This window comes from Melanostigma gelatinosum (assembly GCF_949748355.1).
Source record: "Melanostigma gelatinosum genome assembly, chromosome: 16".
NCBI classification, from domain to species: Eukaryota; Metazoa; Chordata; class Actinopteri; order Perciformes; family Zoarcidae; genus Melanostigma; species Melanostigma gelatinosum.
In genome coordinates this window covers 13,216,249-13,286,619 of record NC_136649.1, presented here as the reverse complement: position 1 = coordinate 13,286,619, position 70,371 = coordinate 13,216,249, and the positions used below count along the sequence as shown (strand labels likewise).

General features: G+C 42.6%; 1 protein-coding gene across 2 annotated transcripts; it reads right to left on the bottom strand.

Annotated features, from left to right (window-relative positions):
• Positions 1-15,969: 15,969 nt before the first annotated feature.
• cdin1 (CDAN1 interacting nuclease 1) lies at positions 15,970-68,531 on the bottom strand. 2 transcript variants are annotated; one of them, XM_079287093.1, is made up of 12 exons: positions 68,469-68,531; positions 68,041-68,187; positions 58,721-58,766; positions 57,672-57,736; positions 56,787-56,847; positions 53,729-53,801; positions 46,302-46,381; positions 45,901-45,950; positions 44,378-44,445; positions 42,833-42,898; positions 42,475-42,580; positions 15,970-17,196 (listed from the first exon to the last, which is right to left on the bottom strand). In XM_079287093.1, exons 2-12 carry the CDS (start codon positions 68,145-68,147, stop codon positions 17,043-17,045), a joined length of 876 nt encoding a protein of 291 aa, XP_079143219.1. In that variant the 5' UTR covers positions 68,148-68,187; positions 68,469-68,531; the 3' UTR covers positions 15,970-17,042. The 2 variants fall into 2 exon arrangements, with proteins under 2 accessions (XP_079143219.1, XP_079143220.1); XM_079287094.1 differs by having other exon boundaries at positions 17,046-17,196; positions 42,475-42,609.
• Positions 68,532-70,371: the final 1,840 nt, after the last annotated feature.

Here is a 70,371-nt window from a genome sequence, read left to right as displayed (position 1 = left end):
TGCTCTTTCATAATGACAATAACTAATTATTGTTGGAATATATTTTGCCTTGCCAATTTATTTAGCCACACAAATATGTCCTGTAAATGATAAATAACTGTGAAATGCAAATTACAGAGCAGATTCCACACCAACACATCTAAGTTTTAGACCAACAGATGAACTGTCAGCAGTGATGTGGTGGTGAGTAAAGAAGCTCTAGGGTGGCCTCCATTCCCTACATGTACAGGGACAAGAATGGCAGGATAAACTCAATTCAATTACATTTTCCAAAGAGCATTTCTTTAAAACTTAATTTTCTTGGAGAAAAAAAAAATCCCATTTTGCTATTAAATGCTAATTAATAAAACGCACGTGAGATAATATTTGAGATGTTATTGCTTGTGTAAAAAGGTTAAGCTTCATCTGGAATTTGAAAATGAGTGTATTTAGTTTAGGTGGATTCACAGTTCTCTCTTTCCCTGGTGTTCAAACAGCAGAGCGAGGGTTTGTCCCCAGTGTAATTGCTCCGATAGTGAGAACGATGGCTGGCTCGGTGTGCTCTGCTCCTTTCTGCCGTTTTGCAGCGCCGCCTGTCGGCCTAATGTGGCTCCGCCGTCAAGGAGTGGGCTTTGATGGGCTATCTCTTCTCTCTTCTCTATCTCTTTGCCCGTGTTTGCCCGCGGCCATCCAAGTCATAGCCTAAAACCAGAAATGACAACATCACTTCGGCTCAAATCTTTTCTGCCCTTCACAGCGAAGTTTAAACTTCTGCTGTGTCGGAATCAAGGCCTCAAATATTTTTTCTGCAGTTTTCTTTTCTTTATTTTTATTTTTTGGTACTAACACTGCATATCTGCTGACTTTGTCTTGTGTGTGTATCAACAAATATAATACATGGCACAAACTATAATAATAATAATAATACAATTAATGCAAAGTATGTATTTTTTAAATTATGTATTGAGTGTACTTAAATGGGATTTCCATTTATACATTCAGCTGTTTATTGCTGTTATTGTCATGTGGCCTTCTGAAAGCTGATTTTTATTTTTCAACAATTTGTTTGAAAAAAAAATACAACGTTGGCATAAATATAACCTGCTCCTTTATTTAGCTTTTTATTATTATTAATTTGCAATTAATCTAAACCATCGTAAATAATTATTAATGTTTACCCAGAAGATATTGGCCTATTCGAGTGTTCATATAACTGTTGGATTTTGAACGTTCCTGTTAAAAAGAAGACATTTATTTAAATCACTTTCATACACTAAGTATTTTCACTACCATTTCCCGCATGGAAAGCCATTTTCAAATCTTAAAACCAATATCAGTATATTTTATGTTTATTTAAAATTCTCTGTTTAGCCAACTCACAGTCAGCCTACTGCATTAATTCCTTTAAGTTATATTTAGCATCTGGTTTGAATGTTGCTCGCGAGTCGTTTTATTGAAATTCCGGACACAATACCTGCACAGTTCATGTTTGTTAAACAATGTCTCTGCACACATGGATGCACACGGAGGGATGTTAAGGCCTTAACCAGATTAGAAAAAAAGTGTATATTGGTTTTATACCAGAGTTCAGTTAACGATGCATCTTCTTCCCTCAACCATTCAAAACCTAAACGTCCTTTTTTTGTTTTTCTGGCGCTCTATTATTCTTCAGATAAAACGGAAGGAAGAAGCCCTCCGTTTTGTGCGGAGATTATCAGATGAAAAAGAGAGAAAACGTGAGGATTACTGTGGATGGAGAGGATTTTAATATTAATAGTTTTTTTTCTTTTCTTTAGCCCCCCCCCCCCCCCCTCCACTCCTCCTCCTCCTCCCCCCTCCCCCTCTTCCCCGATGAGACAGAAGGTAGATTGCCTCTGCTGCTTTCCTTTTGCCGATTCGGTGTGACAGGGATGATGGATGATCCAGCCGAGCTAAACAACTCCTCCCCTTCATCTCCTCCCTGTCAAAGCCAGTCCGGGCTGCTGCTGCAGGAATAAAATAAGGAATATATTCCCTCTGCACTGCTGCACAATGCAGCCTGGTCCTCAGGAAGACGCCAGTGCAACAATATTAAAAGTCCACACACAGTACTCGCTAGAAACACTATGTGCGTGTGTGTGCGTTACAGACGCAACATGTTAATAATGCTTCTGTTATTGGCTCTGTGTTTTTCTCTGCAGAGCTTCATGGTAAAGTGTGTGATCTGGGAGACACGACCGCAACTGTGTATTTTTAGATACACAAGTGCATCTGCTGGCTTTAAAAAAAAGAAAAGAAAAAAGTTTTGTTTCTGCTTTGTTTTTCTTTTGAATTGCTGAATTGGATAGTGGTCATAAAAAAAGGACGTGCACGAGGGGCTGAGTGTCCTTCGCTTTGCAGCTGGCTCTTCCCGAAATGACTTGCTCAGGGGGATCGTTTTTAGGTTTTGTGTATGTAGGCACACACAGTCTCTCACTCTCTCTATACGTGTGTGCGTGTGTGAGCGCGCGCGCGCTGCCCTCCTTTTTAAAAAAACATTTCAGCAGTTTTCTCTCCTCTTGCCATAAGGTGTTTCTATGACTACGTTATGTAGGCCTGTGTGAGCGGGTCAGAGGCGGAGGTCCCTGGGAGAAAAGGGCCGCATTTGGCTGATCATTTATCAATGTCAACCGCATAATGATTCTCCCTGCAGTCCCCTATTGATGAGGATAATTACATTAGCTCAGAGTGACTGATCAATAAAGCCCAGGGAAATGGTTTATTATAGCACCACCGAAAGGGCTTTCTTTAAAAGGGGACTAGCTGCTTTTTGCTGCTTTTTTTCTTTTCTTTTCTTTTTTTAGAAAATAAAAGGAAGGGTTGATCTGCGCAATCCAAACTCCGGAGAGATAATCGAGTGAGAGGCTAAACTTCATCTGCAAGCAGATGTAATGACTGAATGTTTTTCTTTTTCAGGATTGTGGTGTGTTTCCTTATTTTTCATTCTCATCTGTTGTGCAATTTAAAAAAAAAACAGATCAGTTATTTTTTTCTTCATGGGACGGAATCCAAAAATGTATAACAGATAACGAGTGCAGCTTTGCATCCAGCTGGTAGTCAACACGAAGCCATATACATTCACGTCTTGAGTGATTTTTTTTTATCATGAATCAAAAGTCAAACTGGAAGTCACACAACACTAAAATGCGATACCAGCCACTCCGTTAAGGTGTGATTTCAGATACAAATATTATTTTTATGATGACAAAAAAGACGCTCAAATGGCAGCAACACCTGATGCAGAGTCCAAAAATCCAAGCCAGCCCTGAAGAGAAAGCTTACAATTCAGAGTAAACTAAATAGTCTTGTTTTGTTGGTCAACTAAAATATGCTACTACACTGGAAATAAAGAAAATAGTCCCAACAGACGGGCAGTAAATGCGTGTTTGACCTCCCTCTTTCCGTGTGTCTTCTTTGACTGTCAACAACTTACCCCCTGCAGGAATGTTACAAACTCTTTCGCCTTAATTCTGCGTGGTGCTCCGCGCCAGCTCCCACTTACCGCTGATGAACGTGTCTGCAGGAGACAGCTCCATTATCTATTTATCATTTCTGATAGTATTTTCTCAGACAATGGAGGAAGAAACGCGCCTACAGATACTGATGGCTCTCCACTGCCCTTTCACAAACGCGCACTTCCTTATTTATTCGATGGCCTTTTGATAAATACAAAATTAGGATTTTATCTTAAAAACTAAAGCCTTGACATATTGGAATATTATATAATTATGCGGGATAAGGACTCAAATTAACCCTATTTTATTTGTTTCATTTAAAAACTAAATAAATAAATATATATAGATCTATATTTATAGTGTTATTAAAAAAAGACAAGTTCTGAAAACAATTTTAAAATAGAGTAAACGTGCATTATTAATCTGCATGTCAGACTGAATGGATCAAATTAAAGTGTGTTTTTAGGGGAAATATTGAAGATAAATCTCTCAGATGGGTGATATCAGGACTTTTTGCGCATGGCCGCGACTGCTTGAATTCGAGGCGATTTTGTTCACACTTCAGCGGCGCTTGTCTTCTTAAAAATGAGTGACAATCCCCCCCCCCCCCCCCCCCCCCTCTACCCAACACACACTCACCCCGCGAAAATAAATCTTAATGATGTGAAAATTATAATTCGTCAAATAATGTAGCTATAGGCGTTTGGAAGGAGCAGGAATTGAAACATGCAGTTGGCCTGTTGCGAAGAAGCGTAAAAGGAGGGCATGTGAGTGCAGAATAAATAAAGCGCAATAAAAAGGGAAATAGCCGGAGTTCAGTCAAGCCTTGAGGTACTCAAACCCTTATTTCAATCAGTTAAGATTTAATTAGGCAAGCCTCGGGCCCGGCCGTCTCCTTTTTTTCCTCATTAAGTTGCCTTCGCCAGCGCTGTGTTACAATGCCCATAAGGTTGTCAACATTTGACCGGTTTTTCCAGTGAAATAATCACGCTTTATGGCTTGAGTAGCCATAAGATGGCATTGTTCCATTAGGAGGCGGAAGTCCTAACGGTGAACGGTAAAGTCGTTTTTTTTTTTTTATTCTTAATTTCATCGGTTCATTTTGAGAGCATTAGAAATATCTTGCGGGTAGCCGAGGGCAGCAAAGTGAGACATTTCACAAGAACTGTAAATAACAGACGAGAGCTGAGAGAGAACGAGAGGGAGACGGAAAGAGGGAGGAAGAGTTCATTCTGAAACATCAAAATCCCCCCGGGCTATTGCTCAATGTGCACATTTCTATATAGGCACAGTGCACGTTTCAAATCAATGCATTAATAACTCCAATATAAAAGATGCTCGTTGTTTTTTGAGGAGACAGAGCTGGAGACCCCCTCCCCACCACACCCTTGGGCACACTGTTATTACATGATGGCGACCCCTTCTGGAGGCCAAAGTAAATGTGTTTATAGAAGAAGAAGAAGAAGAAGAAGAAGAAGAAGAAGAAGAAGAAGAAGAAGAAGAAGAAGAAGAAGAAGAGACGGCCTGTTGTGACACCAGCTCCTAAAAACGCTTTCATCCACATTTCTGCTTTAAACTTAGAGAAGACGGATCATCCTGCACTCCAAAACTCACGCAGAAAGGCTTCCCGCCAGTTTGATCCTATTTCATCCTCTAAGATGATAAGACCCTGAACCTGCTGCAGTAAATGTGACCTCCAAAGACTCTCATCTCATATTTACTCACAGGTATAAAGCTCCTTATGCATGTATTAGGTGGCCACGTTGATGGTAAAATCAATAAAGATGGATTGTAGGCTCAATATTATGCTTCGCACCTGGGGACTTGTTGCCCGGCTCCCCCTTCCTGAGAGAGAGAGAGAGAGAGAGAGAGAGAGAGAGAGAGAGAGAGAGAGAGAGAGAGAGAGAGTGTGTGTGTGTGTGTGTGTGGCAGAGAGAGAAATATGAAATTCATAGCATGCGACCTCAACATCTCTGCAAGAGCTGCATGTGCACGGCCGAAACTATCTGTGTGTTTAAAAAGGAGAGAGAGAGAGAGAAAGAGAGAGAGAGAGAGAGAGAGAGAGAGAGAGCAGGGCAGCAAGGCTGAAGTCATCCAGCCAGGGGCCTGAAGGACCCGGCTAACACTGACATCATTAATCACGGTCCACTTGAAGATTATGACTGAAAGTATAGAATCGGTAACCATTATCGTCTCGGATGGCAGTTAAAACCTCTTCTTATTTTTCAAAACAATGAAATGGCACAGACGTGTATAGGGAGGAATAGAAGGGGGAGGGAGGGCGAGGGGAAGGAGACTGGTGTCACTGGGATGGAGTTACAGAGCAGCGTTGCCTCTGGAGGAAATATCAAGGAGACACAGAGGTGGTCCACTTCATTACGTAGCCTAGACTGCTTTAATAATGATTAGATAGCAATGATGGACTCATAATTCTATGAATCCAACAACAACCATCGAATAAAATGCTTCAAATAATCATCTGAAAAACACAATAATAATAATAATGTTTATGTATTATTATATTGTTTTTACCAATACTTTATCATCTATGTTTTTTTAATAACATTATGAAATAAAATAAAAAACGAAATTAAAATTAACGCGTTTTTATTGTCATTAAAGTACAAAGTAAAGACTAGACATCTTGGAATCGATTTGTCAAAAATGCAAAAAAAATATTTTTGTTTATTTATTTATTCGTACACATTTCGACAAAATTGTATTTCCGGGTGACAAGTTGTGAAGAAGGACTTCGGGGGATTGTCATCACTTTAAATCATCGATTGATCCTTCAGAAAAATGTAGTCGTTAAAAAAATGCAACCCTATTTTATTTCTTTACGTATTCATTTTGGAGAATGATCTCGTGACATTTTGTTGACATCGACACATCAAAGGGACAAACAATCAATTTCTGAACCGTTAAAGATGTGTAACGACTGAAAACTAAGCAACTGGATTTTTCTTTGGATTACAAAACAGATTGTGTAAAAGACAGTAAACGCATCCACATCACAGTTTTCAAAAAATCAGCGTGATGCAGCATCTAATTTGTATCTATTTTTTCTCAGTCTGTCCGTTTTAGTGAATATGAATTTACGGTGTTGTATGCATAGAAACTCAACAACTGCTGCTGTGAGGATTCGTAAGAAATCCATTTTATATATCTTACAATTTCTCTGTGTGTGATGTGTGTGTTTGTCATTTTATATGTGAGCATGTCCTCCAGTGCAGAGAGGCAGGAGAAGCTAGCATGGTCCCTGTTAGCAGTCGGAAGCTGCAGTGATGAAAAGCTTTAGCTGGTGTCAAGAACTTTTTTCACAGCTGGTGGGAATAAATAGTAGCCAACTGAAGAGGAGCAGGAGGAGCAGGGCAGGGGAGGGGGGGGGGGGTGCAGGGCTGTGACATAAGGCTATTTGGGTGTGTGGAGTGTGTGTAGCCTAGACTTTCATATCTCCTCTACACAATAAAAGCCCTGTGTGCCTGTGTCTCACAAGTCCAACTTTGTTTCTCAACAAGGAGTGTAAACTGTTGTCAATATTCAGATAGCCTTCATCTGCCAATAATGACAGGCAGCCGGCTCCCTATCTTATCTGCGGGCCAGGTAGCGCCGTACCTGGGGGGAATACCTGCTGCGATAAAGAGTGTCTGGGCCAATAGAAAGGCTCTTGTCTGTCTGTGAGGAGTTAATGGAGAACGCCACTGGAGACAGGAAGTCCTCAGAAAGTGAAAAGCACTTTATTGCGCACCTGAATGGTCTGGCATAGGGTTTCTCTCAAACCCAATGGGAAAACCACATTACAGGTCCTTACACAGGGTCATTACAACAGGGCAATGGAGTTCAAGTGATCCATTGCATTTGAATGACAACATCACATCGCTCCATTCATTCTTCCCTCTTGTGTGACTTGACGATGATCCCTGTGGGACTGGGAAGTTGTCAGTGGAGTGATGTGCTGAAGTTACAGTAGTGAGTGTGCGAGATTCGGTTCATTCGATTTTCTCTTCAAAGTGTACTTGAAAAATTGCCTCACGCGCTCCTCGCTGACTCTGAGTCAAGACAGTCGTGGGGACTGTTTCTGTCTTGCAGCAACAGGTTCACGGACCCATAACCCACGGTACACCGCAGCGTGACATCATCAAGCCTCTAAAAATGTACTGCAACATCGATCCCTCGCAGGCTGACCTCCCATAAGTCAAATATAGACGATGTGGGACATGTGTTTGGATGGAAGTGTATATTTACCTGTCACCAGGAACTCAAGGACATGGCAGCCGCGAGGTTGTATCCAGCCCAAGAGGGGAGTGTTTTGGGGGGTGAAAATGAGTTGTAAAAGTGATAAATGGCCCACAATTCTCGAGCTGAGAAGCACCGGAGCTGGCACTGTACTTCCAGCCAAACAGTTAATTGCTCAGCACAGTGAAAGGCCCAACAAAATACTCGTAAAGAATCACATAAAAAAAGAGAAAAAAATCTCGCCCAGCCTTCCTCTCTTGTCCCTCTCCTTCTCCCTTTTCTCGACTCCTTCGGTTAAACGGCTGCTTCCATCCCTGCCCTTCAACAATTCCCGAGACACAAAAATATTTTGTTACCAGTGGCAACAATTGAATGAAATTACCAATCACATCATGCTCTTTCAAATATTTCCCAAAATTAAGCTGAGCCCGTACATAATGGACGAGGCGTCTCATCTGTGCGTCAGCATTTCAAGCCGGGGTTTATTGCGGTGTGATAAATGTTTGCCAGGCTTGTTTTGACAAATGCAAGGTTACTTCTGAATGAGTGCTGCACGGCGTGCAGAGATAGAGCAGCTGGATCAGAGGCTATGATTGTGCCCCGGATTCAAGCTTTGCTCTCAGCACCAAATCAAAACCTGTGGTTGATGCATCCCGTAATAGCTATGCTTGTCTCCATGGTCACCGCCGCCTGTGTACAGTAGCCCCACCTCCTCCTAGCTGCACTTATGTCATAATAACACGCTGGCAACAGCTCTCATCAGGCAATCGCGCTCGCATATATAAAGGACAGGGGAAAGGGTGAGCCAGGGTTTGTGTTGACTCAATCAAACTTTGTCTCCAGCCTCTTGCAGCTAACCTCCCCCCTGTGTACCTCCACAGTCATATTTTCCAACCACACAGCTCTAATCTTTTAGAATGTCACTGGAGCTCATACGTCTACTGCTGCCTCTTCCTCCTCTACCTCCCCTCTGCCCTGCTGTTCTCCTCACCCCCGCCCATCCCCATGCTGGCCTGTACCTGTACTTGTGGATGTTACTAGGCCTCCTTTGGACCCCTTGCTGAGAACAGGAGATGACACAGTTTCTGGGTCACTTCTGTCTACAGTCCAAATGCCACTCAGGGGGGGCTGACCTTTCAGGTGGCCGATGCCAGAGCAGGCAGCCTCCATGCAGGCTGTCATCCCTGTGGTTCCAACCAAAAAAAACGTACGCTCCCTCCATTTCACCGACAGACCCTTTTTTCCCTCCAAACTCCCCAAGCTCCTCTGAGATATCCCCCTCCTCCTTTTCATCCATGACAATACATGTTAAAACAATACGAATAAAAGCTGACAAGCATAAGTAGACACTGTAAAATGTGGCTGATGGCTGACATCTTGGCTAAACTCAGGACAGTAACAGGCCTCAGCGATGGCCACAGACACATGGTGTATCATGTCTCACTGGAAGGAACTCCAAATATGCTTCCTGGATTTATTTGAAGGCACGGGTTACACGACGAGCGCCACTGTTTTTACAAATGGGAGCTTGGCTCTAAATAGAATACCTCAATTAGCAAGATGCCCAGTCAACACCTCTCTGTTTATCATGGTACACCATCAACGATAAATAGGTTTCAACTGCCAAGCTGTTCCTTTTAACCGAAAGGGACTTGAGTTGCTCACTTTTGCCTGTCAGAAATGGAATATTTCAATGGCCAGGCCCATGGGTGCATGTGATCCCATGTCACATCAGTGTCAGGAGTGATTTTTTTGCAGGGTGTTCAGAGCTCTGAATTTAGTTTTAGTTTTTTTGAAGCTCTCGGCCGTGTCTCTATACTTGTCCTGCACTACCAGTGAGTCATGCTAAAGAAGTCCCCCCACCCCCCCCCCCCCCCCCCCACCCCTCTGAGTGGATTAATGTGTCGTAGTTGTTCAGTTTCCCTCAAACATACCATCTGCCCTCCATCCTGTCAATCAAACATCCACTGCTTTGCCATTTTAAATCTCCCAGAACATTTTTCTCATGATCCATTGTTGTTTTTAAATAACAGCCTCTGATTAGCAGCCAGAGTTTCCTAAAAATAAAAATGAAATATCTTCGTATATCAGCTCAGGGCAGAGTGGCTGCTTTTTTTTCTCCCAGTGCTGTTATTCAAGCCCTCTTAAATAACTTTTCTTTGTTTTTTTTTTCAAACTGGCTGCCCTGACTCTTCCAGGAGAACTTTTATTTCTTTCCACCCTGTGATGTCTCGCTGGCTGAGGGAGGCTGAGAGGATCCCTACTAAAAGCACAACGCTGCCTGGGGCAGAAACAGGCCAGAGCTCTCTCCACATAAATAACACAGGAGCGTGGTGGAAGTCCGTTTGGTGGTCTGCTGGAGGGATAGAACCTACCCTTCAGTCTGTCTCTGGTTCTGTACTTCTTTCTCGCTCCGTGTCTCAGTGGTCTATCTAGCAGCTTGGCTGAAGTGGCATAAAACAGCAGGACCGGGAAGAGATTGGGCCAAGACGTACATCTGAGTGGATGGTGGACTTCCAATAGCCTGCAGGCTCAGACAGAGTGGATGCTGCGAACTGCATCAAACTAATCTGACACATGGGACTCACAGATTTAAGAATTGTAACCAATAGTACAAAACGGAATAAAATGTGTAACTAAATAGTTCTGCATGTAGTTTCTTGGCAGTATTGTAACAGGAATCACATTATTTATAGTACGTCTTGAATGTTTTCTCCTTCACACAAAATGTATGATCATAATACTCATTTATACAATGAGGAAATACTGTACATTGAGTCTTGTTGTTACTGGATGCCTCTTGAGGATCACTGGTGTTCCTGTCCCCAGGAAACGAGCTCTCCAAACACGCCTTATTTGGAGAGAACTCGAGTGCCCCATTGTTGTGACAAGAACAATGAATCTAAAAAGAGATGGGAGACGAGGGCAAGGAAAACACAAAATAAAGATGTCTGGCTCTTAAAAAATTATCAGATGGAAGTTTTTTTTCTATATTTATACCCACGTCATGAAAATACTGTCAGCTGACGCTGATGTCGGCCCTCGCCTTTGAAGTAGATTAAAAGAAAAAAAAGAAGCTGTATTTAGTGCGCATTGTGTGCAGAACCTAATTTATTGGAGTTGACCCTGGCTTCTCTTTTGTGCGACAGCCATCTTGGAAAACAATGGCAGGAAGGCTTGAAACTTGAGAGGAACTGAATCTGCTGTTTTCCATTTCTTTTTTCAATTCTTACTCAATAGAGAATTTTCCCTCTCTGAGTAAAATAGCTCTGTTTTTGTGTCCAACAGGAGCCATAAAATGATGTCTCAGCATTCCATAGCCAGGCAATAGGCCCGAGTTTAACTGGACACATGGGGACAGTTGTTTTGTACCACATGGACCAGGGGGGGGGGGGGGGGGGGGGCTGACAGAGGAAGCCATGGCCGCCTGGCGACCCTGCGGTGACCCACTGGCCTCCTCGTGGAAGGATCAAGGCCTAGATGGGAGCCAGCTGAGGGTTAGAGGTTTAAGGGTAACAAATCAAGCAACACTTTAGTGGTATTTAACCCCCACATACCATATCTCTCTAACTGCGTGAGCGGTGCATGACTGTGCAGAACAAACATAGAAGCGCTTATTTCTATTCTAAATGGGGGAGTTCTCCTCAGTAACAGAAATGCGTGGGTCAGGATTGGGACAGATTACACTATCGTAAATTTCATTCATGTGTCACTATACCTTTCACCTGAGGTCTACTTCTACTGCAAGCGAGCGGGGATGGACAGTTACAAAGTGTCTGTATACTGAAAGATCTGTGTAATAGGAAACAAAAGATCTTCTTTACTCAGTTTCAATACTGCAACGGTTAGGGGGCACAATACCTGCCTCTTATCATAAGAGATGGTGGTAGGTTCTTCACACTTTCACTTTCTTTCCTCTCTTCGTTTTGTGTGCCATTAAGAAGAGGACAGGACAGGGACCCCCTATAGGCAGTGCATATCTGCCTCTAAAAGCATCACTCAACTTTATGTTCACTTCTGGTTCCCCTAACCCGGCTGTGTTCCTTCCATTGGTATCTGCTCATAAAAGGTCCTGAGGTTGTAAAGAAGTGCAACAGGCAACTGCTGGATAGTCACACACCTTTACACGAAAATCGGGTATTTCTACTCTGCACTTAACTTAACTTAATGTGTGTATAATACACATACAATGTGTATACTTTTAATATCCAAGACAAGAACACATACAAAATAGCACTGTGCAATAGAAAATGTATTTTTAAATGATCACGGCTTGAAATGTGGGACAGACACACATTGCCAGTTCCAATTGTATTTTATCAATTCATAATTTGACTATCAACACAACAAAATAAGGAAATAAACCCTTCAAACCTGCCTATTTAATAGAACGTGAAAGGTTACATGAATACCTCAGTCGACCTATCAGAATTTCGCTGAATATAAATACATGTGATAGTATGAGGGAATACCCACTAAAGAACGAATGAACTTGTTAATATTAAAGAACATAATAAGGTATATAATCTGTTCATGGGAGTTCTATAAATTGTTTCCATATAATAAACGCCATGTCACTCTCCTAGGTGATCGAGCAGACCGTAGAACACCACACCCAGAGTTTGATGATGACACTGTTCATTGCGCCGATGGACACATTACCCTCCTTGCCAGCTTCAACTTCTGTTTTTGGTTGAAAACCTTCTAGGCCATCTTCTCGTACTCAGATGTTGTCTTTGGAATTCTCCAAAACCAAGGTTTGGCGCTACACAAGATGAGCTACACGGAACAACTGAAAAGAAGAGAGAGAAGTTTGACAGGGTCTATGTAGACCTGCGCAGCCGTGGGTCTCGAGGAGCTCTAATGTAGCGCATTTGACGGGCCCCTAACCCAGATTGCCAGACGCTTTAGTGACCACAAAAAGCTGGCGTTCCTGGCTCTTCTAGATCCACACCAGTTCGGGCCTTACAGTGACCCAATGCTGCCTCTTCAAGTTTAATAGATAGTGTGATGTCATGAGAGGGAGGGTCATCAACGGGAGATACATCCCCTCCTGGTGGCTGCAGCAAAGACTACAAACCATCATGGCATCGGGGTAACGAACTACAATTCCCATAGTCAGCAGGGCAGCCGGGGCCAAGGCGGCGCCCCAGCTGGAAGAGAGGGGACTGATTACCCGGGAGAGGTTGGAGTGGGGACAAGGAAGGAAATGTTTGGAGAGAGGAGGACAGGAGCGTTTTATTTGACATTAAAGACAACGAACCCGAAGAAAACGGAAGATACTTATGTTTGGTTCTTGTAGCGGCTGGAATGAAGTTTACCTTTTGTTTAAAGAATTTAAATCTACTATTTTGAGTTAGAACACAACCGCTTGTTGTCTTCATTTGTGCACCCACGCCTCACAAGCTGATCCCGACCTCTCAAGACATCACAATAGCTATGGTGCATATATCGACCAGCCCGGACTCTGACTTTGAGCCCAGCTACCATTCAAAAGGATAATAACTGAAAGAAGGCATGGCACAAATGTACACTCTCACATGTCTGACAATGTGTCCACTGCCTCTGTGGAGGTCATTCTCTGGGAACACATCTGGGCAGGCCCAACTGTCAGACTTGGCCTTAATTTCCATCAAGAAGGAATTGCTGATGGATGATGCCATCAACCACTTCATCCAAAAGGACAGGGGGATGGGCTTCCTATTCAAGTGATGCAATCATCAAAGGGTAAGTTATTCAAAATCGAATAGGCCGCTGTGCCAACTGATTTTATTTTGGCTGCTGGTGCCACTGTTTTGTATATGTCGAGGTTTATTTGGAAAACTGTCTGTTGTGCAGACTAATGTTCACTGTATATGGTTCTGAAGTGTCTGTTGCAGTGTCACTGCTGTTCACTGTATATGGTTCTGAAGTGTCTGTTGCAGTGTTGCTGCTGTTCACTGTATATGGTTCTGAAGTGTCTGTTGCAGTGTCACTGCTGTTCACTGTATACGGTTCTGAAGTGTCTGTTGCAGTGTTGCTGCTGTTAACTGTATTTGGTTCTGAAGTGTCTGTTGCAGTGTTGATGCTGTTCGCTGTATACGGTTCTGAAGTGTCTGTTGCAGTGTTGCTGCTGTTCACTGTATACGGTTCTGAAGTGTCTGTTGCAGTGTTGCTACTGTTCACTGTATACGGTTCTGAAGTGTCTGTTGCAGTGTCGCTGCTGTTCACTGTATACGGTTCTGAAGTGTCTGTTGCAGTGTCGCTACTGTTCACTGTATACGGTTCTGAAGTGTCTGTTGCAGTGTCGCTGCTGTTCACTGTATACGGTTCTGAAGTGTCTGTTGCAGTGTTGCTACTGTTCACTGTATACGGTTCTGAAGTGTCTGTTGCAGTGTCGCTGCTGTTCACTGTATACGGTTCTGAAGTGTCTGTTGCAGTGTCGCTACTGTTCACTGTATTTGGTTCTGAAGTGTCTGTTGCAGTGTCGCTGCTGTTCACTGTATACGGTTCTGAAGTGTCTGTTGCAGTGTCTCTGCTGTTCACTGTATACGGTTCTGAAGTGTCTGTTGCAGTGTTGCTACTGTTCACTGTATACGGTTCTGAAGTGTCTGTTGTAGTGTCACTGCTGTTCACTGTATACGGTTCTGAAGTGTCTGTTGCAGTGTCACTGCTGTTCACTGTATACGGTTCTGAAGTGTCTGTTGCAGTGTCACTGCGGTTCACTGTATACGGTTCTGAAGTGTCTGTTGCAGTGTTGCTACTGTTCACTGTATATGGTTCTGAAGTGTCTGTTGCAGTGTCACTGCTGTTCACTGTATTTGGTTCTGAAGTGTCTGTTGCAGTGTCACTGCTGTTCACTGTATACGGTTCTGAAGTGTCTGTTGCAGTGTTGCTACTGTTCACTGTATACGGTTCTGAAGTGTCTGTTGCAGTGTCACTGCTGTTCACTGTATATGGTTCTGAAGTGTCTGTTGCAGTGTCACTGCTGTTCACTGTATACGGTTCTGAAGTGTCTGTTGCAGTGTTGCTACTGTTCACTGTATATGGTTCTGAAGTGTCTGTTGCAGTGTCACTGCTGTTCACTGTATACGGTTCTGAAGTGTCTGTTGCAGTGTCACTGCTGTTCACTGTATACGGTTCTGAAGTGTCTGTTGCAGTGTCGCTACTGTTCACTGTATACGGTTCTGAAGTGTCTGTTGCAGTGTCGCTGCTGTTCACTGTATATGGTTCGTTAGTGTCTGTTGCAGTGTTGCTACTGTTCACTGTATATGGTTCTGAAGTGTCTGTTGCAGTGTCGCTGCTGTTCACTGTATACGGTTCTGAAGTGTCTGTTGCAGTGTTGCTACTGTTCACTGTATATGGTTCTGAAGTGTCTGTTGCAGTGTCACTGCTGTTAACTGTATTTGGTTCTGAAGTGTCTGTTGCAGTGTCGCTGCTGTTCACTGTATATGGTTCTGAAGTGTCTGTTGCAGTGTTGCTGCTGTTCACTGTATTTGGTTCTAAAGTGTCTGTTGCAGTGTTGCTGCTGTTCACTGTATTTGGTTCTGAAGTGTCTGTTGCAGTGTTGCTGCTGTTCACTGTATTTGGTTCTGAAGTGTCTGTTGCAGTGTCACTGCTGTTCACTGTATACGGTTCTGAAGTGTCTGTTCCAGTGTCACTGCTGTTCACTGTATATGGTTCTGAAGTGTCTGTTGCAGTGTCACTGCTGTTCACTGTATATAGTTCTGAAGTGTCTGTTGCAGTGTTGCTGCTGTTCACTGTATATGGTTCTGAAGTGTCTGTTGCAGTGTTGCTACTGTTCACTGTATACGGTTATGAAGTGTCTGTTGCAGTGTCACTGCTGTTCTGTATTTGGTTCTGAAGTGTCTGTTGCAGTGTTGCTACTGTTCACTGTATACGGTTCTGAAGTGTCTGTTGCAGTGTCGCTGCTGTTCACTGTATACGGTTCTGAAGTCTCTGTTGCAGTGTTGCTGCTGTTCTGTATTTGGTTCTGAAGTGTCTGTTGCAGTGTTGCTACTGTTCACTGTATACGGTTCTGAAGTATCTGTTGCAGTGTCGCTGCTGTTCACTGTATACGGTTCTGAAGTGTCTGTTGCAGTGTTGCTACTGTTCACTGTATACGGTTCTGAAGTGTCTGTTGCAGTGTCACTGCTGTTCACTTGTGTGACCTTATGCACTGAGATCAGTGGATGAGTGATGATAATTTGTCACTTAACCAGTCAGTCAATAGAAACACAGAAACTGTACAGACAAAATGAGTCACTTTGATTATCAATGAATCATTTTTATTTGTGAAACAGAAAATGCCAAACAAGCTTCTTGTATACTTTTTATTTCCTCTGTTTTATATCGCTGTAAGTTGAGTATCGGGTAGGAAAACGTGATGTGATGGTCATTGTTTTTTCGATTTTTTACTTTTATAGACCAAATGATTAACCAATAAATTGAAAAAATATTCAACACATGAATTGTTAAAAAAATATAAATTACAGCACCGACTAAGTATGATTTAAATGTGTTATTTAACACTTTGTCCAACACCAGGCAAACCAACTGAGGAGAAAAACAGAAACACCTGTTGTGTAGCATCATTGTCACTTAAGGTTAGTGGCATCTGTGTGAAAATGTGTAACCAAAATGTGACCATTAATAGTTCATTAAGATAATTCACTCTAAAGAAGCATGTTGACAATATTTGTGTGATGACAATTAGTTGCGATGTGAACCCCTGTGAACACACTGTGGTCAAAACAATTAATCCTCAATAGATTTTATGAAGTGAAGTGAAAAGAGTCACAATGAGGCCATCTTTAATCAGAAATGATCCTGTTTACCCCCCGGAGAGTGACTGAGAGGGCACTGAGTGACGCAGGTGAGAGACAGGCTTCCACCCAGCCCCCGGGCCGCCCCTCTCTTATCTGCTTATGGAGTGGAGGAGGAAGGAGTGACAAAGGCCAGGGCTTTGGGTGTGATAAGGAAGGGCCTAATGTCCTGCTTTGGTCCTGGCTCTCACCCTGGTTGTCCGATGCAAGAGGCCATCCAGGGGCCAGGAGCTGACCACAACCAGGAAAGCCTCCAAGACAGTGTTTTTGCACACAGGTATGAATCTGACCCTGTGCTGTCAGATATACAGAAAGGTGGGGTGTGTTTACATGTGGTAGCTTTAAGGGCAGTTAAAGAGAGGAAGGGAGAGACAGACAGAGGGTCAGGTGGAGTTCAGGGCAGATTTTTTGCCAGTCGTCTCACTCTGCAGGAAAGCCAAATTGCTTCCGGATCTAGGTATACACCCCTGTTCCTACCCTTCCCACCTCCTTATTTCCCTCTCTCTTTCCTTCCATCCCAAGTTTTTTTGCTTTTGTCACTCTTTGTCTTTTATTCTGGCTCGTGTGACGGTCCGTCCTGCTGGGTGGCATGGCAGAGGACAATGTCTGTAGGGAAGCAGTCTTTGAGCAGGATACCTCTGTCCCTTTGGCAGTCCAGCTCTCCTATGAAGCCATACCAGTAGATCACAAGGCCGGGACCAAACCTGCAGTGTAAAAACAAAAGAAACAAAGCACATTTTGTGTTAGTACATCATTTGCTCTCAGGTCTGAGAGTTCTGAAGGAGCTATGAATGAGTTACAGTTTATTTTAAATTCATATCTGCGCAATGCTTCAGGCATGTTGGATTTGGAAGGCAAAACAAAAAAAAAGCACGAATAAGTAAGTGAAGAGATCGAAAGATGGGACACATGCAAGATTGCTCTATGAGAGATAAGGTCACTTCGGTTTTTATTCCTTTGATCACTGTCCAGGAAACTTGTGTTGAATCAAATGAAAAAGCCGCCAGGAAGATTAAGATCTTTCTGACAGGGTGATACACACTTGATCACGTTACAATGGCAGTGAAATAACAATAATCTAAGAAATAACAAAGCTCTACACCAAGGCCTCCGGATCCTGTCGTCGGAAGCCTCTGGGACACAGCAGAGCACACAGAGTTCAACACAAAGTCTGAGACTTAAACACTCTGCATCTGGCGGCTAATGTTAGCCAATCCAGCAGCGTCCAGCTGTTTCATTCACATTCACTTTGAAAGCCAAAGCAACTTTGCCTCAGTTGGCAAGTACTGCAGTTCCTAAAAGCTATAAATAATGACTTGCCAAGCAACTGAGAAGTCAAGTTCAGACTATTTAAACACAAGAGGTTTTGCTTTTCTTTCTACTGTCCTTTGTTCTCTCCCTCTCACCATGTTGCTGCTATTGCCTCTTATGGACACTGTAGCTACTGTACACCTGAAGGTCTGCTGAAAGGTGTAGAAACAATTAAAATGGAGGAGTTCTTCACCGGGAATGTGCAACGTTATTTCACCACTTCTCCCTCTCACAAAGTCAATAAATCATCTCTCAAGCTATTTATTATGCCCCAAAGAGCCACCGGTGGCCCCTCTCTGCCTCATATAGATCATACATATTCTTTGAACATTAGCTGCCATGCATAAAGACATGTCACAGTTGAACTCTGAACGGAGAGCACCTCAGCTTCCAGATTCAAGGCGGCTGACAGTGCTCTGGTCCCAGACACTCTATCCTCAGACAGTTAACAATGTTGTAGGGCCTCGGGAGACCTAGACAGGAAGCTAGCCAAAGGGCCACGGAGAGCAACAGAAGTTCAGCTTCAAGGTAAAGTGCGTAAAACCTTGAACCTGTGATCCATCGTTTCGTATTAAAACACTGGCTTAAACACCCTATGGTGTTATTTTAATTATAAATTACGCAAATCTATAGTCTCTCATACGGTTTTAATGTACGAGCTTATCATAAATACCTAGATGTTTGACTCTTACAACTTCGACAAGGTATTCTAACCATATGAATTATAAATGAGAGTGCAAGAATCAGTTGTCGTGACATTGCCAACTATGCATGTGTATTGTTGACTGAGCCATGGGGCAGTGCATGTTCTACATACAGTACAGCACAAAGAAATGTGACTATACACGCACACAACCTTCCCTTAAAGAGGCCCTCGCAGAAGAAATACATGCTTCTGCACCCCGTCCTCGGATTCTACATTTTACAGTGTGTGATTTACGGTGCTGTATCTATGAGCCAACAGGCCAAAGCTAACAGCCTTGCAGAAAGCCCACAGATGCACCACTGAAAGTTCACCACAATGTCACACACATAGCTCAGCCTCTCAGCACTGCGCAAAGCTCAAGACCCCAAACTCTCATCGTTTCCATGGCCCCACTGCTGCACATGATCGCCAACTCTTAATATGGAAATGTTATGGAAACAAAACCTAAACATTTACATTAGATGACTTTGGAAAAGGAGGTTATGCTCTTCTTTTTTTATTCAGCCGCCGCGCTGTATGTATTTCCCTGTGCTCTGGATGGGGAGGTGAGGCTGAAAAGGGAGAGGGAAATGGAGACTGGTCTGCACAGAGAGGAGAGAGGCAACCTTCTGGAAAGGTTAAAACTGTACATCAACAGATAAGGCAGCGGCGTACGATACATCATGTCCCAGGTCTGTCAGGGGAGGCAGAGCGCAAATTGAAACAAGCAAAATTATAAACACAGGGGAGCCATGTCACCAAGGCCTCTCCATAAGGTAAAGAAAATAAATGGACTTTGAATCCTACTCAGAATTAATACAAGTCAATACTACAGGGAGCTTGAGGAGCTTGAGATTGGGAATACAAACAATAACACTGAGGGGGAAGGGAACGGTCAGGGCGCTACGACTGAGCCGTATGAGAAGAGAAAGTTCAAAGCACTATCCAGACACTCAATTGAGCAACAATAAATATGCAGTATATGATGCCCTGTATACTCCTTTGCAATCCCTTTGTGTGTAATAACGCCCGAGGAAGTGACTTTAAGTTCAGTTTGAATTTGTAGTCAAATGATGGTTTATTATGTGAGTTGGCTCATCTTAACCTGGCGTGTGCTTATTATTACACACACCACCTCTAAGTCAGAGGCAGCCATCTTCCAATAAACACCTGACTATGTAACGAGTTGGTGAAATTGTTTGTGAAACGTAGCTAATTTCAGCAAGGGAGGGGGGGGGGGGGGGGGCACTTGACGAGCCTGGGCGTGGATTTGCGGCTGCCAGCCACGCTTTCGTTCGTGTTAATGAGCGGGTGGTGGTCGCATTTAAAGCAGGTGCCAAGCAGCTTACTTCGGCAGCTTAATGAGAGCGAGGCACTCAGGAACAAAAAAGCCTGGAATGGAGGAGAGGGAGTGTTATTAGTGTCTGCCTGCGCGCACACACACACACACAGCGAGTCATGCAGCCAAGCCTCACACAGAGCTGGAATTAAATCTCTGCACAGAGCACCAGTATAAAAAAAAAAGAAACTATGAACTGCAAATCAAGTGAAAAATACAGTAAAATACAAACGCTATACCCTTCAAATAATGTGCAAACTTGCTGTCTTGATTTTATTCATGCCCTTCTCATTTTTTTGAGAAGTCTGAGGTTGCAGGAGGTCAGACAGCCCCCCCCCTTCAAAAACAACTTGCTGTTTAACATTTCTACCTAACAAACAGATCAAGGCTAATTTGATCTGCCACATTTTGGTGAGAAAAAGCTTTACTAAAACTGGGGGCTGAGCACTTTCTGCCAAAACACATTACGCGGCATGACTAATTATCAATAAAATCACGATGAATTTACGCTCGACTTTAAAACACGTCATTTCATTTTACATACCGCGCAGACCGATTTTAAACAAACGCCCCGGCAACGATTTCGACAGCATAAGCCTCTACCTGAGCCTGAACTCTGTCTCTGAGGTTCCCCCACAAAGACCTCTTTGTTTCAGCATCCATACATCAGGTCACAAGGTAGGCCCACTAAAGCACTGCCAAACATCAGCTTTAGGCAGTCCTTTCTCTGCTCCGTGAAATGCAGGTATGAAACCCGCTCAACTTCTTTTAAAGGCAGAAAGCATTGAGAGTAATTGGGGCGAGAGGTATAGTGGAATAAAAGTCTCTGTGTTGGAGGCAGAAGGACTATGTACATAGCAAAAGACAAAAATGTGTGTATTAGTGACAAATGACCTTTCATGGGCAGGCCATGCTAAAGGCAGCTGCCTGTTGGAGTTTATTTACAGGGTCAGATAATGGTTGTGTGATGTGTGGAGTTTTAGAGGGGGGGGGGGCAGTGACCCAGGGCCTGCATGCCAGGTGATATGGCCCGCAGCTGATCACTGTACGTCCAGCGTTTGTATTTTAATGGCCTTGTAGTAGCTGTTTGCAGCAAGTCAGCCAGCCCTATGATGAAGACGCCCTGATAACACAAGCTTCCGTGCACACAAATAGGATATTTAAAGACTGGCTCTGCCTGGAGGGGCGTCCACCAACGGGGAGGTAAATAATCCCTTGCTACAAAACTATACATCCTCCTGTCCATAAATAACAGTTGAATGGAAGAGTAAACCTCTCACAGACAAGTTATTAACATGACTCGCGCTAAGAAAAGAAACACCTTATTTTCTCTCACCACCGCCCCCTTTTATTTTTGTGGGCAAGGAAAAGTTCAATTCTGCTCGGGTATGTAAAACACAAATACAAGGCGGCCGTAGCACACAATCGTATGTTAAATGAGTCGCCCAAGCCTACGCAAGCATCGTAATTAAGGTGGAATAGAGGGTAATAAAAAATAAAACATCTTCCGCCAGGTGTAATTCTCCCCGACGTTTTTATGTTTTCTGTCGATGGGTTATGGAAAGGGAACGTGGCGCGGGTGTGGTTTGTCTTTATCACTGTTGGAGGTAGAGAGAGAGAGAGGTTTTTTTGTGTTCCCTTTGTATCTAAAATATATTTAAACAATAAAATAAAAAAATTTAAATAATGACAAAAATAATGGATTCGATGACGATAGGTATTTGATGCCAATTTCCCTTACGTACAATAATTAAAAAGAAATAAGAAACTTGAATCATTTTAATGCAGACTTAAGAAAGAAATATTTCATATTTAAATGTTATACTTAGCCTCAAATCATAATACAGTACAGTGTTCTAACAATATATTGCCCTATTCTATAGACATATTGGATGCGTTTAATGTATCTGGCAATTGTTTTTATGTGCTCTGAAGAATACACAGAATCTGGTGAACATACACAGTTAAGTGTGTGGTACTCATAGAAACTATAACACAAATTAAACTACTTTTTTTTCTGAATGATGAATTGTACAAATAATTTATTGTGATCATTTTATAAATAACCTTTAACTCCCAACACCGTCACTGTATTGTGGGACTCTGTAGTCTTTATCTCCCACTAACGAATTATCACTTTCTCTGACTTATCACCTTAGCCACCTTCTCACATTAACCTTATCTTCTCTCACACACACACACACTATATCAATCTGATTGATAACATGGCTAACACGTGATTATTTTATGGAGCACATGACCTAATAAGCATCAGCCTCCTCACCCCATTTGGTCCTGGTTAGGAGCCGTTTGTACAATATTATGCTTTCTAAACATCCTCCAGCCAATGGGAGGAAGCTTAATCAGTGTTTGGAACTCGTTAGGTCCCTTAACTGAGCATGTCGCCGACCGCATTAGCAACACATATTTGAGGGACAAGTGTGCGCTGTGTGTGTAATTTGTGCGGGTCCCCTCTAAGATCTACGCTGTCACGGTCCAACGCGCTTTGACACACTCTGGTCTGCTTTGGATGAGGAGCGAAACCAAACAAGGTGTGGTCTGGCTATGGTTGTGTCTGTTTAATGTTCAGAAGTTGCTCCAAACAGCATGGAGGACACTGCACACGACAAAACAAAACCGACCGACGACAGCTGTCTGATGACACCATAACAATCCATGTTAAAGTTGGGTCGGAGTTATGGAACAACTTATACTTCAGACAAAACATTTTCTCTTTTCTCCTCTTCTACAAACCCGTCTAAATTCAGCCCGTGTGATATGAAAGCAGTAATAAGAATCCTCTGTCTGTGTTATTCCCAGGCTGTGTAAGGGTTAACGTTCAGCCGGTCAGAGCTCACCTGATCTTTTCTCAGATATCGACTCCACATCCTCTATAATGACCCTCTAGATCATGAAAATGGCCTGATCTCTTCAGTTATGACACACTGAGTGGGTATTCATTAACACTTGATGTGATTAAATCCTATTATGCCAATGGCTGCAAAGGGTGTCTCCTATGCAAGTACTGTACGGATATCACGAGTAGGCAGTAATCTGAGTGTGGACGTGTGTAAATACATTTGAAATGTATGCGATACACGAGATTCAGACGACCGTCATATCTGATGCGGAGTGAAAATAACAGCAGAAAAAATGTCTCTGAGGCATTTACCGTTTTCAGATGAGGCTTATTAGTCTCTAAAGCCAAACAGTGGCCGCGGTGCTAATTTGGAGATCTGTCCAGAGCGTTCCTCTGGCCTTTGATGAGTAACCATGTCTGTAAGTTCTGCTTGGAGACAGGAAGCTCCCCGCGGTTGCAGGCGAGCAGGCTGGGGGCTGGGCGCCTGTGCAGACAAGGCGAGGACTACAGCGTCAAGGGGATACATGCTCCTTTAACCTGTTGTTGTGAACTCCCAGCAGCCCTGGCCGATAATTGCCACCTGTCTCTGGGGAAACACAGTCACAAGCAACGCAGAGGGACGGCCATTTGTGCCTGCCGCTGCTGCTCCTCCTCCTCGCCCCACGCAAGCCCTGGTCCTAATCCTGCCCTTAACCCTGGCGGCTGATGTGTTTTCAATTTAGGATGATCCCCCACTACAGGCACGGCCCTAATCAACAACAGTTTGTACTGTAACCCTATCTGCCCTTGCGAGGGCAGCATCAGCCTGACCGGGCGCCTGCAAACCTGGTGTGTCCAGCAGAGTAACAGTGTTGTGTGTGTGTGTGTGTGTGTATGTGTATGGATGATATCATGTTTATATGTGAGGTCATAGCATATGTGTGTGCCTGAGACGTGGCCGTTTGTCTCCCACATTTTGTTATGCAATTGAAACAAACAAGTCAGTGCTCTATTTTACTATTCCGTTTTAAGTTTGAACAAACCTTGTGTCACTTCTAAATGGTCTTTATTTTGCAACGGGACTTGCATTTCCATTCTGAAAAAGCCACAACATCCACCGGCTCAGTCAGTCAGTCACGTTCAGGAATAAGTCTTATATCTTCAACTCTGCTGCCACTCCAGTGTGGCCTGAATCAAAAGTTAGGCATGGAAAGACAGGTGTGAATGTTTGTTGTGTTGGGCCTCTTGGCCTCTGCATCCACGAGTGGAACCCTGCCCCGAAATTAGAGTGAGGCCTCTAATGTCTCCCTGGGAGAAAAAGAGGCCTGGCTTTCGTCCAAGTCAGCACCTTTGGAAGTGCAGTCGTGTTACCACCACTAAATCAACATGTCAGCGCCCGGCCCAGTGAACTTCTTCACCCAGACTCCACCGCTTACAGCTACCCCACACACCTAATGAATTGGTGTGAATGCCCATCTGTCTGCTACAATGAAAAGGGGAATGGAGATACGAGGAGAAACAGTGAAGAATGAAATATGTTTCCTTTCTCAGCTGTTGCATAGAACATTTCCGGCATTATGATGATCATCACCAGACACAAACACATTATTAGTCACTGTTACTTGAAGAGAAGAGCCGCTGTGAAAGACAGGTTAAAGGTATCCCTGCCGTCAAACGTGGCCTTGGAGTCCAAAATGGAACTGTCCAAGTTTGGGGGGGCCAGTTTGGAGACGGACTCGGGCGAAGGGCCACAGAAAGCTGTGTGCTTACTCTGCAGTCTGTTTACATTCCAGAGGGTAATTTTAGCCCCGGGGGGGGGGGGGCCCGACATGTCGTTGGGGCTCGTCAGTGGTCGACGAGGCCAGCCGGCGCAGTGGCGGCACCTGGACATGTGGGTGGTACATAAAAACACACACAGACCTACAGCGGACAAATCACTGGAGCGGTTTTCTGGGTTTGTGCTGATCAATTATTTACTAGGTTTAGTGGGAGGAAATTAAAAAAGAGCCAACTAGTATTTTCTGTATAGTAGCCATTACTACTTTACTACTTTGTCTGTGACTGGACAACTCAACAGAGACACAATCTAATGCGAGGCCTAGTGGAAAACCACACACATGGGGGGGGGGGGGGGGGGGGTTAGTCCTGCTAACAGGCCCACCACAAAGCACCATTAGCCTTTGGACAACACAGGATATCCCCCGTGTTTTCACTGATGATCTGGGGTGCAAATCTAATTTCATTGTAGTTTTTAAGAATTTGCTATCCAAACAAAAAAATAATCCTAGTTCAAGAATGGCTGGGGGCTTCTGTGTGCGTGTTGGGATTTGTCTTTTTATTACCCCCAGCCCAGAGTGTCCCTTCAAAGGGCAAGAAAGCAAAATGTCCATGTGTCTGCACGTGTAAGAGGGGGGGGGGGGGGGGGGGGGGAGAGACTCTGGGCTTATCGAAACTAATTAGGCGAGGGATGAGGATGGAAGTTAAATACTGGGCTACATGTAATGAAAGAAGCAGAGTGGGGGACATCTAGGGGTCAGGCCCACACCAAACAGTGGTCCTCAGGCAATCTGGTATTGATTTTCACTCGTTTGGGGATGAAGGTGGACAGGGGGGAGGGAGCCATGGAGCGAGAGAGAAGAGAGACGGGGAGAGGCGGTAGTGCTAGAGTCTAAAGGTCTTGTGAGTTGTCAACTTGACAGTTTAACCCCTTTTGGAGAACAAACAAACAGAGGGATCTCCTGGTCTGACAGCGTTGATCTGTCATAGCGACGACGCTGCAAAGCCCCACGAAATGCCCACACAGGAGAGCAGAGTGGGGGGGGGGGGGGTTGATACAAATATGCACAGGCACATTCCTTAAGCCTCAGAAGATAGGACTGTGCTCTGCTTAAGATCTGGCAACCCTGATCTATGGATGTCTGCACCTCAGATCAGAGACGGAAAAACCATAATGACTAAACTATATTTCCATTGAAAGGATTTAAGAACAAATATAGACAAAATGTGAATATAGATTTCTGTAACTGCGAATGACAGAACGCACACGTATGCAAAAAGTGGGCCCATCGCTTACATGTTGGTCTTTCCCCGAGACGGAAAGTTTGGGTCGGTCTGATAAAGGAGCGCACACAGATGTCAGCGCTCCTCCCTCGTCATTCAATCGGTGAAGGCCGTCACCCCGAGCACCTTCCCTCTCATGTCCTTAAACACTTGAAGACCCCTTTCACTTTTCCCCTCAGACTGCCTCATCGCTTTGTCACATAGCCAAGGGGGACTCCATTAGCCACAGAGCGCCCAACTCTCACTTAGATTTACCCCACACACACACACACACACACACACAGCGAGGGAGGCTGATCCGTGCAGCCAAGGCTGTCCACATCAAATTAGAGTGGCCCCTATTGTCCCTATTACGGCCTGGGAATGCTCCATCATGACGGATGCTACGGGGTCCCTCACTTGTCAGGAGTTGTCAGAGAGATAGGGAGTCTGGATACACAGGGCTGACAGGTAATCTTAATGTCTTCAATTAGCCCAATTAGGCCTGTCATAAACAATTCGATAAGTGCTCGACCAACACAAACAGATAGACGCACGGACACACTCGCACGCCGAGGTCTGCAGGGTATTAATGAGAAGGGTAATGGGTATATCAGCGGACGGTTGACTTGTCTTTTGTTTCAAGGAGGGGTGCGTCCCCATCCGTTGCTCTCAGCTGGGCACTGCTGGCTGCTACCTGGTCAGTTCAAATTGTGCTATCTCCTTTCATTAGCGCATCGCTGGCTGAGAGTCTGAGAGGCCGTGACAAAATTCATTTGAGACGAGTGGGAGCAGATTGCCTGGAGCAGGTGCTATAAGGGAGATGAAACAAAAGCAGCACCTTTCGAGAAGCTCTGTGTGTGCATGCATGCGTGTGTTTTTTATCTGTGTGTGTGTGCGAGGCATTTCCCCGGTCTTCACATTCTGTTCTTTTCCTTGCTGTGGTAAATGGGTAATGACACAAGAGTGCTTTTGAAAAAAGAAAGAAAGGACCATAGAGGAATCAGCCCAGCGCACACTTGGAGTGTTTACAAAGCTGTGAAATCTAAATATTGTTTCTAGCGTGACGAAATAGGCCAACACCTTTCTGTCGAGAGGATGTGTGATTGCTAACATTGTTTGATTTGGTCCCTCCTTTATGATATCTTATCGCAGAACAACGGTGACACCCACATTACATCCCCTTCCTTTTGTCCTGGAACCGTTTCTTTGAATTTGAATTCACGATAAATTTATTTTTCTGCGGGTGTGCAGGACACGTTCCAGGAACCGTGAAGCACAAGAGCTCATTTTTAAAACAGAGATTCCACAGTCTGCAAACACAAGACCTGAGCAAAGTTAGCATCAATATTTGAACAAGAACTTCACATCAACACTGCCTTGATCTTATGTACCGAGGCCCTGAAGTGCCCAACATTAAGCAACAATACAGACACTTCCAATGCTATTCTCTGGGCATTCAGGGCAGTGTTGTACAAAGGCAAGACAAAAAAATGAACAAAATACAATCAACATTGACTATTTCAGTTAAAACCAAGGCAAATGGTGAAATCCTAAGGCTACGGATGCCCCCCCGAAACTCGGTTCTAAATGGGAACCGATTATACAGCAGTAAAAACCCGGAGTATCGATACGGAATTAACGGTTCTGCTATCGGTACTTTAGAAGTTACGGAGTGAGATCTTGCAGCGTCGCAAACCTCCTCTCGCTGTCTCTGTCTTTGCACGACGCACACACACACACACACACACACACACACACACACACACACACACACACACACACACACACACACACACACACACACACACACACACACACACACACACACACACACACACACACACACACACACACACACACACACACACACACACACACACACAGACTCCGGCTCAGTACAGCGTTATTAAACACACATGGCAGAGAGAACAAAAAGAGTGAAAGTATGGCCACATTTTACTGAAGTAGACGCTGATAACTCTCGCTGTCTCAAATGCAATAAAACCCCTCCAAGTCGGGTAATACCAGCAGTTTATCAAAACATGTGGCGGACATGCATAATATAAACACAGACACGAAGAGTTGGTCGAGCAGCCGTTCATCCTCGTCCACTGCAGGAAGCGTTCGCGATGCCATACAGAGTTTGACAATAAGAACAGGCGAATGAATGAAAGCTAATCGCTTCGCTAATTGTTTAGCTGCGCCTGTATTTTAAGGAGCAGCTGTGTTGAACTTTATTTAGCCCGTTGCTGCTAGGAATATTTATTTTATAAATGTATTGATTTATTTACATGAGTTGTTGGTATTGAAACAGTCTACGATAGTGAGTTATTTAAACACTGCTGCTGTTGCTGCTCAAGAAAGACTGTTTACATACGAATAATAACGCAATCACGCTTTGTTTGGAATTAATAGTCTTTTTTAATCTTAAAATATAAAAAACAACAACAATAAGGGCATTGACAAGGAACCGAACCGGTAAGCAGTATCCATAAAAGTACCGGTACTAGTATGGATAAGATCCTAACGATACCCATCTCGACCTAAGGTACAAGGAGTCAAACCTATCAGCCAGATCTGTGATGGACATCTAACTCTACTCCTGATCTTTAACTGAAGTGACGGATGGAATGCCATCTGAGGGAAAAGAAAGAGAAAGACAGAGAAAAGCTGTTACCGGGACGTTGTAATAGGAAATTGCTCTTGGCAACTATTTGTTCAAGCACCAGATTTTTTTTTCATCTTTATGCCAACCCAGCGAGCCCCCATTGGAAAACAGGGCAGGTCCCCCTAATGAGTAATCTATTTCAAAGCAGTCGTGTCTGGGCATGACAGTTTACTGAGAGGCTTGAAGAACTGGTAATTACCAGTGTTACGGGGCAATTAATGCATATTACACTGCGGCACTCATGGCGGTGACTGTCAGCTCCCCAATAAAAATGAGCACTCTTCAGCTAAAGGGTGACATTAATTGGGCCCTTAATGACTATGCAGAGGAACCAAGCCAAATAGGAACAAAACAGGGGACTTGCTCTGACTCCAGCAGAGGGCTGGAAATTGGACTAAAAATGAGATTAATTGCGGTTTAGAAAAAAAAGAAGGGAAAAAATGTGGCAAGGGGGAGAAAGAGGTTGGAATTATAGGGTGCAGAGAGCAAGGGCTGCTCATACAAATGACAATTCAATTAATTATTTTATACTGTATTTTCTCTACCTTTAGGAGTGCAGACAGGCCTGGGGCCCTTTTCCAGGGCTTTGGCTTGATATGTTGCTCATTGCAAAAACACGTACACGTTCCCAAATCACCCACGCATGGCGTCATGGTGTATATGTTCACTATAATGAATAAATCTAAAACCTTCATTCAAATAAAAAGAGGCTTTCCCACATAACATGAAGAAGGCATATACTGTATATAGCTGTGATTAATGTAAATAAGATCAGGTAGGTCTTCCATAATGTGCATTATAGAGGAAAGTCACATTATGGAAGTGTTCAGAGTTTCTGGGTATGAAGCCTAAGGCCTTAAATATGTCTTTCCACTAAAAAACGGTCCATGAAAACATTAAGCAGAGCTTTCATTAAAAGTAAATCTGCAAAATTGCAGGCCTTCCACCCCCCAGGAATGTTTGTTTAGCGGGAGATCAAGGATGTGGTGAAGACATGAAGTACCGTAATTCTGATTAATGTTGCCAAAGCTAAGCACGTACTGAACACCACCTGAATATGCAAGTGCCCAAATCATAAAAATATCAGCATGCAAAACATGCCGTCATTTGCATACATTTTTGATTTCCTTGCTATTTAAATATGCAGTTAGAAATAGTCCAGCACTGCCTCTTGCGCTGTCACGCTGCAAGCTCACACTGTCATTGGTCCTGATAGAACTCTTCCGCTTCAAAGGGAGCTTTGCAATGGAGAAGAGAAAGAGAGCAAATATTTGAATTGCAAAAACACATCATCTTGCAAGGGGAGAAGACAACTTTTTAGTGTTAAAGACACCCCCCAACCCCCAGCGAGCTAACCCCCCCCCCCCCCCCTGCACACAGCACAAAAAAAGTCAACATATTCATAGCGTAAGCGCTCTCCTCGCTAATTTACCATATCCACATTTGCGTAATGGGAGATGACACATTTTAGAGGGGATTGCGGAAATAAACTTTAATTTGAGGAGAGAACCATTAAATGTATAAGCTGCCCCTGTATTTAACTGAAATCCACCACACAAATCCAGGTTCTCAAGACAACCTGACATGGATTTCATTACAGACTGAAGTGTAATTAGCTACTTAAGTTTTCCTCTGGTAGGTTAGAGTGAGCAGCACCACCACTGCTACTTCAGCATAACTACCGATGCCTTCAGATTCTTCAGGATACCTTTAGCTGACACTTTATAGCCATTTACATGCGATCGCTCCAGGGGAATCACTGGCAGCCTCCAACTCCTTGCACAAGTTGGTGAAAAAAGTGCAAGAAATAATCTTCATGACAAATCAATAATACGACTCATAACATATTTGAAGGTACAAGCAACCCATTTTGAAGCCGGGATGAATAGAACATTTAAGCCAAAATATACAAGTCTGGCCACAAATACTCATCTTCAGACATCGGAAAAAATGCCCCTGCAAAGAGAGATGATTGTAAATTAATTTACCACAGGCTGAGAACTGCCTTGAATTTTAAATCTGGGGGAAATGTGAGCGTCTCAAACAACCACTCAGTTTCTAGGACACATAGAGAGAATCACTGTGTGGCAGAATAAACAGCGGGAAGATGGTCAATCAGCTACCGGGGGAAAGAAACTCAAGGCTACATATTTTTCATAAGCATCCAAAGCTTTAAATGTAAGATAAATAGTTTGTGGATTCCACACCTGAATTAGCCGATCAAATTGAGTTAACACTGTTACTTTAATTCTAAATTACATCTGAACATATTTCTTAAATATGATGAATTCTTGGCATCTCTTATTTGACAAACAGTTAGCTTTATGCAGAGCTCCTCAATGCTCCGTCCACATCACACCTCCCACCAGTCCAACCCTCGCGTGGCCTCTCCTCCTTGTGACTCGCCTACGTGTAGACATCTGGGAGACCGGTGAGAGCAGAAATCAAACCTGAATGATGGATAGCTTTGCTGCACAATGACCTCTGTCACTGGGTTTTGCCCTAAATCAATGCTGGCGATAAGGGCCCTGCACCAGCGCTCACCTTGGTATGTTCACCAGCAGACCTTATCTATGGCAGGAGGAAGTATGAGTAATAACTAAAGACAAGCCACGACAAACCACCAGCCCCACCTTGTCAAACATAATTTACAATGTATACCCCTCTACCCCCCCCCCCCTGCTTTTGTTAACACAGTAATTATGAGAACCAAAGCGATTTGGGCCTGTGTGTTTGGAGGATGGTCTTGCTGTAGGACGGTGGGAGAGCTTTGCACGTACCATCGGTCCAAGTGCAGGACTCACAATGATACCTATATCGATTAATTGTACAATATATGGACGTGGCCTCATAACCAGTGAGATTTCACAGTAAGATAACAGTTTCATGCTACCACGGTATATATATACGGTATTACACTATTACTATCCTGGCTGTACCTTTTTAACTCTCACACTCAGCAAATGTACACATCGCGATGACCTTCAATTTCAATGCCGCAGCACACCATGATAACGGCACACTGTTACAATCCCAGACCTCAATTTCCAAGTTGTAGACTTATCTAATCGTTTGTTGACATAAGAATGTCACCAACATTTTGGGCAACATGAGGCCAGAGTAAACAGCAGGGTTTTCCCTGCCATTATAAGACGTGGGCATTGTGCAGACTTTTTTTTTTTGACAGAGCCGTAGTTTCTATTTTATTTATGGTTTGGTGGTTTTATTTTATTTATGTTATTTTTTAGAATATTACATTTTTTTTATTCCAATGTCTGAATATTTTAAAGTATTAAATGTTCACAAAAGGCTGTACTTATTATTATGCAATTACATTGTCATTATACAAGTCTTAAAATTACAATATTGTTTGTTATTTCTGAAATAATATATTATCCACCAAAGTTTCCATGGGACAGGCCTATCTAGATGGATCGTAGGCTGAGGACTGCCATACCCTACTCTTCATGCACTGGCATGCCCGTACACATTCATTCACACAATTATGAATAAGATCCTTAAATCTTAGCACCAGAGGTCTGTGATGAAGGAGAGGTGAGGTTGGAGGTCGAGAGGAGGGCTGACGGGATAAGAAGCAAAGACTACGAATATTACAGAATTGAGAACTCTCGGACCTTTCAGTAGTTTTTCATTTGACTGTGTGTGTGTGATAAAGTGTGTGTGACATATAGAGAGAAAGGGAGCGGAGAGTGCGAGCATGCTTTCTAGGCAGTTGCATCAAAATGGAGAGAGACCAAACATGACATCAAACGTTGCAATTAGCTGACCCCTTTCTCCTGGAGTCACAGTTTAAACAGCCCTGCCTTTAAAACCCTGATTAAATTATGTTTGCTTTCTCATTCAAAATGACATTTGACAAGGTTGGTAATATTTCAACTAACTGCAAAAACATTCTTGCGGCCGTAATCCTTTTTTTCCCATTACTTTTCAGGGGCGCAGGTAACCTGGGAGAGAGTTTCCCATGAACTCAGCACTACAATATGAAAACAAAACGGCTGGGGGAGAAAAAAAAAGAAGTAAGGAGCAGTTCAAAGTTTTACCCAAGCGTGTTTTGTTTCAAACGGGCTGCTGGAGCTAAATGTTTTGCGATCATTATTCAGAGAATTTATCCCCTTTCTAATTCAAACCACAACGAATACTTTAAGCAGAGCCAGTAGTCTTTTCTTTAACCGCGAGCTCCGTCCTTAGCGAGGACTCAGGGGGGCTGAGGACTGTCAGCAGCTCCGCGGATAGAGTTCCTCAAACTGTTAAACCCCCTCATCACCAAATTAGGAGATGTGTAGTCTGCAGTCCGATGACCTCTCCAATGGAAAAGTGGTATAAAAAGTAATGTAAGATGTAATTTAATGGTGCACAACAGTGTATATATATATATGATTTTTTTTTTTTTACAGATAACTTTTTTAAATTGACATTGAGACCAAGTTTTAGAAAAAAGGCTTCAAAGAGTCAGCAAACTTAAACAAACAAGATGTAAATTGTGTCTTTGTCAGAGCGCAATCCTGACAAAACAAGCGAAAGATAAGCCACGAATAAGGGGAAGGGATCAGAACTGGTCAGGCCAAAACTCTGTCTGAAGTTAATAGTTTTCACATCCATTCCAGTCGCAGGAGAAGAGAATGTGAAGTGTCGGGCCGGACAGTGAGCCAGCCCAGGCTTAACTGCAGCTGTGCGCAAATTGAAGTGGCACTTTCTATCAGAGGCCTTTCGCCAGACAGCTCTATTCTGCCCTTTCACTTGTAACCTCCATGACACACAGACACCCATTACAAAAAAATAAGAGTGGTCATTTAAAACACACAGACGTCATTGAAGAGACAGACGGGTTTAACATGGGGGGGGGGGGGGGGGGATTCATGGCGCGAACGTGCCAGCTGATGGAGATATCACTCAAAATGAGAAATAGATTTCTCCGACATCTCCGCGGCGGCCGTTCAAAGGGGGGGGGGGGGGGGGGGGGGCGTCTCAAAGCCCCAAACTCTGCGCAGAGTTTATATTTCACTTGTTCAGAAATGTATGCCTCTGTTATCTCGCATCAGTCCAAAAAGGAAAAGGATTGGGTATCGAGCCGTTTCAACTTTCCCGCCTACGATGAAACGTTACATCGACAGCGGACGGATTTGGAATTTGGATAATATCGTTACCCTGTTAACTCTTTAAACCCTTGTTGGAAAGATTTGGTTAATGGTGCTCATTTAAAATGCATAATAGAGAAAAAAAAAACATTAGCGTCATTAACACGAGAGTAGAAAGAATACATCAGCAGTCATATTGAGTGCACCTTTTTTTCGAAGAAGTTTTAATAGGGTTCAATGGCCAAATGCGTTTGTTTCCTCATCATTTATAGACCTGACAGAGCTCGGGGAGAGTAATCTGTTGACCTGATAGATCGTGTACATTAACCCTCAGAATTGATGAGCAAAATCAGAAGGTCAACAGTTGGACACAGGCTGCTCATGTGTCTTTGATTACACACTCCCCACTAAGGGATAGGCAGGCAGAGATGTTTAAGCTATCAGGCAATCAGACCGCCGCGAGACGTGAAACTCAAACCAGAGACGGGAAAGGGAAAGGGCTGCCCGGGAACAGAGATGGGGGAAGAGGGTCCTGACGAAGCTCTTTAACAAATGCCAGGCGGGTGAGGAAAGACTCAGATGTGCTTGTATCTCTTTCAGTGTTTCTGAAGTGAATTAATACTGAAATACAACGCAAAAGCTAACAAAAACAAATACCTCTTCATCTGGTATTTAAATTCGGTTGCTTACGATAGATCAATCAAAAATGATTCCCATGAGGAACAATCAGAAACAGGCCTTACAGAGTGAAACAAACAACGCAGACGTTCAACGATATTTTGGCAGATGGATGAGGTCAGATGACTTAACGAAATGTAGAATGACGGGTGCAAATTCAGAACAGCGGAGCAGCGTTTGACCTCATCTGGTGTGGAATGGATGCAGAAGCTGATTGGTGTTTTGCTTATGCTGCCTTTTATAGATTAAAAAACATTATTTTCTGTTATTCTCTTAAAACATGTTATTTACTGCATGCTCCAAGAAGACTTTAGGTGAAATGAGAAGAACACCCCCCCCCCCACCCCCCAAAAACAAGGTTATGTGAGGGACAGTGGGCCTATAAAAAGCCCAGTGTCTAGATTATCTATAAGGAACCACTTATCACAAGCGACCAGCTCCACACAGTGACTGATGGGCCTCCATGGACCACGAGTACCAGCACATTATCTGGTACACACAGAGCTGCTCTTTAAACACAAAGGCAGGAATATGAAGCACTGTTTCCTTGGCTGTCATTAGGTAAAATATATTTATTTTTGGACTGAAATAGAAAGCGTGTTTACTGTTTTTGTGCTCAGAAATACACCAGACAACGCTGACCGCCAGATAAATGACAGCAAAGATAAAGTGGCTAAACTAACCCATTAATCTGTAGCATATACAGCAGCGCTGATCAAAACCCAAGTAGCTCTTGAAAGGTTACATTTAAATCTTGAAGTATACTATTGCAAAATCAGCAAACGCAACCTACACCATGCATGTAGCAACACAGTGAGACAAGTGAACTGAACAAAAAAAAATAGATCACAAAAAAAAGGAAATCTTAATCCCCCAAAAAGCTGTTAAACACTTGCCATGTCATGAAATCGCACATCCAGAACTAAAATATGCATTCCTCTCCTGTATCCGTATGAACCATGGACAAATAAAAGCTCTCCTTCAATACCAAATGCCATTCCTTAAAACTAAATGTCAGGACCATATTACTTGATAAGAACAAAATAACTGATTGTTTCTATTCAATTGGGATTCTTTTTTTTTTTTTTACCAGGAAAGAATATGCTCTTTTTTTTTTTTTTCTTGGCCGCATTCATGTCCTGCGACAGGCCACGGGACTCATGGTCCAATGCTCTCCTTAGGCCTCAGGAGGACACTGGAGGAATCATCTGATCCTTCATCCTTCATCCAGCTCTACTGAGAGGTTAAGACACAATTAAGCCCTTTTTAGTTGGGCAGTAAGATGCTTTGGAAGCAGCTGTGGAGGTGCATGAAATGAAATACTTAAAAAGGCTTCATGAACAAAAGGTCCTCGAAAGCATTAAATATTTGTGATTTAGCTTTATGACTACTGAGTTGAAATGTGGGTGTGTATGTGGATAGAATGTGGTAACAATAAAAAATGCTCTTAAATTACTTTTAGCCTTTATGACAGCAACATATTCAGCAGAATACAAGAGCACGACCTTTGTATGATAACACCCGACCCTAAAATGATCGTCCCATTTCCCCTTTTATCTCTATGTAACTTTCTACAGATGTGAAGATATCCAGCAGCAGTACGTGTGCACACAGGCCTGTGTGTGATGCACAGCAAGAACCGTGTATTAGTGTACAAAATCGATTTGTCTGGGCTGTCTCCGTGTCAAGGAAATATCGCTGCAAGTTTTGCGTCACATTGCCTGCGATGTGGACCTGTATGCTGGTGAAATTCTCCTGTTAGATTGAGTTTTCGAAAGAAAATCCTTGTCCACCACTTTCTAAGTTTTCTGACAAATGCTGGTGACTTCCTCCTGGAATGAAACCCAGAAGGTCACTTCTGGAGGAAAAAGAAGAAGAGGGGGAAAAAAGGCTGCAAAAATGACCGAAGGAGAGAAAACATGCGTGTCTTGTAAGTCTGATGACATACATTGTGAAAGCTGACAAAAAAATGCACGTTAATCTTTGAAAAAGTTCCATGGCAAAACAGGAATTCACGGCGTAGACATGCTTGAACCTCATTTCACTCCAGGCTTTCTTCTCCGTCTCGCAGTGTCACAGGCAAGCAGAAAGACAGGAGGCGGGATATATATCGCCGGGTGCCGCTTTCTGTCCCGCTCCTCGTTTATACACACACAGCGGCCGTGTCAAAGCGGCTCTCACACTCGATGGTAAATGACAAATTTGGATAATGCTCACATACAACCCTACAAAAATAAATAGGAGCCACGGAGGCTTAACCAGAGCTAAATCCTGAGGCTGCTCGAGACCTGAGAGTGCGGCTTACACCCCAGACGCCTTAAACAACGCACCCAAATGTGCATCCTTAAAAGCATGAAATCCTTGAAGCATCAGAGCAGACTTGTCATTTGCCATTAATATTCCAAGTTGCGTGTGCTTTGGGGGCCAGCGTTGCACTTCTGTGTGCCGATGTGCCCTAAAACAAACACTCGCAAAGCCCTAAAGGAACCACCATTGTGGATAGCTATTTTTCTAGCCGTGGAATATTCTACGATAGGATGTCATAACAAAGGAAACAATAAAAGAGGCCACGTTCCTGCACTGCATGGGGTATCCATAACTATAAATAGGAGCAAGGCAATGTCAGAGGCGCTTGCGATTTACCAGGAAAAAACATTTTTTTACTTAAAAAAAATAAAGGAGGAAAATTAAGCTCTTAACTAGAATTGTCCATGCATATTCCATAAATACAAAGTCCACAGCCTTAAAACCCTGCAACCCCGAGAAGCCACCTCATCAACATCAAGTGTTATTTAAGAAACGAAACACATTGCCGGTTGATGCAGTAATGCAGCTATTCACATGTTAGGTAAATGTGATTTAAGTGAATATTACTTATTCTTTAAAGGCCACTATTGCAATGGATATTATTATTTCCTCCTTTCTTTGTTGTGCACATCTCTGACAGAAAGGGTGAGTATAGTATGGCAGGGTACAGGTCTTGGAGGTGTCACATTGTCACCCCAGATGCGCCAGTACCTGTCCTCGGGGACGGCCCTGTAATGTCCAGCCGCATTGGATCAGCAGCAGCCACGGCCTGTGGGCGCCCTCTCTCAGGTGACATCCCCTATCTGCTCTGGCCCTGTGATGGCCCTGCCTCTGCTGCTGCTTTTATTATGCCACTATTATTGCATTATATGCACAAAGCGAGCATTTCTAAATATGAGAAAATGTCTTTATTCATATTTAACAAGTCATACGTGCACATCTAAGGATCTAGCGAAGGAAAACCTTTTTTGCAACATAAAGGAAAAAACAGCTGAATTCAATATTGGTTTTCTGCAACACACTAAACCATTAATTAAGCATTCCTGTCGTTACTGCTTTGGAAAGTTCAACAAAAAATGATGGACATGTCCATTAAAAAAAAAAAAAGACGGCAGTGTACAATATCTTGAATCAAAAAATGAATTTGATGTCTCAAATGGATTGACGGTTCTGGGAGTATAACAGAAATACCATGACATTTCGGATGTAAAATCTACAGCATACAGTTCCAGATATAATTGGAAAAAGTTCATAAAGAACTCAAGATGTCTAATTGCAGCTGTGTCAACTAATATAAAACCTCACATAAATCAGATTCTTGTCTGTTCATTAGCCAATGTGTCAGCAAGCAGATTAGTGATGCTGTAGGAACAGTCTGGGGAGAGTCTTCCGAATTATGACTTCCCCATTAATTGTAGTTTTGCTTCCATTATGTGCATACAAAAAAAAAAAAGTGTTGCAACAAAGGACATGGCACGAATCTCATTTGCGCAAAACACATTTGAATGGAGATCGATATGCACTTTTGGAGCATGAGAATTTTCTGCTTGTAATTACGGCAGGACATGAATTATCTCCACTACAACACGGGATGACTTTCAGAATGACGAAGACAAAAGAGCCGGATGGAACATAATGCATGTGCCTGCATTCAAGTCTCAACTAATTTTCAAGTGGTCAAGCCAGATGATGTATAATGGCACCCCCTGAAAGTCTTGATCCCCATTTCATATGAGGGAGAAATGAGGCATACTGTCCCATTATATTGCTATAAATCATTTTTTGCGGACGGCTGACAGCTTTTTATCAGATCTAACCTTTTCAAGCCTCCATTAAGAGTGCTAACATTTTCAACTCTGACACATTTGCAGTTTACGAATCTCACAGCTGATTTACTTTGGGAGGGGGGCGCGCTCGCGTCCACACAGGCTGTCCATTGTGTTGGCGTAGGTGGAACGGGGGAGGGCAAATAGTAAAAGGGCTCTGAATCTATTTATTTCACTCTGTACTCCACCGCAGAGAAGTGTTGTTGCTGAAAAGCTATTTTGTGGTAATTCTGATTTACTCTATCGATTCTTTAATGGTTCACAACTGCGGCATGGAGGGCAATTAAGGGCCACAAAGATCCCTCATAATCTGAAAAATGAGTGGACTGTCAGAGAAGAGATGCTGTGAGACTATGAAACAGGCAAAGACTAGACAGATAACATATGCACAAGTATTATATAAATGTCAGAGAAACCCTTGTAGCCATCTTTGTCAGATGTTTGCTTTGTGACTGTGCTTTGATGTGGAAGGCTGTAGTGTTAATGTGTTGACTGATATTTTCTTTTAGTAGCCGTGATACACGCTTTCCTGACAACGAGGACCAATCATTGATCTATAAATCCATCCATTTATCCATCCATCAAGCATCAAAACGTCTCTGCCGTCTGTGGTCTTCCATTCCAGATACACACCTTTTACAAAGGACTAGAGTCTGACAACTACATATTAAGTAACTAAACCTCATAGGGACCACAGCATGGTCAAAATTTAAAAAGAAGTGCAGGAAGTCAGTAAATAATTGCCATTATCTAAATGTATTTGGCATTAAGTATTTGATGAGCTAAACTAATCAGACAAATACAAGGGCAGAACGTCAGTTGCTGCTCAGTCATTGTAGGAACTTTGCCAACCGTAATTGATACACACACCATAATGAAGGAGGGACAGTTAAGGTGGCACCACAGAAGGGTCCATATTTCATTCCATGCTGTGTTTAACCTTACCCACTTCTCCTAAAACACACAAGAGGCTCATTATGTGTTTAATATTCACCAGCAGGTGAATAATTTTTATGCAACTCTTGATAGTTGGGCGAGATGGATAACTCAATTATGTGAACATCCGTCAGAGCAGAGGGCTCGCTGGTTCTGGAACGCCACCAGCTAAGATTGATGGCTTGAAGACACCAATAGCTGCTGCTACGCCATCTCATCCAGGCACTGGGCCTGAACACGCCGTTTGATTCTGCAAGAAGACCGTTTTTCTCTTTTTTCTTGGGAGCATTGTAGGTGAAGCGTCATTACCCCTCACTCCACTGCAGAGGGGTTCATTATGGGGTTAGTGTGTTGGCAAGACTGTTGTTTGGATGATAAATGCAGTTGGTGAGGGCTTTGGAGGAAAAATTAGTAATGTTTTTTTTTCTTTTCGTCTACCAAAATCTACGTCCCCATAGCTCACTCCACAATGCCGGAGGGCAAACCAAGAACAATTAACACGAGCAATGAGTGAAGCGGCTCAGTTAAAGCAAAGAGGGAATTCATGAAAAATAAGCAAATCACTGGAAATGTCAATCAGGAGCAATGAAGTCATTGCAAACACTGCTGTGCGAGTCCAAGGGCAGTCAAAAAGAAAAGCGAAAGGTTTAGAGTCAAACGTTGAAATCGGAGTTTGAGGAATGGACAAACACCCTAAACATCAGCCCGTCAGGGCCCATCTCATAAACTAAAAGCAACTAATGAGAAGTGAAAGGAGGATGATGTCACCCCATCACTCTCTTGGTTTATTTTCTTGTGACTACAAAGAGCTGACCCCAAATTCACTGCTAACACACATAACCATTAACATGTGCACACACACACACACACACACACGCTAATCCGTAAGGTCTAACAATAAGAGAAAGATGAGGCACATTTTCAAATGTCAGCAGTAAATGTCAATTAAAAATTACAAGGGTGCTGGAAAAGGTAGGGTCTGAAGGGACTGACATTCTTTCTTTTTTGACACAACAATGTTTATCTGACCGGGCTGCTGGCTGACATGACGGGATCTACTTTGTCAGTTCCTTAATACACTCGGACAGCGCCGCCCCAGTGAATATCAATGAAAGACACCCGTAGGCAAATATGTAAGGCTCAGACTAACGCTAGCCATCCAATCAGCCTGTTGGTGTTCTGATATTTTGATCTACTGTAATGTAATGCCACGAGTACCAAGGGAGGAAGACCAAAGGCAGATTAATGCCACTTTCTTCAATCCAAACCAAGAAAGAACATCGACTTACAGGGTAAAATATGTATGATCTTAATGTCACGCTCATCAAATGAGCCCTCCTTCTTTATTGCATTACTTTAAGTTTCACTGACTGAGACATCATTTCGTACTTTCTCATTAAACAATGGTCTGGGAATGATCTGGAGCTTAAGCAAAGCTTTGTATTGTTACCAACTTTCTTCGTGATATTTAATGAGGCCTAACAAAGATAGTAACCATCAACAATCTAGATTGGTCCTTTTTAAATTCACACCTCAGTGGCTTTTAGTTCCCGACGTCAACAATAGTAATGGAAGCCTGGAAGCAGGCCATTTCCAAAATAAAAAAAATAAAACACATCATTGATTTTGACCTTGACCTCATCTCCTGCATTTTAACTGCTCAATACAATTGGATGAGTCATCTTCCCTTAAAATCAAATGATTGCTCTGCTGGCAGCTTGTGAGTGAAATCAGTTGAGCAGTCATATAGGTGGGCGTAACATTTTACTGAACGTTGACCCATTATTTCCCTTTCATTTACTTTTCAGTCTACAAACTGTTAGTTATTGCTTAAAATGCAGATTCATTTCAAATGGTTTGTAGTATATACATGGGAGGAATCTGGGAGGAATCCTGACCTGGTACTGCACACGCAGCAACAAAACAAAAAAAGGAGAGACAGAGAAAGTCTGGCTGTGCCTGCGGTCTGGAACCTCCTGGCACTCCAGCAGCGTGTCACAACATGTCAACTGGCTGTCACGGCTGAGGGGGGCCGGGGCCGCAGTGAGGCGAGTGGCGGCAGTGTGAGCGACTTTTCAACTTGGTGACTGGAACTCAGCACCAAGGGAGGCAGGGAGGTGAAGCGCATGTGTGAATGACCCCTAATCTTCCTTCTGTGTGTGCCTATTCATAGCCCATTTTTTATTTTTTGCTGGCATTTAATAGAGAAATAGTTCATTTATTCAATGGACACTATTGGACGTGTTCAGCCTTTAGCACACGAATGACTAAATAAAAGGAGGCATAACCTTTCAACAGCTTGTTCGTCTTGTGTTTTACAGTGATGAGAATGAAATTTAATTAAAGTTCCTGTTCTCTGTGGGTAGACTGTGAAAAGATTATAGAGCTCCAAATTATCTTCTCTCAATAGAAAATGAAATAAAAAAATTTCATTTCTAGCATTGAAACTAGCGGTGGAAGAAAATATTGAACATATAGAGTACCTTATCGATTATCAAAAACACTATTCATTTTAAATTTTCAATACTTTCTTTAATTTGCAAAGATATGTTATATATGATGTTACAGGGACTGTAAAAAATGCAAATCCCACTGTTCTGAATGCATAAAAAAGTAAACTTCTTTTACTCTGATTTTACGCACATGTGCTCTTTATACTATGATCGTTTTACTAAAATTCGGTAAAAAAGAAATTGCAATATGTCGCCTTGCTCACAGAGCTGCAATACAACACCATATATTGACTCGTAACCCTGTATCATGATATGCATTGTATCGCCAGATTCTTGCCAATACACGGCCCCGATTGAGACGGACACATTCACACACCTCCGTTCCCCCACGGAGGGTCCGACCACAAGGGTCCGTTCCTGTCCGAAGTTCCTCATGACAACAGATGCAACAGATTAATCACACATTTACCAGCTTCCCTTCCAAAACAATGTGTGTACTCTGGAACACAATCACGCTCACAGGCAGACCCTTCAGGCTGTAAAAAGGCTCCAATGACAGGAGTGGATGTGGAAGTAGTGTGATGTGCAGATGTTGCATGTGGAAGTTCAAGTGTGGGGTTAGTGTGGTCTGTGCCAGGGAGGAAGCGGTTAACGTTGTTTGTCAGAGATATGAGCTGCCTTTGTAATACTGAGCAAAGCCGATTGTGGTTTGTGGTCAAAAAGGAGAAGTTATAAACAATACGCCAAGATAAGCATGTGAAAACAGAATACAAAGTGGTGAGAATAGGAAGAGAAGACTCACCTGTTCCAGTAGCTCCAGAACTGTTCATTGAGATAGGTGCGATGACTGTGGTCGTCTCCGAATGAGGCCTTGCTCTCAATCCAGTGTACGATGTGTCCCTCCACGGCTTTCCAGAAACAGAAACACAGAGCGACCCTCAGAAGATCAGTGAAAAGAAAGACACTCAAGCAAAATCCAGAAAGGACATGTGACATTTCCTCTGATTTATTTCCCAGTTATTCGCCAAAATCTAAGAAAATCTGGCATTAACATGACAATGTTTTGACAACTGCATAATTTCTCCTGAAACAAGGTAGCCAAGGTAAACAAGCAGTTATTTCAGATAAAACAATATTACATTATATATGTAAATACTAACCAATGGGAACCTCCAGGATGATATCAGGTGTTTTGTCGTAGCCCATAACTCTCAGCTGGTTTTCATCTACAGGAGATAAAGTGCAGAATTGTAACATCTAACTCTTACTTTGCAATATGTTGTACTCTTCATTAAACAAGTTATGTTGCATCAATCACAAGCAGGTAACCGAACAACCTTCACCAAGGTGCTGGTAAAAGAAAACCTTAAGTGTTAGCAAAGCAAGCACAGTAAAACCATTAACTACATCTGCCACGTATTCGCTGTCGACGCACAAAGACCCGTAAAGCCCGGTTACAGAGCTGCTTTCCAGTTTGGCAGAGCTTTGTAAAATATACAGCGAGGGGACAAGGTTGGCATTATAGCCTCTGTAAGTCTGACCCCTGCCTTCACAGGCCGCAGCCATTGTCCTTGACTTCTGGTGCGCTTCGGCCATTATCCCCACAACACCTGATTTCTCCATTAAATCTCAGGCTGACCAGGTCATTCAGTTCCAAGGGCCTGCCTCTTTGTCTCCAGCCAAGCTCAACTAATGGGGCATGGAAGGGAATTGAGGAGAGATGGAGGGTGGCGGTGTCAGTGGTGAGGAGGTAGCGTCAGCCAAGGGGGGGGGGGGGGGGGGTGAAAGAGAGCCGAGTGAGGTCAGAGAGGCTGCCAGAGGCCTGTGGTACAGAGGGGCATCCAGGGCGTGGTAATGTGGGTGTTAATGTGTATGTGGTGGGATGGGAGCCTCTATTCATACCTACTGGTCTGTTTACATTGTCAGGTGGCTCTGATCGCCTTTTTACATCACCTTTGATTAAAATTAATGGGCCATCCCTGCTGTTGGGTAGCTTATTTCCAATCCATTTATCAGATGGGGTGAGGCCGCCTGAGTGGCCCTTGTGCTACCCGAACTCTGACAGTTTTAGAACAGCGCTGAAGAAAGGTCAGCACTCCAGGTTCAAATATATGATATGGTCTTAATGACAGTGGGAATGACTTTTGTCCTTCATCACTCATCTGACCTAAGGGAGGGGGGTGGGACGGGGTTAAGAATTCTGTTTCACAATTTCACACCTGGACACTCTACCTTGATTTAATATCGTTGGAACAACATAATGGTGTCAGCAAAGTAGAAGATAATAAGACAACAAAAGTATAATTTGGTTAAAATATTAGAAACTACAACCAAAAACCAAAAACATCTCATAAAAATGAAACCCCCCGAACTTATTGGAAAGAAATGGTCCTCTTAATGGTACCAAGATAATATGGAAAAAGAAACTGGCTTTTTAAAATTGGCTCCGAACTCTGAACAGCAACCTGACAAAACATTAAAGCTACCTTTGAAGCTTTTAGTCTATAAATATTCATTGTATGCCGGTGCATCAGCATCCAAGGATATTTGATAGCAGCTTCTGGTTGTTAGCAAATCAATAAGAGATAACATCCACTGCATCAGTCATGTTCAGGCCGTCCTTTACTAAACTTACAAAACGGCCACACGCTGCCATGACCAGATTGACTTTAGAAACATAATGAGAAGGTCAAGAGACGCCTTACCGAGGAAGGAAAGGTTCCTCTCTTTCAGTTTGTCACAGAGCAGCACCTCGTGCTCTTGGCCAATAGCGCTGAGAAAAGAGAGTCAAGGATTCCAACATGTAGCGGTACTTTATAGGTAGAATGTAGTTTGCAGTGGTAACAGGATCAGTGCAGAGACGTGAGGTGATGTGAGCTCAACTGTGCATGTGTATGTTTGACATCAGCTAAAGTTAAGAATCAGTTTTTTTCTCCACTCTTGGCTTCCTGTGCAAAGTGAAAGCCAATCCTCTTTCTGCTGATGTACAGAGAGCCCAATCAAAGATTTTAGTTCAACCTTAATCTGCTTTCACAAAAAAAAATCTCCAAAAGTGCATTACCTTAATGAGGAAGAAACAAATGCCAATTTGGCAAAATACATAGAGTGCCTGCATGCTTTTAGAAGAACTGCCATTTTGCATCAGAATACATGCTGCTTGATGCCACAGAGAGGTATTCTGCATTTACCAAGGCCATATCTCAAAACTGGCTCTTTGCAAGAGAGAGAGAGAAAAGCTCTTAGGCCAATATGCTGCCCTCAACAAACACCAATCTCTCAGAATGGATTTAATTAATACATACATACCATGATTGACTCAACTGCATCCCTCTCATGTGAGGATGGAGCTCTTTCAAACCACATAATAGGGCGGTTATAATGAACTCTCTGTGGCAGAGTAACTGACTAAGTTGACACTGACGAGAGGACAGCCAAAGAAAGGTAAAAAGGGGGGGGGGGGGTGTAAGGAGGGCAGGGCGGGACAGGGTTGACTGGCTATGAACAGAACCCAGCCCCACCACACACAAGAAAGCCTGGACAGACACAATAATATACAGACGTACCCATGTACGCTCATTCAAATAAGTCTCCTCCCCCAGGAAACAGTTGGTTTGCTACCCAGCTGCTTGCCCCTAAATAGCTTGGACTCCGATCCTGCCCCTCTAGTCAAGGCCAAGCCCCTGTTAGATAAGGAGGGGTATTTATAGTTGGGCAAAGAAAGGGAAGGAAATATATAGAGTGCAAAAAACAAAACTCAAGATGAATAGTTCAAATTGGACTGTGTGCCCAGAACTCTCCATGGTGCTGAACGTCATAAGAATGATCAGAACTAAATTAAAATAAAAAGGACTTTAAAAAAATCAGCATGTAACATGCTTTTTAAAATTTTTATTAAAGTAAAATAACAAATCATCTGGGTTAACTAAAACACCAAATAAAAGAAGACATTAAGGCTTATGAATGATCTTCTTTTTGTTCTTGTATTAGAGAGCATTGGGTCTGATCCACTGTGTGCACATGGAGATGCATTCAGATCAGCCAATCATCTCCTCCTCCTCCTCCTCCTCTTCCCTCCATCGCCTTCCAGCTGCTGTACCGGTGATTGTGGGCAGGATGAAACACTTCCCCTGTGAAGCAGAACTTTTATGTCAGGTGAAGCCAGACACATCTCATCCCCTTCAATAGCTCCTCGTCAATTTCAGGCTTAAAATTTTATGGGATAGGATACTGTTTGATGCAGTCTACCAGCGGTCCATAACAGCAGTCATTTATTGTGCACTGAAAAGAGGGAGAAGAAATATTATGGCGTGCGAAAAAGAGTGGGTGGGTGGAAGGGAGGTGAAGGAAGGAAGCCCATACAGTGAAAGGAGAAAAACACAGGAGATGCTGGCAGATTGGCAGGCATGACCGCCGGCTCTCACGTGACCTCATCAGCAAACATGAGCGGCTGATGCCGTCTGTCAGCCAGGTGGTTCAATAACACCTAAAAAGTCACTGTACCTAAGCGAGGGGATTAGTTACATGGAAAAGGGCAGCAAACTTAATAAAATGTTATAAAAATTGATTTGAAGTAATTAAAAATCACTCCATGACACAAAACAATTGAAATGATTTCTTGTTTCAATTTACCTGGTAGATGTTTTTGGCCAAAATCTGGTCTGGAATTAACGTCGGCTCCTTGAGCATGCCGCTGAGGACGGTTTTAGAGGCTGAGAACAACACAAAGGTAAGGGAGGGAGAGAAAGAATTCCAAAAACATATTAATATTTACACGCAAATCACGTAGAACATTGTAGCTTGTGTAACAAATAAATGTAAAAAAAAAAGAAAAATGATATCGTAATTGCTGCATTGAATTGAGAGCAAACGGTGATAATATACAGAGGAAAGACAGGCTTGACACGCTGTAATTCACCACGCCACTGTTAGTGCAGTATTTCCACACTAGTCCATTAGATGGCTGCTTGGTGTCTATACAGATTTTCTATAGATAAATGTTTCAGTCCAGAGCACAGGAGCCCCATGTAGTTTATCTATGCTATGAACGCTGACTATTCTGCATCTCTCATCCTCATTCTTGCTCTACTAACATTATAAATCAGAGAGGAATAGCCTGCCGGATTGATTCGCTGGTAGTGCAACAGCAAAAAAAATTCCTTAAATCATTTCTTAAAAAGATTTGGATTAAATGGATTGTATCATTGTGTGACGAAATGGTTGAGGCACGCCATTTTAGTGATACATGGTCCTGACAGACTTGCAGCATTGCAGACAATACAAGGAAATGTTTCTATTCACATTTCAGGCATGAATGGTGCCTGTACCAACACTGCACAGAGATCTCCAAGCTCATCGCATAAACTGCGGACAGTATAGAACTGTTAAAAACAAGTCCGCTTATGTGGAGATTTATAGAAAATGGATAAAAACGGAGATTGAAAAACCCCTAAATGAAAAAGGATTAATTGGAAAAGACTCGGGTGTACATTTACAAACACTGATTGGATCATTGAGTGTTTCTTCAATTCATTTCATGAATAGAAATGCATTTGGAAACCCTTAAGACCTTTCTTCTCAGTCGTCTTCCCCTTTGCATTTCTCTCACAGACATCACTCCCTGAGAAAACCATCACCGAGTGGACGAGCAGTGCCGTGATCCCTCATCTACCTTAAATGATGAAATAAAGAGGGAGGAGTGTTGAAGAAGAACAAAGCGCATTCAGTGCTCCCTACTCTCGTTCTGTTTCTTGTTCTTTGTCTCCCATCTTTCTCTGCCACCTCTCCTCCTTATTTTCCCGTTTCAGTCTCTCCCAGCCACGGTACCCCCCCCCCCCCCCAGCCCACCCCACCCCACCCCACAACCTCACACTCCCTCTTAGAGCTGCAAGGCACAGCGCTGTGCTTTATTTCTTTGCTCATTTTTCTCAGAGATTGGTACCTTCACACGCAGATCCATACCAGGCTCCTGTGCAGTGCAGGCAGCGGAGAAGAAAGAGGGTTATATTTTCCCCTTGAGTTAGGACACCTCGTGACAAATGATAATGGATAATCAATAAAGCGGGAAATATGAGGCAGCAAACTTTATGAAGCCAGGAGACATATTACTCCCCAGCAACACTGGTTTCCCTTAACAAAGTCACTACTCGACTGTGCCTAATAATCTGAAGGAAAATCAAAGGACCCGCAACCACATCAGCAATATTGGCAACTTATTCCACTTTAATGGCATTTTGATTGATTTTTTCCCTCTTCCTAATGGTCCTTTTATAGATTTGACGCTGCTTCTGCAAAACAGTAGTGTGTAATAAACCTCCCCGAAGGCAAACGGCAGCCATTAAAGCTCTTGTCTTACTAGCGCTCATAATTGGGGGTTGACCACCACCACATTTTGGTCTCTCACATAACACACATAAACAAACACTTCCAGGCCCAGGCTTCTCTCCCCCTCTCTCTCTCTCGCCGTGTCTCTCCAGCGGTTTGACATTTTTGGTAGATGGCCATAATAAGTGATAGGATCCCTTCCTCCTGCTCTTTCTGAGCGATGGGGCTAAAAATAGCCATAAAGAGGTGACCTTGGCGATGACAATGTGGAATTTCAGCCAAGCATTGACCTGATGAAAATGGAAGGCCAGGCCGCGAATAAATCAGGATGCTTTTAAAATGAGTTTACCCTAATGCTCATTCATCACAGGGCTGTAATGCCATTTGCAGGCCCAGGATTCGCTGCCGTGCACAAACACAGCAGTAAATAACAACAGGGCTCTTGCATCCCTCGCATCGCTGCAGCCTCCAACATCAGCATACATTTATTAAAGACGCCCCCGCCTTGCACGGCAGCACTCCTCTATGACACCCTGAGCTCCTCTCTGCCACACACACACACACACACGCTCTTTAAATACACAGACTCAAGGCACACACAGACGCACACATAAAACATGTGCAGGAAAATAAAAAGCATAATCTGAAGAACACCAGACACAGAGAACAAAGCCCTGCAGCACGACTCTGCACCTTGTAAACATTCACCAAATTTACTGTAATTGTCCCATGTTGGTATAAATTCTGACTAAGGCACTATATATCACACCGTCAACATCTGAACAGGGAAGAACAGAGAAAAGGGGAATAATAGATGTGAAACGCTACGCCTCCATTGGGATTTGCTAAAGAAAACAACCAGTGTAAACAAATCACAAGCCTGTTTTCATATGCAACTCCAAAACAAGATAAACTACATAAAGCAAGGTAACTGCAACATAAACTTGCCATTTTTTCTCATTGCATACTTGTGTCATTTGTAACTACTCTTCCCTTCTCCACGAGGGTGTAAAAGTCATTATCTCAAAACACAAAACAATGTTGAGGAACCTCATTAGATTGCAACATTTGTTGAGGGAGGACCGTAATAAACAATAACGGATGACGATTGTTATTGCCCCTGACACTGATGAGCAAGTTTGTTTATTAATTAAAAACCCCACTTTTTTTCCACGGGTGGGGGGCTTATCCATTTCCTCTGTATACCCCCCCCCCCCCTACCCCTCCCCACGCACAAGCCATTGAGCTGTGGAGGAGCACTCGTTCATCAAACTTCATGGAGCAAGGGGGAGACAGGTCCTGATAATGTGCGCCGCTAAAGCTGATTTTCCATGATGAATCTCGGAGCATATAAATTGGCTAATATCTGAAAACATTTACAGATACTAGAGGAATTGACTACTTCTGGGACATGATGGATGAGGCTCTGCGACGCTGGCGGACAGCTCTGCAAATCTCTGCGGCTGCCTAAAGCCCTCATTTGATTTTCCAATTTACTCCTTTTAAATTTATCCTCCCGTATTGAAAAAAAAAACAAGATGAGAAAGAGAGAGTGAGAGAGAGAGAGAGAGAGAGAGAGAGAGTGGGAGATGAGAAGAAGGGGAAAAAAATGTGTGTTTTTTAATTTTTTTTAAATATCTGTGGTGGTGTGTAGGTGCTAGTTGATGATATGAGGTGGTATCTCCTGTGCAGGAGGAGCTCAGTCCCTGAAGAGGTTACTGGGGCAGAACTGATCTGCTTCCACCTGATTCTCCCTGATAGCGGTGAGATGAGACTCTACATTCCGGTGGGTGTGTGTGTGTGTGTGTGTGTGTGTGTAGCAGGAGTAATAGTAGATCTGGGGAGGCTCTGCCATGGAGAGAGGCTTCCTAGGTCAGGTCATTAGACTGTGGCAGAGGCTGACTGGAGCTTCTCTGCTGAAAAGGAGTAATTAGTATACTTGTCAAGTGAAGTGCCACGCTGCTGCTTACCTCCCTTGCACCCCCCCATTGCATACATACACACACACGCACAGAAACACTCATCCTGCCTTTGCCTCCTTACTCCCTCCCTTCTTGCTAATGAAGTGGCCCTTGCGCTCCTTATTTGAAAAAAAGAGAGCTGCATATACACACCAGCTCCACCATAGCGGAGAGGTGAGAGAGAGAAGAGAGGAGCACTTGAAGACAAGAGAGGAGGAACCATTACAACCATAGTGGATACGAAAGTTGAGATTTTACTGGATAGAACACAATACAATATTCAGTTATCAACACGTCTGATCTGCAAAACACTGAAGCTATTATGAATTCTGTCAAGGAACCAAAGGATCATCGTAGACACTAACATTCTCACAGTGTTAACATCAAACACGGGACATTTATAACCTTGCGCACAAGGCTTCTGTAAAGGAATGCGACAATAAATCTCGAAGGCAGTCGAATCACATAGTTACAAAACATGGAGCAGCAATCTAATCTGGAGCTGGGCCTTGGGAAAATGGAAAAGGTCAAATAGCTTGCGAAATTGCCTCCTCAAAAAAAGTGTCTAAATCTAGAGGCACATCAACTCCTGTCAAAGGAGGAACAGAGAGAAAGATGAAGAGATGGCAGGAGGGGGAAAAGAAAGAGCAGGAGCTCCCCCAATGTGAGGCAATACGAGGTAGTATCTACAGACATGACAATAAGGCCGTTTACAGTAAACTACCATTTACAGTGTTTATCGGCATTGTGCACACGTCGCTTTAAATCCACTTGATGATATCGGTCCATGTCAAGCATCTTTCTTGTCAACGTAAACATTTTCAAACGTTTTAAAATATCATTTTTGTTGCATTACAATTCATTTTGGTTACGGCATTATTTCTATTACTTTGCAATCCAGTGATATCAGTATCGGTTTTTTTCATATAATATAATTTTTAAACAAAATGAAACAAACAAATCAGTTAAATTTAATTTAACTTTGTTATCATCACATATACTTTAGCCCTGCGACAGTCTGGCAACCTGCCTCAGCTCCAGCCCCCCCGCGACCCTGAACAGGATAAACGGTTAAAGATAATGGTTGGATGGATATACACTTTAGAAAAAAGAAGACAAAAAAAAACTAAAAATGTATGAATCAATCTGAAAGCTTAAAAATCGATTTGATCATAATGATAGATTTAACAGTAATAATAATTAAAAAAAAACGTTTGACTACCTTAGTTGTGTTTCTGTTTTATTATCAAATTCAATATTTTCAAACAGTGCCTTACTTGTGCCTCATAAACTTAATTGACACCTAATGTCTAATGTTCGGGACATTAGTCCATAACCAAAAACCATGAGAGGAATTCTAGCATGAACATCGAAGCTCTCTGAACTGGCTCAGATTGCTGGATTTTTTTCCCCCTAAAAATCATATCAAGTGCAGCTTTCAGTGACCTGAAAATAGTGGATATAAACGGTGTAAAAGTGCACACGTGACCTTTCCTCCCCTGCTGCCCAGTCCGTTTCATGAGACAAGGAACATTATGGATGTTGATATCATATTCAATACGTGATAAAACTGCTTTGAATATATTGATTTATTTACAAGCGCCACCAGATAGTCTTTCATTCTGCTTGACTGATGCTCTTCTCCAATACTTTTGCTGCAAGGAGAGGGGGGAGGGGGCTTGTTGGTGGTGTTGTCATGTTGAGGTAAGGTGGTGGTGGTGTGTGTAGCTAGTGCGAAGGGAGGGCAGGGGTGTGGGTGGAGGGGGGGGGGGGGCGGGCAACAACAAGCAAGCAAAACAAAACAAGGAAAGGACAGAAAACAATTTAAAACTCTGTATTGATCCAGCACTACTGATTGTACATATATTCCACAGTCCCAAAGGCCCCATTCCTGTGTCTCTTAAATGCAAAGAGACAGAGAAGGGGAATAAAAAAAACGATGGTGCGAGGCAAAGGCAAGCCACTCACCCAGTTGGGGGTAATGTCCCTTATATAGAAGTCTATTGATCTTTGCAATGTGCCTGCCCGCCCTCCCTCTGGAGTCCGACAAAAACACACAAATACACACACATACAAGCACACTGGAGCGCAGTCTGGGTCTGGAGGGGGGCATGACTGATATACCTGACAATAGCACTGAACCAACCTGTTGGCTAATTGCCAGCCAAAGACAATTATCCTTGCATTGTTTAATAATGGAAACACATTACTGGAGTCTAATATACACACGGGGAGATTGGACGATTTGACCGCACAGTCCATGTGGACGGCAATTCATTTGCAAAAAGGACGAGTAGTTCACGGTGACAGTGCAGAGGAGCTCTGTCAAAACAAAAGTCACCCTCAAAGCAACCGGCTTCACAGCTGGCAACATTGGGAAGGAGCAGCATAATGACATCATCATTTGAAAATAGTCGGTAGGAGTCAAACTATATTACCTGAAAGAAACAGTCGAGATGAATCGATCTAAATGCTCGTGTTTTTTCACAGCGTGTAGGCGTAGTTAGGCTGATTAGGATCTATGATTATCCTGTAACAAGTCATCTAGCGTCTGTGGGATCACTTTCCACAAGAAGAAGAACCACGACCATGACATTACTCACTAGCCTGCAAACACTGAGATACCGCGTGGTTACAACACTCTTTTTTTAAAATTAAACAACGATCATCCAGGAAGTTTCATCAGCTGCAAATCTATTCTGGGCAATAATATAGGATGTTTTCACTGTATGGAGATGGAGGGACGCAGTGTGCTATTATCTGAGACGGAGTGCTTCTCCTGGATGAATGCCCTGTTCTACAAGCTGCTCAGACTAGTATTTTGACAGGCAGTGGATAACGGTGGGTCCAAAGCAATCACATCTTTGACTTTGACGAATGGCTGTGCTGTGGCGAAGTTGAAAATAACACACATCCACTTTAATCTCTTTCTTGATTAAATTGGAATCACGTCTTTTTGACATCATGCGATTCACTCTCAAAGCACTGACTACTGCACAGACACACACACACACACACACACACACACACCTAAGCATAGGCCTATTGAAATGTTATGGAATCATCATGTATGCATGCGATATTGGGAGTTCCTGTGTTTTCGTATGAATGAACAAACGTCACATGTAAAAAAGGTAAAACTGGCAGTTTCTGGGGCCAAAAATGATTCCAGAAGATGACGTAAGAAAGTACTAGTGAGGGAAAAAGATATTAACCAGAATGTACATGGATTATTTTTACTCACACAATATCTGGAAATTCTCTTTGACATGTTCAACAAAAATATTTGCATTTGGAATTTTTTTTTTTGTCCATCAGCGCTACCTAGAAATAGTTTGCGTTTTCTGCCACACTTTTCCTCAACTCAGTTTCTTTTGAAGGCCAAGGCCAGAGCAGGGACGGAGAAAGAGAAGGGGATGAGGGAAGAAGAGAAGGTAGAGGCTAGATGAATGCATTGGGGGATGAAGGAGGGTGAGGAAAGAAATCAGCGGTGTTATAAATAACACTGATGAGGTGAGCTAGAATTGATCCACACTGCAGTTGAGAGGTGGGTGGTCCTCCCAGTGCTTAATTGCCAGTCATGTGCCCTGGGATGCAGCTAGTACTAAATGTGGTCTGTCTCTCATTAGGCTCGGACAGGCTGAAAATACAGCAGCTACAACTGGAATTGGGACTCAAACAGAAAAGAGATTCAAAAGACAAAGTGCTACAATTAAGACTGATGGGGGTGAATGATAGAAAGGACAGAGTGGGAAATGGAAAAGTGTTACTCACGCATTCCACCCTCCAGGCCCTGAAGGAACCTGTCCAGGATGATACGAGCCATCAGTGCAGGAGACAGATCCACCTTTACATAGATTGAAGAAAAAAAGAGAGAATTTGCCTTAATAAAAAAAAAAACAGGCTATCTGGGGAGTTAATGCTACTTCAAAACATAAGTATCATGGAAATGTTATTCCTCTCTGGAGAATTACTCCATTTACAAACCTTCAGACTAAATCCCACATATCTAGTTGGAAGTGCAAACATATTTCAAAGAGCCGAAGAATTACACGGCCAGTCTACCTTTGGCCGATGTCACATAGATGATAATGATCGTAATGGCTCTAAATGATATTATTGCGTTTCCAAACCTTGACCTAACTTTCGACAGTCCCTGTGAAAATTGGTCATTGAAAGCGTTTGCTCTGCAATAACCTTTCCCACAGGAACAAGAGTTCGCCAATTACACAGCCAAGCTACCCAGGCTGAATTGCCTTCGCCTATGTCAAACCGACAAGCGTAGTCTCTCATCTAGCACACTCTAGCACTCATAGCAGCGCACACTATGCCCGAGCAAAAGGCAATGGAGCGCTTTAATCATAGGATGATCAGCAAGGCAAAACTTCAGGAACCAACAGGACACACCGGAGGGACTGTGGGAATGCAGCCCTTAATAGGAAGGATAGAACCTATGGCTGCAGCACACTTTGAACACAAAGACACCTTGCGAGGTGTGCAATGTTGTTGTTTTTTTGGAGTGCTGGGAGATGCCCTGACAGGTAAGGGAGCACTAATGACGGATACTGAAGGTGTCACAATGCCTTCCCCACACATTATAAATTACATTACCATGAAAGTGTGAAAAGAATGGTCTGTAATGGAAAAACCAACAGCTATTATTTATTCTATTATTCAGTAAAATTAACAGGCATCATCCGTAAAAAGGTCCCAAATGTTCCAGGTGGTTTATGCAGAACTCTTTAAAAAGGTAAACCAAGCGTATCGAGCCAATGTATTTTCAAAAGCAGTGCATTTTGCCTGAAAATAATGAGAAACATAAAGTCATTCACTGCTAAATTTCACAGGCTCTTGAAGGAATTAAAACATTGCTTGAACACAAGCGATTCCGAGCCGGCTCGTTATGAAACAAAACGTTCTTGCAGCTAAAGATTGTTTTTTTTTTTCTTCTTCTCTTTTTAGCATAATTGGGGACCAAAAGTGAATTTGCCCTCAGCCTGTAGTTGGAATGGAGAGTTTCATCTTTTCTCTGATGCTTCCTAACGCTTGGAGCAGAGAGGCTTCTGTCTAAACAATGTCTTTTTACCCGCAGTAGTATTTGTTAACTCCATAATATTGCAATAAAGCGGCTTCTAAAAAAGGCCAAACATGTCTATAATAATTAAGGGGTGAGCACAGAGTTTATATCTGCATTAAGAACTTCCGATATCGTTTTAAATTCAGCATTTGTAGCTTGCAGCTACAGCAGCTCCCTTTCCTCTCCCCGACCCTTTTTATTTTCTCTTTCTTCTCTCCTCTTCTTCGGCCCTCCATTCACACCTTTGGATAACGAGAGAAGAGCATCTGATTCCTGGTAACCGGCACCAGAGCTGACACATGAAAAATGGCAACATTACGAACGCTGGCCCAGCCTGAATAAGGACCAACTGATTAGTTCAGGTACCTGCATCTCCCTAATTTTCATATTAATCATGAGTCCATCTACATCCTTAAGTCAGACTGCGGCACATCATGAGTTTAACATGTGACTAAGATTCACAGAACCTTGAATCCTGCAGAAAACAATTTATTGTTCAGTAAATCTCCTGTTTTATTAGCCCCCCAAAGCTAATGGGTGTCACGTACATACAGCATACTGCACCTGTTATAAAAACCTGTATGTTTAGGTAACCTTTACATAAAGCTTCGTATAGAGTATGCAAAAAAAAATAGCAAATGTCGAGTTTGAAACACTCATTCATAGGAGACTTCTGGGGAAAAAAAAAAAAAAAGAAATCCATGAATAGTTTTCATCATTGTTAATCAGTTCCCTCTGTTGGAGATATATTGTCTCATAAAGGGATGAAACTACATCAATTAGCGGTCTGGGAGACCATGAGTGCTTGGTTTAAATGTTAAGTAGCATATTAAAATGACAGTTAAATGGTTCATAGACAGTTATCTCTGAGCTGAATTTAATCCTTTGGAGGAAAAAAAAATCATGTGTCAATTAAATGGAGAATGAATAATGGCAGTTAGCTTTGAGGTGCCACTAATGCATGTGAACTACTGTGATTTTAGATTAAGAAACCCTCAAATCTCGTTGCCTGGCGTAAGCACCGATAAACATTTAAATCTGTATGTTTCAAAATGTTACGCAGCATGTTTTTAACAACCAGAATAGGAGGAAACGCAAAGATTAACAATGTGATCAGATGACAAATAAAGTAAATAATTGAATAAAGAAATAAATGTGACAAAACAAATTGAGAATCACTGGCTTCAAAAAATAGCCCAATAATTCAGAGAGCAGCAATTGTAACTGAAATGCTAATTGACTTACTAGGTACAGAATGAAACAAGACACTAGTGGACAAGAGTAGAAACACCCACGACCTTCTTTTTGAGTTTTGTACTAAGTTCACATATAATTATATATGTGTGAATATCATTTGCAACAACATCAACCAGAGTACAAATCCTGCACTGACCTCCGAAGGTAAACAAGTGTTGAAGAGAAGAATTAACCAACGACCCAGCTCTCACCTGTCTGCAGTTTGGGACAACTGTCTGAAGTGCAATTTGGAAAATTACATAATAAAACACAAAAAGTATTTTAACATCTGCTTAATGGAGGTGAGGGCTAATTACATTAAATAATTGATAATGGAGCGGACCAATTTACCAATTTTGATAATGACTAACAGACAAGGGAGAAAATCCAAAACTGCCGCCAATTTCTATCGATCTATTTATAGAAAAAAAGTGGGCATCAATTGCTCAGATTCATTTTTTTCAAAAATAAGAAACGAAAGAGAAAAAAAAAAAAAAAGACGAAATGTTATGCCATTACCTCATTGGCCAATTCCAGCAGGACGGGAGCAGCGGGATGTGCTTTGGCTTCACTCAGATACCTTTATTATAACAAAGAACAAGAAACAACAGCCGTGAAAAGAAAAAATGGCCCACAAAGACAGACAGAAGGGTCGAGGGGACAAGACCAGGCTAGCCAAGACATGCTAATGTCCCTGATGACTTTGCCCTAGGTGGCATATGGCAGGCCCGGTGCGGTTAAAACAGCACTGCTTGAAGGGATTCAAATTTCCTTGAAGCCAGATGATAGTGATAGTTAGTTAACCCCTGCCGCCCAAAAAGCCTTTCTTCCCTCGCCAGCTAAAACTGCAGCTCCCCTCTGATCTTACCCAGATCGTCTCTGAGGTTTGTTGTTGTAAGTGGATTAGAAGTGCATTATCCAGCCTTGTTTTCCCCAGAACAATGGCCTAATATGCTAGATAAAGGCTAATTGCAATATGCAAAGAGGTTTCCCCCCCTACAGCCTGTTTTTCCTTTTTTAAATTTATCCGCATTCATTGAATTACAGATAATCATCCCATCATAAGCCTGTGTAAGGCAAATGTCCAACGGCTGGTTATATATTTATTTTTTCTGCTTTCAATTCGACATGGAGAACAGAGCTTTAGCTTAGCAGGTGCAAGTGGAGGTCTGGAATGAATCCTGAGGGTGGTGATTTGTTTGGGGGAGATTATATCTGTCATGGTGGCCCACCGACTCTATGACTCTGGCCAGTCCCTTCCACAGTCACAGAACGGGTGAGACAAAGAAAGCACACAAGAGTGTGGGAGACAGATGAAAAATAAGAGTGAAAGAGAAACATAGTGATGAATGGAAGACAAAGAGAGAGAGTGCTAAAATAATACAATAGAAAGTAATACAGTACCTTTGGTAGTGGCTTTCAATAACATCTGGTGCATGGTGTCTTGAGATTGTTCTTTTGGTTCGTTTCTTTCAAAAAGAAATGGAACAATAAGGTAATAATATTAAAGTTTATTTCCATACAATTCCATCGTTAGGAGGCAACAACTTCAGCCTACATTTTTCCAGTTTCTCTGAAGAAAATGCAGACTGGTTCAGCTTTGACTCCTCTTTCATGCTCTATTGTATATGAACAAGCGCAAAAGATCTCGGGTCACAGTTATTTAATTCCAATAAGTTTGCTGGGGGTCAAAGTGTGCCAAGACATCCTTGTTCGAACCCCCCATCCCCTTCTACCCCCACTCACTCAAACAGTGTATTCATTTCCCCTTTTTCGATCAAACAATGACCCTTATTCCACATTCCATGCAGCCCGGACATTTCCATGCAATTCAATTGCCATCTCCCGCGAGAAGGCGGAGGACAAGGGATAAAAGAGGAAGCGCATTGGTTAAAAAACGACTTATTTAAAAACTACTCCACACAGAAAATGTAATTCCACAGAGACAGGCAGTGTGACTGACACCTGTCAGGGGGATGATAAATGACTCCATTTTCTGCCTGTGCTGCCTTCTGCCACTGGCAGCAGCGGCCATTTATCATCATCCGCTGTCAGCCGTGGAAAGCAGCAGTGACAGTGCGAGTCAGCAAACATTTAGCACACGCAGCCGCACTACACGGGGAAATTATTATTGTCAGAATAATAATGGTTTAGCATAATTTATTACAGGTCCACCAAATAAGCAGGGGCTAGATGTTATTAGACAGATGGATGGGAAGGCTTGGCAGACATCCACTGAGGCTCAGGCAGGCAAGGGCCCATCAACGTGAATGTGAGGAGAAGGAGGAGTGGAGGTGGGGGGGGGGGGGTGGAGCTGGAATAAACGGGGGTATGGTAGGGGGGCATCCTCCAAACCAATCAGAGAGCTGGCAGTTCAATTACAAAGAAATAAAGGGACATTCATCATTCAATTAGGCACCTGTCAGGGCTCACAAAGGAAGAAAACTTCTAACCTGGTACTCCAGGGAGAAGATGCTCAGAAGAGTGGACTGCGAGTGACTGGAACAAATAAAAGAAGGACAAAGTTAATTACCAGAGTGCATTGCACAGAGACAAAGGGAGAGGGGGAGCTTCAAAGATGGGGCCAGCTGCCCTGTAATCTAAAAGAACATGAAAACAAGTGTGGCAAAGTTGTTCCAGATGAACACCCCTGACAAAGGATTTCTGCCACGATGGCGTGGGGGTGGGAGAAAGGGGGAGGTTGAGTGTTGTATGAGAGATCTACTTTCACTCATTTATACCTACCGTCTTCCCCCTTCCCCCTTCTCTACAGTAAGAGTGCTGAAAGCTAAATTGTTCTTCAGTAAAGTGCAGTTTCTTCAATCAAAACCAAATATGGCAAACATTGGAGGGAAATTAATGACATTCATGCAAACGATTGAATGGATTAAAGGCCAATTGCTGAGAGAAAGACAGCTTTCACTGGCAATAACACTCCCTTGTTTGGGTCGATGTCTCTTTTGCAATGCGGTTGACCACTTTGAGAGTGTGTATTTGTTTGTGCGAGTGGTGTAGCAATACACAGATAGGAGAAAGTTTCGCAGCTGCACTGTCAGAGCTGGCATATGGACCATTGTGAAGCAATCCCACTGCAACTGATGGGCTTTGAAAATGGAAACTTTCACTCCAGGAAGCTTGGACTCCCAGGAGTCGGTCAATTCCATGGGTTGCCATAAGTTACATTCATCACCAGCTCCAGTCAATGTCAAACACCTGGCAGAGAGAGGCAAACCTGGAAAACAGGCCGCTCCAACAAGGACTCGCAGCCCCTTCGACATCCCTCTCCAACCACCACAGCATCCTTTTGGGTTGAAGATATTCAAAGCGGTGACAGTTATTATTGTAATTGGATAATACATACCTCTACCCTGCACATCATTAAAACACCAATACAGTAAGCGTGAACACATGCAGACACAAACTGCTCTGCGATGGTCTTCAGTAGTGTTGTGTCTCCATAATACTGCTCTCTACTCGATTGTTAAATGTAATGGGACTTTTCGTTACAAGTCATGTGAGAATGGTATGTAAATACCGAAGCTTCCAATCTGCATTGAAATATTGAGTCCACATTGGCTTTCAACATCAATCACTACAAACCATGAAATAACCACTTGACATGTAAACAAAGCCAAAGGAATCTCAAACATTGATTTCTGTCTGGAGTCTCAGTCTGTGACCATATCTTAATAAAAACATTTCAACCACTGGAATACTTTAGCAGTTTTAATGACTTGCCCCACCAAAGACGTCATATTGGGTTCTCCAGATGCCACTTTTAAAAGAGTTGTACTGCTCTGGCTGGAGAACAGCTAATTCTCAACTATGCGAACTCTCTGGGGCTCGACCCATCACACAGATGAGTGTTGTCTCGAGTCTTGTCAGTGAATGAACAAATGTTTGAAGTAAAAGAGAAGAGGGGGAACTCTCAGAAAACACTGCTACCTCAGCATTCATTTACAATGATGCTTGGGGACATAGGGGCCACTGCAATTAAGTGGGCCATTAAGTGGTCAACTGTCAACATGTGGACACTTAAAGGAGGAAAAAAAATTCTTCCACACTTCAACCTTGCACCTGAGCATTTCAACAACATTAAGGCCTTATTGTTGGCATGGGACCATGCCGATCCCCCTGTAGAAACAGACATCTGTTAGGTTTTAAATGGATTACTCTCTGTAATAAGCATGATTACTGCCTAATTGCTAAATCTATACCCTGTTAACTTTAAAGGGACATAAACTGCTCTAAATATCTGGGAAAACATATCGGTTTCAAAAACACTACAAACTTTAGGTGAGTTTAGTTTTTTCTTCGTTACCTCGATCCGTTTCTGCCGACATCAAAACTGGACAAAAACATCAACGCTGAAAATTACTCAAGTCCCGAAACGAGACCAAATATTAAGATTTGAAAGAGATTTAAAAAAAAAAAAAAACAGTATGAAGCAATGTAAAGAGATGAGGGCAGATACCTGGAACAAAACCAAGAGTTGTCTGCGTTTTATAGTCTGTCGAATTTTACAATGCGCTCATATTGTGTAATGGCCTTTTTGTCATTTAGTAGACAGTCATAGTAAGTTATTGCAGACTTTACATTAATGTATATCCAATCTGTGCTCTCCTGGGCACAGTATGCTCACTTCATGCTAAAATATGGAGCTATGTGCAGTCTTACAGTGGGGATCTGATCTGCCTGCTGCACGGTAGCTGGAACACATCCACCACCTTGCCTCATAATACCAGCATTAGAGGGACCCGCCCCTCTTTCACTGGCTATACATATAAATTAACTGATACAAAAAACTATTCCAAAACCAGACTCATTTCTCTCTGCCTTTTTTTTGGCTTTAAACAAAGCTGCATTTTATTCAGATTTGTGCACATTATGAGAAGGATTAGTTTCTGTATGAAACATTTCTAATGCTTTGATGTGACATATAAATAAAGTAGAGAAAAAGACAACAAGGTAACAAGACCTTTATATGAATTTATTTCAAATAATTGTTCGATCAGACAACTTTCTTCTCAGAGACAGTCTGGGGGAACCTGAACTCTCACGGTATCTCCACATAGACGGACAAATCCCAGGTTTTCTTTACCGCATCCGTAAGACGTCTCTGTAAACAACTGAGCTCATCAATCTCTGCCCTAATGACTTTGCCTGCTTCATTGTGCATCGTGAATTGGAAAGAGGTTTGACAGTTTGGTTTCAAACCAGCGTTGCATTGTTGAAATTTATAAAACACAAACAATGAACATTTCAGAGAGTCTGTGACACATGCAGTACATCTTTATGTATGTAAAAATCTCCCCCTCTTGGATATAATTTAGAACATGGGGAAACAGAAGGTTGGGAGACAGAAGAGTGGTTAGGGAATCATTCACTCTAAACCTAATTACCCTTCCTCACAACATAAGACAGAGCATTAATATGCACTGGCACCCAAAATAGTAAAGCAGCAGATTGAATTAAAAACAATTAGGGACTTTCACTTTGTCACTGGGCTGGTATGCCTGTCTGGTCAGTGCTTTAGGCTCTATTAAGTTAGGCTATCTACTGGTTATGAATCCGACAAATTCACGTTTGAATCTCCTCATGCATTCACAGTGTGTCAGTGTCTTCAGCATATAGGAGAACGCAGTAGCAAAAAGCCGAGAAATTCCTATCAACTAAATTAATAGGAGATGGGGTAAATACAAGCGATCAGTTATATTCGAAATCTTCCTATTTACAAATAATTCATCATAAACAATAGCTGTAATTTAGGTAATGAAAGCCACCTGGCTAATGGCATTGGTATCATATGCTGCGACAGTACTTAGCATTTGGTGGATCTGCATGCAGAGTGTTGCATGGTGCGACTCTTCAGGGCATGGAACTGGCTAATTAAGGCGTAGCACATATTTTTACTAATGGCGAAGCTATTTATAAAAAAAAGAAAAGAAAAAGGAATGACATGGATGAAATGATTCACTCTTACAACGTGTAAGGAAATATTGCTTCGTTTTCACACTTGGATCTATTGCTATCCACACCTTTATCACTTGAATTATTAGCTAATGCTACCCTAGCATACTTGGGATTTATACATAATTGCATTCAAAGCAAAGTTACTGACAATAATATATTATGCATTTACTTTCCTGTGGATCAATATTTTATAAAGTGAAAAACAGCTGAATGTGGGTTAAACACTCTGGATATGCAAATGCTGCTAATTACACATGCTGATAGGCAAAATGCTAACATCTGTTTCTCAGCTAAGCCTACCGTCATCAGCAACAAAACAAATGTGTACCGAAAAAGAATCTTTACGCGTTAATGTAGAAATGTGATATATTGTGACAAGAGATAGAAACAAACACAAATCTCAGTGTGTCATGCAGCTTCATACAAATACTTGCACAATGAGCACACGTGTTTACAGTTCAAATTAGTTTTACTCCCCCCCCCTGCAAAACAACTGTAAAGCCTTCTTCCTCTTACAGTCAATGCAACAGTCATGTATGGTATTTACTGTAGTTGCAGCAGTTCTTTTCTTTTATTGAAAAGTATACTCTATTTCTAAACTTTTATTTTCATCAAAATTAAAGAAAGATTCACCAAAGGTCTGACTTTGAGTAAATTCTACATTTACCGATCGTGATTCCCCCCCCCCCCCCCCTTCTACAGAAGGCCACAGACCTACAAGCCTGGGGGGGGGGACTGTGGACAGAAATGGCTTTAGCAGAAGCACAACAGGGCATCTTACTGCCTACAATTGTCCTAATAGATGAAAAATATGACCCTTATAAAGCCATCTTCACATTATTACAATCTTTAAAATGTCTGTCTGCTGAGGTGCCCTGAGATGTCAGCACTGTTGTACAATGGTGGCAAAAAGAGCGGGAAAGATCCCACAATAACCACCTTAATTGTGATTCCTCCTGAAAGCCAGGGGTCTTCACGACTCTCTGTGTGACAAAACATGTCAAAACTATAATGTTGCGTTGCCATTGTCATAGTGTAATTATTGTCATCGTTGCTTCTACAAATTCTCGTGGAAATTGAAAATGGGGTCCATGTTATCTGTCAAGTGGCGAGCGTCCACTGGTCTGGCAAAGAAACACATTATGCTGACCAATTGCCTACTCCCCCAAGCGTGGCTGAGGAACTTGTACCATTCTGGGCAATTTGTTTCATTCTTCTTTTGCAATTGATCCCAGTATGGAAAGAGAACCTGGGGCAAGAGACTCTACCATAGCCGCCCAGCTGAACTGTGCTGCTCTATGCTGTAGGTTTCCCTCTGTGTGCGTTTGGCTTTGGGGGGCGACACTGACCAATACAGTGGACAATGTAATGGTCTTACTCACAATAAACCATATTCCTGTGTCAATAATTTGCCTCTACTATTATAAACATGTTATTTTGTCTTGCCATCCAATAAGAAAAGTTTTCATTCTTCAAGATAGTGTCCCTTAAAACCGCTGACTTAAACAACAGGCTGCTTACCTCGGTGTTTTTTTAGCCCAATGAGCCGAAAAGGCTTTACAATCTACTGTAGGCCTATAGACTAGTGTGCTTGGACAACGTCCCTAAGATATGAAGAGAAAGTAGTCATTCCTGGGCTTCCTAATCAAGTAATTGATTGCATCTATTATTCATGAACTCCTTAGCTTGCCACGAAGTTGTAAACTCAGCACAGCTTCTCTTCTTTCCACGTCTCTCTTCTCTGCTTACACTTCATTCATCCCTTCACTCTTCCAACGCTCATCTAACCACATAAAGCTGTGGAATTAGTTTGCCATCCTCTCAGCCCTCAAGGGTTGTACCCCCTAAGCTTCAACTGCCAGTTTGCGTTTTGCTCAATATGGGCGACCAGAAGTGTGAGGCCGTCGGGGCTGCTCCCCCACAGGCTCTACACTAGATCAGTCTCTGGGTAATGTCATTGCCACTTCCAGGCTACAAAAAAAGCTGTCGTATTCTACCTTCACAAGAGCTACAACAGAGCAACGTCGTTGATTCCACAGAGACGATGGCGGCGATCACAGTTAAATGTAGCAACACTGTTTATAAGTTTTATATCTTACAAACTTTGGCAGTATGATTACGTCTTTAGATGCCCTCTCACCTTTTTAAAAAGCATTTGTTTGTCTTTAATTTTAAGGTTATTAAGTGGGCCAGTATAACAAGAACAGTGGTTAATGTAGATAATTCTGCTGTTTGATTGAGACTAATGCATTATCTGATGAAGTTATAGAACAATATTACTAATCTTCTGAAACAATTGATTGGGGGTGTGAGTCTTAAAAAGATACATGTTTAACATAAAAATAACTGTAAATGAATTCCCCAAAACTCTGCCCTACACTATAGAGGAATAATAAAAGGATTTAAAAAAATACACAGATTTAGCTGAAAAGTCAACTAAAAACAGTCATAATCTGTCAAGTCTTTTTTTGAGTTATGGAGCTATGAAGTGAACTAAATGTAGAAAGAGCTTGCCAGTTTAATGCATCGTGCCAGTTATCAAATCCTAAGCTTCATCAAGCATGTAAAAAAAAGAGATAAACACTACAGCCACAATAAATAATCAATGAGCTAGTCCCTAAGCCTCGTCCCGGGTCTAGATATTACCATCAAAAACAAAGTGTCTGTAGCCAAGAAATCACCATATCAATGGCACATGCCACAACAACCCTGTCCCACGCTTTCCTTCCAAAGATCATGCTAGATAAACCCCAAATAACAGAGAAATTAACAAATGCTTGACATTTGCTCAACATCCATTATTCTGACACTTCTTCAGAATTTCAAAAGGCTGAACGCATGCTTAATCAACATTCATATTCCCAGAGCGAGCCCCAGCACCATATTGCAGCCCGCCTCAGTGCTGATGAAAACGGCACATTAGGGCCCGATTCGAAAAACATTCAGGGACTCCTCACCAGGGAGCTCTGTGTATACGTGTGTGTGTGTATGTATGTAAAAGAGTGAGAGGCTGTGTTTAGAGGGGAGGGATGCGTCACACTTTACTTTTTAAGCATTTTCCAAAAAAGAGGCATCTCCCCCTTTCTGCACACCCTCCTACTGTCATGACTATGAAAGCCATATGAGGAGTGAGCTGAATGGCATTTTAAAGAGGCGGGGGGGTTATCATTACATCCAAATTCATTCATAATACAGCACAGAAGGACACAGAGGACTCTCGTACTCCCTCCCTCTTTTTCTCGCCCTTCCTACACAGACTCTCTCTGGGGACAAAGGGTGGAAGGACTGGGGTCCCCTCTAGACCCAAGGGAAGCCAGGCAAGGCCTCAGAGAGCAGCCCATCATTTCCAATTCTAATACGTGGCAAGAGAAGGACCTGATGGGACTGATGTCACATTTTTCCCCACACCGACCTGTGATGAGCCCCCCCCCCCCCCCCCTCGCTGCCTAGCCGCGGTCCAGATACTAGGCAGGACACCACGGCTGGCTAAGAGGAGGGCAAGGAAGACAGGGCTGGAATGGGGGTTGATATTTGCATGTCCCTCCATTGTGAGTGGGGGTAAAAAGTGACAGCACCGTGTCCAATTCTTTCCCCCCAGAGCAGCCCGGGCCCGGCAAGAGAGGCCAGGCTGACAGATGACTCCCAACATCTGTGTTATGCAGCCGTTACAGATGAGGGACTCCACATCACATCTCTCTCTTTCTGTATGTCTATGGGACACTCCCTCTCTCCTCCCACTAGCCATACTCGTAGTACAACAGAAAGACTGACAGACTTTCCGTGGAAATTACCTTGAAATGGCCTTTAACAGTCATTTTATTCAAAGTTTAAATTTTCCTCCCCTTAAGTCCCAAATTAAACGCAATGATTATGAAATGAGTTTGAACTCAATACAGCATTCAGAGATCTGAGGATAATGCTTATTCATATTGATAGACATCATTGTACTGCAAATATATTTATTTTATATAAAAAGGCCTTTAATAGTTAAATAAAACAGCAATAAGAATACATTGTTTTTACATCAATAAAGTAAGTCAGGACATGGAACATTTATAATAAGGATGTTCAACACAATGATATAATGCATAAATATATTCCACGGTTTCATATTACAGGCAAATCTTCAATAACTTCAGTATTATGTTTTAATTACAACTTGCTAAGAAACATTAATTTAGTCAGCAAACTTGAATGAAATGTTAACACGGAACCATGATATAACATGATTTACCTTACAGCCAATAACAGATAATACCAAATTATCTGTTTTAAAAACTAAATACTATCGGCACAAATGTATTTTAAAAAATAAACAAGTCAAAATACAATAAATCATATTTAATTCTAAAATGAGCATTTAACAAAATAATTGGTAAGTCCGCTGCAACAAAAATGTGGCACATTCCCCTTGAAAAACCTACAACAGCGTCTGTCATGATGCTGGTAGACAACACATGAATCTACAGTCTACACTCAACAGTGCTTGCACCATGCGGTGTGAAATGATATCCAGATACCTGTCTTTTTTATCTCTCCGAGTATTATAGCCAGAGATAGAGTGCAGCCTTGTCCACAACAAACCCCGAACCCCCCCCCCCCCCCCCCCCCCCCCCATCCTGCCAACCTCAGCCTGGCCAATATTTACGCAGTGGCAGGGCTCCCACACAGTCCAAGGGGACAGGAGGGGTGTGGGGCGGGGGTGGCTGACTGCCGTGCCTGAGCGCATGCTAAGAGATGATGGATGGCCTAGTCGATATGTTATGTCTTAAGAGCCTGATTTCCTGCCAGTCCAATCACTAACCCTCCAGAGCCCAGCTCAGCTGATTGGACAACCAGAATAATTTCGCAGGCTGTGAAAACACTGCTGCCGTGCCTGTCTGTCAGGCCCAGTGACGAGACTCAGGGACTTAAAGAGCAAGGGCCTCCCCAAGATTGGTTACGGTGAACGAAATGATAACAATAACCGGCAAGACTAAACAAAAGAGCCAGCACGTCCGGGAGAGAGAGAGAGAGATCGTGCAGAATTATTGGAATGAAAATGGCCCCATGTTTTCCTTTAATTATTACACCCACCAGTACCACTTTTTGAAAAGCTGGCATGTGGACTGTTTGTTGAAGACAGTTTGGATTAGGAAACCAAAAAGGAGAAAGGAAACTCAAAATAAACATGAAACGGACCTCCTAGTGTTGGTGCCTAAACATACAGGATATTGGATGAACTTTATATGCATGACATATTCTGTAAAATGCTGACAGTGAGAACAAAGCCAAGCTCAAGCTTCGCTGTGTCCCCTTTGGGGACCTGATACCTTCTTCTAGATTGGTGATTAGGGCACAATGGAAGTAGGAAGCTCCAAATACATACGACTTTGTAAGTGACCTCGGCGGGATCAGCCATGGTGTCCTGGTGGCCTTGGGGGATTACACGTGTTACGTTCAATAAAGTGAGGGCCCTCAGTGTCAAGGAGAAAGGCAAACACAACCATTAACCTCTCTCTTCGATTTCTGGATGTGCAGGCACTGCATGGCAAAACATTGGCTAATGCTGTGGTGGGAGCCTATACAGAAACCGGTGTGGAATTAAATAGAGATCATAAGTGGTGAATTAAATGAGATTATAAATATCTAACAATAGGAGATGAAAAAAAAAGAATTCAGGAATAAATGATGCTGCTATGTTGATAGACAGTTTGACGTTTTTATCCTCTGCCAACACACCTACTGTAGCTAACTTACACACAAAACATTTGCACATGTAAGGAAGCTCATAAAATAAATCCAGCGTGTAACCACTTACTTTGGGAATCTCTCCTTCAGCGTCTTCATACATTGGCGCGTGGGTCTCAGTTGATCAGTCCATCTCGCGATCTCTTTATATTCAGCTCGTGATAGCCTCATTTTCATTTGATTACTGTGTTGACCGTAATACTTTGACTGTGTCGATCTGTGCAAACACGGAGGGAGAGTTTGATTAACGCATGCAATCTGAGTTCCAGAGGTAAACAACGTGAGGTGACTGACAGCTGTCAAAAACAGCTGTACCGTTACCCGCCTTGCTAACCGACCTTACCTTTATGCTGTGGCTAACGAGACACATCAAACACAGATCATAAAATTACACATTCTGTCTACTCTTCGAAAGTGTACTGAAGGACTACTGTATGCACCGGGTCGTCAAATATGAGTGTAGAGCGATGAATAACATGTAATAAAAGGGTTGTTTACCATTGATCCCTGCTGCCTGTGTACGCTTCTCGATAGCGGCTTCCCGCTAGGAAGTTGAAGAGGGGACTTTTGTGTGAGCAGCGATTTGATTGGTCGATTCATCCTCGAAGCTGAGTATGCCAGCATGTGATTGGTTACTTAACGGTACGAAGGCGGAGACCCAGCTAAGACACGCTGCCCACTCACTGCATCTCCGAAGCGTCGCTGGATTCTCGTCAAATGCAAGAGGGTACTTGAGATGAGTGGTCTTAGGCTCTGCTGCAACGCTCGTTGACTACCCTAAAGTCCGACTGAAAATAAAAAATATTAAACTATACGAGCGGGGAAAGTATTTTAAAGAGGGAGGGAGGGGAACTGTGGAAGGAGGCAAAGAGAAAGACAGAGAAGGGAGCGTCTCTCTCTCTTGTGTGCGTGTGTGCGTGTGCGTGTGTGTGTGTGGAAGGCTCCATACCGGTAAATACAGCTCACTAAAAATTCGTAGTTTAACGACAGCTTTACGTCTGTGCTTGCAGTCATTTTTTTTGCACTCAGTTTGAAAAAAGACACAACATAAGCTCTCTACAGCCTACTTTAAAAGATAGTGCCTCTCAAATATGACATCCTCTTTTGCTTTGATCATGCTCCTTGAGCCTACAGTCCATCTGAACTTAAAACAGGGCTTCAATATACATTTTAAATAAACTACATTTAATGATGATGAAGGAACAAAGCCAGTTCCTCTGGAGCTTAATTCAACTTCAGTTTAGGCTCTTGTCAATTCTTAAAATTGAAGAAACTGCAAATCTTAACAGAGAGGCCCTGTTTAAACGTGTTTTCATCATTCATTTAATTTAATTGTGTTACATTTCCAACATACAGCATTTAAAACTGCTGATAAAACTGATTAGTTTCCATTTAAGTGGTTAGCCTATACTTTTTCTTTAAAGGAAACCCATAGTCTACCAAATTACACTGCAGTGACACACCATTTATGTGTTGTATTCTTTTACATTTGCAGGAAGGAATTCTGCTTCCCTGAGAGATTATTGTTCTGGGCTTTCCTTAATTATTTCCTCCATCCAGCAGATTTTTTTGTGAGCCATCCCCAGCTGTGGGTCCCCAAAATCATCAACACCTTCACCTAACACAGTGAAAGTATAGTGCTTGAAATGCCCCCGGCAGAAATATGTAAATTAGGCCAAGGATGATGATGTACTGCTGTAGAAAAGATTTGTAAAACATACAAGAATAATGTTCAATTTATTCAGGATACATTTTTAATATGTGTTAGTCCAAACTGCTTGTATTTCAATGGAAATATATATCTAATAGTTACAAATGAAAACTGATATTTGAGGGAAAATAGTCAATACATGATTCAGTGTGTTTCTTTATTTCCCTCCTAACCATACGGATGCCTCTGACAGGAGTGTTGATTTTAGACGACTCTTAGATAGGACTAAGATCTTTTAAGACCTAATTTGTCAAATACATACCCTTGAGATCAATATCATTTTACAATGGCATTGTTGTGTAATTAGTCTCTGAATAGTGCTAAATCTCAGTCTCCCCTAATAGATTTTCTCTTCAACCTTCTATCTTAACAGACCAATGCAGGGAAGTCTCACAGTGAGTTTCAGATTTTTCAATAAAAAAATAAAACAACATAATCATCACCACAAATAAGTGGTCTTAAAATGCAACTTGGCGTTATTGTCTGCAAGCCTATACGACTACATCAAACCATCCTGTGGAGTCAAACATTCTTTTGACAACAACATTGCTGATTTCCTCCATTGTGGGTGAACAATGCACCGGTGAGCAGAAAGGCTCTATCTGACCTGTGGTGCATCGGAAAATAGAGCTCATTGTTGTTGGGCAGTGTAGTACGATGTCTGAGATGAGCTGAGGTCTCGGGCTGTGT

What these genes read in the sequence shown, in the direction of transcription:
- cdin1 (XM_079287093.1), bottom strand. Translation starts at nt 68,147, where the DNA reads ATGAAAATGAGGCTATCACGAGCTGAATATAAAGAGATCGCGAGATGG. An exon ending in ATTGAAAGCCACTACCAAAG is followed by an intron (nt 56,848 to 57,671) that starts GTACTGTATTAC and finishes GTTATAATAAAG; the next exon opens with GTATCTGAGTGAAGCCAAAG. An exon ending in GGGCCTGGAGGGTGGAATGC is followed by an intron (nt 46,382 to 53,728) that starts GTGAGTAACACT and finishes TGTTGTTCTCAG; the next exon opens with CCTCTAAAACCGTCCTCAGC.